Source organism: Triplophysa rosa, linkage group LG15 (genome assembly GCF_024868665.1).
Source record: "Triplophysa rosa linkage group LG15, Trosa_1v2, whole genome shotgun sequence".
Lineage (NCBI taxonomy): Eukaryota > Metazoa > Chordata > Actinopteri > Cypriniformes > Nemacheilidae > Triplophysa > Triplophysa rosa.
In genome coordinates, this window is record NC_079904.1 from 6,404,074 (window position 1) to 6,475,493 (window position 71,420).

At 36.9% G+C, this 71,420-nt stretch overlaps 5 protein-coding genes across 27 annotated transcripts in view; all 5 read left to right on the forward strand.

Moving 5' to 3' along the window:
* The window catches only part of LOC130565656 (adhesion G protein-coupled receptor F5-like), a 16,989-nt gene extending 16,087 nt beyond the window's left edge, over positions 1 to 902 (forward strand). For all 8 annotated transcript variants that reach the window (XM_057352593.1, XM_057352596.1, XM_057352594.1 and 5 more), the window contains 2 exons: positions 251 to 311; positions 470 to 902. In XM_057352593.1, coding sequence (XP_057208576.1) covers positions 251 to 311; positions 470 to 549 — 141 coding nt within the window. In that variant the 3' untranslated portion in view covers positions 550 to 902. The remainder of the gene's footprint in view (positions 1 to 250; positions 312 to 469) is intronic.
* Positions 903 to 6,288: 5,386 nt separating this feature from the next.
* LOC130565657 (adhesion G protein-coupled receptor F5-like) lies at positions 6,289 to 23,404 on the forward strand. Of its 9 annotated transcripts, none has more exons than XM_057352597.1 (23): positions 6,290 to 6,429; positions 6,852 to 7,021; positions 7,248 to 7,327; positions 14,405 to 14,502; positions 14,655 to 14,703; positions 14,930 to 15,073; positions 15,170 to 15,337; positions 15,751 to 15,780; positions 16,018 to 16,074; positions 16,798 to 16,818; positions 16,897 to 16,997; positions 17,286 to 17,350; positions 17,909 to 18,045; positions 18,180 to 18,377; positions 18,507 to 18,710; positions 19,393 to 19,536; positions 19,625 to 19,812; positions 19,889 to 20,059; positions 20,265 to 21,614; positions 21,728 to 21,769; positions 22,027 to 22,086; positions 22,208 to 22,271; positions 22,488 to 23,404. In XM_057352597.1, exons 3-23 carry the CDS (start codon positions 7,306 to 7,308, stop codon positions 22,562 to 22,564), a joined length of 3,390 nt encoding a protein of 1,129 aa, XP_057208580.1. In that variant the 5' UTR covers positions 6,290 to 6,429; positions 6,852 to 7,021; positions 7,248 to 7,305; the 3' UTR covers positions 22,565 to 23,404. The 9 variants fall into 9 exon arrangements, with proteins under 9 accessions (XP_057208584.1, XP_057208585.1, XP_057208580.1 ...); XM_057352599.1 differs by having other exon boundaries at positions 6,899 to 7,021; XM_057352600.1 differs by having other exon boundaries at positions 6,956 to 7,021.
* Positions 23,405 to 25,378: 1,974 nt separating this feature from the next.
* LOC130565977 (adhesion G protein-coupled receptor F5-like) lies at positions 25,379 to 37,624 on the forward strand. The gene is made up of 19 exons (XM_057353177.1): positions 25,379 to 25,400; positions 26,467 to 26,537; positions 26,956 to 27,056; positions 27,612 to 27,654; positions 27,786 to 27,800; positions 28,029 to 28,421; positions 28,562 to 28,662; positions 30,357 to 30,421; positions 30,506 to 30,639; positions 30,807 to 31,010; positions 31,214 to 31,432; positions 31,746 to 31,889; positions 31,967 to 32,154; positions 32,227 to 32,397; positions 33,204 to 34,529; positions 35,044 to 35,085; positions 35,253 to 35,310; positions 35,431 to 35,501; positions 37,565 to 37,624. The coding sequence occupies exons 2-18, from the start codon at positions 26,525 to 26,527 to the stop codon at positions 35,454 to 35,456; spliced, it is 3,243 nt and encodes a 1,080-aa protein (XP_057209160.1). The 5' UTR covers positions 25,379 to 25,400; positions 26,467 to 26,524; the 3' UTR covers positions 35,457 to 35,501; positions 37,565 to 37,624.
* A 991-nt stretch (positions 37,625 to 38,615) lies between these two features.
* LOC130566387 (adhesion G-protein coupled receptor F1-like) lies at positions 38,616 to 52,469 on the forward strand. Of its 4 annotated transcripts, XR_008964460.1 has the most exons (21): positions 38,616 to 38,666; positions 39,616 to 39,709; positions 40,031 to 40,147; positions 40,325 to 40,363; positions 40,449 to 40,550; positions 40,693 to 40,793; positions 41,399 to 41,463; positions 41,562 to 41,710; positions 41,977 to 42,180; positions 42,352 to 42,564; positions 42,809 to 42,952; positions 43,033 to 43,220; positions 43,291 to 43,461; positions 43,681 to 45,027; positions 45,909 to 45,950; positions 46,162 to 46,221; positions 46,326 to 46,371; positions 46,551 to 47,443; positions 49,655 to 49,781; positions 51,168 to 51,412; positions 52,105 to 52,469. XR_008964460.1 is itself a non-coding variant. In XM_057353834.1 (18 exons), the coding sequence occupies exons 2-18, from the start codon at positions 39,697 to 39,699 to the stop codon at positions 46,613 to 46,615; spliced, it is 3,066 nt and encodes a 1,021-aa protein (XP_057209817.1). In that variant the 5' UTR covers positions 38,616 to 38,666; positions 39,616 to 39,696; the 3' UTR covers positions 46,616 to 47,955. The 4 variants fall into 4 exon arrangements, 1 of the variants encoding a protein (XP_057209817.1); XR_008964459.1 differs by having other exon boundaries at positions 49,655 to 51,412; XR_008964461.1 differs by lacking the exon at positions 43,291 to 43,461 and having other exon boundaries at positions 49,655 to 51,412.
* A 10,228-nt stretch (positions 52,470 to 62,697) lies between these two features.
* The window catches only part of LOC130566191 (adhesion G protein-coupled receptor F5-like), a 17,476-nt gene continuing 8,753 nt past the window's right edge, over positions 62,698 to 71,420 (forward strand). Inside the window, exons 1-10 of one of the 5 annotated variants that reach the window (XM_057353475.1) lie at positions 62,698 to 62,844; positions 62,967 to 63,131; positions 63,226 to 63,372; positions 63,966 to 64,124; positions 64,247 to 64,393; positions 70,125 to 70,271; positions 70,363 to 70,506; positions 70,603 to 70,743; positions 70,875 to 71,021; positions 71,263 to 71,403. In XM_057353475.1, coding sequence (XP_057209458.1) covers positions 62,739 to 62,844; positions 62,967 to 63,131; positions 63,226 to 63,372; positions 63,966 to 64,124; positions 64,247 to 64,393; positions 70,125 to 70,271; positions 70,363 to 70,506; positions 70,603 to 70,743; positions 70,875 to 71,021; positions 71,263 to 71,403 — 1,444 coding nt within the window. In that variant the 5' untranslated portion in view covers positions 62,698 to 62,738. The remainder of the gene's footprint in view (positions 62,845 to 62,966; positions 63,132 to 63,225; positions 63,373 to 63,965; positions 64,125 to 64,246; positions 64,394 to 70,124; positions 70,272 to 70,362; positions 70,507 to 70,602; positions 70,744 to 70,874; positions 71,022 to 71,262; positions 71,404 to 71,420) is intronic. The other 4 variants (XM_057353478.1, XM_057353476.1, XM_057353477.1 and 1 more) reach the window with 4 other exon arrangements.

Sequence of the window (71,420 nt, forward strand, 5' to 3'; positions counted from 1 at the left end):
CACTGCTGTAGATAACCGTTTTCCCTGCAAAGTTACACATTTTCTTGTAAATTTGCAGTCTTTTTCTGTAATTTTAAGTTTTTGACCGAATTTCAAAAATACACGAAAAATCATAAAAACACAGGTTTTTGACATTATATGTGAAAAAATAACAGAAAAATTCTGTAAAATTACAGTTTTTTACAGTGTAGTGCCAATATATTTATTTTTCCCCCTGATTTATCTTGACTCTGACATTTCTAAATTACAGAGCACTAATGCAGGAATGTCATCTTCAAGTGGACTGGGTATCTTTGCAAGACTGCGCAGAAGTGAGTAAAACATTTGCGTCACTCTGGATTAAAAAAACTGAATCACTTGTTGTATTTCTCACGTTTAAATCACACTGGATTAAAGAGTCTGCCGAATGAATAAATGCACTGGATGTGTTAAAACAGTTCTTGAATAACATGTAACCATCTATTTGCAGATGTGTACAACATATCTAATCCCAGCGCAGCTCGATCTGCTAACAGCACCGGTGCTTCAGAGACCTTAATGAATCCCTAATTTATCATGTTATTAAATACAACCAATATCATTATTCAAAACTATTTAATCTGTTACGATGATTATTGTAAAATGAGGTGTACATTTTGTCATTTAACAAACAAATAATTCTGTTGTCAGTGGTTAGTAAGCACTTTTATTTATTTCATTTTAATCATACATTAAAGTCATAGCAAGTTATAGCAACAGCAAAAACACAACCATTAAACAGTTCACTATTTGGGAAAAAGAAAACAAATTGAACACACATTGACCTCGGGTAAGCTATCACAATGGAACGAGTCATTACTGCCAAATATTGTTTAAGCTAAATGTTCTTTGGTTAGTTGTTTGTTTGACTGCTACAGCAAAAATATAATTATATTAAGTTCGGAAGGTATAATAACTAGGTGTTTGAAATCAACATACCCTTGTGTAATGTGTAAGCCCTATATTCACTTTACATTATAATATTAATATATTATAATTAGTTGAACATTGTTGTCCTTTTTCTTGTTTTGACATCGTGTTCTTCATCATCTGACTGGATTGCTGTAGACTTTTCTTGTGCTGAATTATTTAAAAAAACGGTATCAAAATATTTCACAAGCTGATGGGTAAGCCATTAGTTCTTAACCATATTAAATATATTTTAACACATAACCAACAAATATTTAATTGAATACATTTGTTTGTACCCACAATAAAACATACAGTATTACATTTTTCCATTTCTTTTCATGACATTACTTGGAGTTACACTTGCACAACTGACAAAGCATTAAATACAGAATTTTTCATATTTAAAGAACATTTTGTTCACTGCTGAACAAAAATGTAGCTAATACATTTCTTGTACGGAGTTTTTCACCCTAGAACTTTTAAATCCAGGCTCATTCTTAACCCTGGGTAAACATCATTATATGTTCTACCAGAAAGACTCGGGAGGCAAAATGTTTGCCAATAAACATTTATTAAACAACTGATCGCGACAAGGTGCGAATATGGTAAATGTATATAGTTCTTTGGCGTAGGCCCTGTCCGTAGCTCGCATTCAGAGGGTCAAGAATTCCTGAAGATGAAGGCAGGGGCGCAGCCAACCCCCCTGGGCTTAATGGACAGGGACCATCCTGGTGGTGGTGGGGAGGATGGGGGTGAATGTCTGCTGCTTCAACTGCAAACGCAAACAGAGGGTAAGTGGCGATCGTATATATTCCAGTGTTAGATGGTGATTGGTTAGGTGATGATTGGTTAGGTCTATACGTAATGAGTGATGCAAGATTGAGTCTTCCTTGCAGAACTTGCGCTGAAGCTTACATTTATCATTTTTCACACTATTTCTTACCCTGGGTTAAAAATTAGGTTTTGGTATTTAGATTTGTACATTTCAAACCCTGGTTTTAACTTTATTATTTGCATATTTAAAAGATTAGTGAACTGTTAAATAGTTCATTAGTTTTGATGGGAGAAAACCATTCATAAAGCTTGCAATGAGCACAAGAAATTACATTCAGTAATGAGAATCATCCTTCGTCCATGCTGTTTTGAGTCACATTATAGGCATAGTTTACCCAAAGCTGATAACACTTCTAGAATGAAGATAACCTGGGGTTCAGCACAGTGTGAAAATCCTTATTGAAGATAAGACTAAAAATTAGATCATTTTTTATTTGAAGTAATCTCTTCCTCCCTTGAGCTTTTAGCCTGAGAACCGATCCAACCAGTTTTTTGAGTCAGTGATACTGATTTGTAAACCAGTTGTTTTTTAAACCCTTTCAGTCTCTAGATTGATTTGTGAATTGGATCATCTGGTTCATTCAAAAGAATGAGTGAATTACTGCTTTTTTGCTGCAAAATGTACTTGACAACACTGAAATAACATTTTAGAAAGAAGTGCTTGTATTTATTGTTTATTCTTCTGATTATGTTGTCTACGTTGTTACATATGTGTCTTCAGATAAACTGAACATAGCTGCTTATTGTTTTATCTCTACAAAGCCTTTTTACCCATTGGCTTGACATGATGTGTTTTGACAAGAGATTTATAAACAACCAAAAGAAAGAAACTGAATTGGGGAGTTGACTTGTAAGAATGTGGTGCTATAGGAATTTGGGTCATGCTATGCATCCCTGTAGTCAGTTTTTTTTTTGCTTTTGATTTGTATTGTTTACTGCTGTGCTTGTGTCCTCATCAGGTGTCACTGTTGTAATATTTAGTTATATAATATAGGGGCAGTTGTGCTGACATGGTTTCAAATAAGATGTTGGGCTTAACCTTTATTATTTACTAGAGACACTACAGTGAAGTTTGTTTAAAGAATACAGTCAGTGGCATAGCATAGTAATGACAGGCCCCAGTGCAGTTATTAGGAAGGGCCCCCTGGCCAGCACGATTGTGGAGCACATAAAAGTGTGTCTAAGGGAACCATATAAACTAATTTGTGTGCTTAATCTAGGCTACTTAATTTAGACAACCTAAATCAATATTTTATCAATTAATCATGCAGGCCTGATTATGACATGTATTCAATAATTTTATTAAAATCAGAAGGATGTATTGTTTCAGCCTTACTCAAAGGCTGCAGAAACATTGTTTGTTTGTTATGCATGTCAATCCATCTCACACTGGTCGTTCTAGGTTTTTTCCTATTTATGAAATCCAGACAATTGGTTGATGAAACATTGTTTAAAATTAATATACAATTTACACAAAACGAAATTCACTGTTTCTAATTTCACAAATGTTTCTACTAAGCGAAACTTAATGAAGTCAAATCATGTCTCACCCACTTCATTTTTCCCGACATATTGGACATCTTATGAGCCTATCTAGTCATACTGTTCACTTGTCATTATCAACATGGATGACAATAAAAAAAACAGGAGTATTGCCTAATATTTAAACATACATGTGAAACTAAATAGGCTATGTTTTATTTGAAACAATTTAAAATACTCCATCATGTTAGCCATAGATTAGTGCAAGACATCATTAACTATAAATGGACTTCTTTTATTTGTGTGCACTCACAATAAAAATACATATCTCGTGCTTTTGTAAAATAAAAAATAAAGAACAGGGTGCACTTTCAGCTGTCTCGAGAATCTTTTAGAAACACATCTCAAAGATGAACTGAAACAAAACGAATAAGCATGGGCGTAAATCCCGGGGGGACGGAGGGGACATGCACCACCCCCATCTGAGGGTGCCCCCCCAAAATCATTAAAAATCGCACTGTCTATTGTGAAAAATATATTTATGTATACCTAAAATAATTGTGTAAGTAGAAAAAGAATACAAACGCAAAAAATGCGTTTTAAGTTTAGAAACAGCTGAGTTCCCCCTTCCCTGCCTCACAGTGGTTGGGAAGGGGGGAACTGGGATGGCTATGGCAGGATCTTGAGTTTGCATTCAGTGACACATTTTTTGTTGATTTTGATGTTTATTTTGAACCAGTGTGCTGATGGAAGATCTAACCACGGCCCATTACAATATTTCTATAAGAGCACGTCAGGGTTTTTTTTTTTTTTTGGAATTTGATATAAAACATGATGCCATGTATCTGAATGAGATGTCCAGGACCTCTGGTATAAAAGTAGGTTCACAACAATAAAGATCTGGCGACATATTTAACTGGACATGGGGCATGTTTTTATCCCTGTATCTACCAAACCTATCTTGTGTTATTGCTGCCAAAAAACCTCTTTTTCATTTCATATGGCCATAGAACCCAGTACTGCTTGAAGTTCCAGTATGGCAAAAGTTTGTTGCATGAGAGCAGAAGATTTGTTTCTTGAACAGTGTCCCAAACAACTTGTGGTGATGGGGATGCAGTTTTCTTTATTTTTATTAAATGCTTTCTGACCCCAAAATTCAACTGATTACTGCAATTTCTCTTCTGTGCTCTATGAAGAGTCTTTGGCCGCTCAAATTCTTCTCCTCGCTGTGCATTGAGACAATATAGACACACATCCTGTTACAAGCAGATTTTCAACATCTCCAGTCAATTAACACTTCTTGATCATTGCCCTGATGTTGGAAATGAGATTTTTTTTATATAATTTTTATTTTAACTATTTCCTTAAAGCCATTTTGTATTTTATCTAGCTCAACAGAACTATATTGCACATCAGAACTATACTCTTTGGTTTTATCCATTGTGATAAATGATTAAGGGGGCTTGGGCTTTGTGTTACTAATATTTATTCTCCTGTGTGAAAAGAAGTCAAGACTGGACAACATCATGTATCTAGTCACCTTGGTGTGCTAAGAGAATGTAAATATAAATGGGAAAATAAGTGGGAAATATTTTACTCATAAGAATTTCTAAGGGTGCCAATAATTGTGACCAGGGTGTATAAGAGAAAAAACATTTTTTTCATGTTATATTCCCCCCCACTTCAAATTGTTACTTTAATGAAATGTTGGAATATTGTAGATTTTTTTCAGAATTCTGTAGATATACATTCAGCATTTCTATTCATATTCACTAAAGGGAGTTTAGAGCACCACTGTATTAGTGATATCTAAAATGCAAAATTAAGCGAAATATTTCATAAACTAACACAGAAGAGCCATGCGTTTTGAGAGGACAGGTGTTTTGCAGAAATCATGAAACTGACATGAAACAGAACCCAAATGCAGACAGCTCTCAACAAAAAAAACACTTCATTGACAAGAGGACAAAACATAACTCAAAATCCCTCGAGGGGGAAAACAAGAACAAGATGACAAAACTAAGTAAACTTGAATTAAATTAAACTTAACTTTGGTAACAGAGACAGGGACGAGGTAGACAAACACAGCACAGGACACCAAACACAAGGGCATTAAATAGGAGAGGAACAAAAGAGGCATTACGAGGGCAATAGGTGAAGGGCTGAACTGATAACGGGATAATGAATATGGTAACAAGGGGGCGGGGCTAAGACAGGACAGCACATAGCACAAAAAAAAAAGAATGGCCATGTGCTTCCAAACACAAGGGACTGTCATGATCCTGTCACTCCAACCTAGAAAAACAACCACAAGAATGGCAGGATCATGACAGTACCATGACAGTAACGCCACCTGCTGTCCCCTAGGAGCAACACAAGACAAGACAACCCAACACAAACAGACCCCCCCAAACAAAAACAGTTCAAAACACTAGGGGTGGGGAGAGGGAGCATGGAAGTCCAAAACACAATCTGGGGGGCCCACAGGCAGGAGCGCACACAGGCAGGCCCGTAGACAGGAACACACAAAAGAGGGCCCACAGACAGGGACCCACTCTGGAGGCCCGCACCCAGGGAACACACTGGTTTGACCACAGACAGGAACATACCAGAGGCCCACAGACAGGAAAATACCAGAGGCACACAGACAGGAACATACCAGAGGCCCACAGAGAAGCCCCGGTGATGAGAAGCGAGCCCACAGAGGGGAAGCGACCAGCAGCAGGAGGTAGTGTATCCACGAGCAGAGTCAGGCGGGTCGCCGTGGACGCCAGCCGGGGAACTAGGAGAGAAGAGCAGGTGAAGGCAGAGGCAAAAGGAACTATGGCATTGGAGTCTAAGACAAGATCGCAGTGGAAAAAGGTAAACCAATCTTTGACTAGACAAGGCAGTGGCACACACGAAGGGAAAAAAAGAAAAGGCAAGTAATTGGTGAGTCATAACAATTAGAGAAGTGCTCATTTTCTCCTAAGTTAACAAAAGCAGTAAGGTGTGTACATACTGTACATGCACGCACAAGATGGAAATATTTTTTTTGTGTTGCTCTGCCCAATAACTCACTAAAAGAGCAGAGAGAAACAAACCAGTTCAGTAACCTACAAACAGTCCTACTATGGTATAGTGACTATAAAGGCACTCAAACATCCTAATGCTGCAACTTCAGCACGGATATACACAGGTTAGGTAAGTGTGCCAGAAATCAATGCATTTCTTCTTTTAAGTGTTAAAATATATGTTTGAAACTCTGCTGACTAGGATGTATAGTGCCAAGTAGTAGCCTATTGTAAATATTGTAATGCAAACCATTTCAGAGAGCCATGTAATGGCAAGAGTGCCTCTTTACCTATTTTTAAATAACAATTGCTGTATCAAATAAGTAATATTATAAGGTCCAATGGATTTTCGTGCAAATTCTGTCATTATTTTAAGCACAAAATATTGCATAGAGAGAGATTCAGACTGATTACTCTTTTCTTTGCAAGACTGTTCATTAAAAAAAGCTGTGCAACTGTGAATGATTCCATTGAAATTACTATAATTTGTAGTAGTGTTGTGTAAATCAATGAGTTGTGTCTATATTATATTAATCACTTGTGTATTTACAGATTAGTACAGTTACAGTAGTTTCAGCTGTTTAATATGGTTTTACCAGAGGCATTCTAGGAGTGCTGATATAAAACCATTCCAGCACTGTATCATTCTGTCACAGCAAACTTTGAAACGATACTGCAAGAAGGATATTGATTTCCTCAGCGAATGTGTCACACAGAAACAGGTACACACATGCTCAATTACACTTTCTCTCTGTCAGTCTCGTTCACACGTTTTGTCGACTTGGTACTCTGGTATTGTAGGTTCTATGGTATGAAACAATATTTCGACACTCATAAAGTTTGACACTCCTTGAGTTTTGCATTTTTTACAGTAATTTCATATTCCAATATCCGACAATGCACTATGTCGTTAATGATATAAATTTGCTCATAATTTTTTTCCCCCAGATGAAGGAATAACACAATTCGCTTGTTCTGAAGAAGCATATGTGCCTTGAATACTTCAATGAGAAACATGTCCAGAAAAAGTAAAATAAACAGCATATTATTGCATATCATTATTACTTTTCATTTGACTTTTATCTTCCTGCCATGTTCAGTTCGTTGAAGCCAAACATCTTGTTGAGTCAGTGTAGGTGTTTTTGACTACTCTGAATGGACTACTTGCACGTAGCCTTGTGACGTACTCCCGACTTGAAATCGTATGACTCACTAGGTTCCGGTTATATGTAATAACAATGGGCCGTTGGCCCCTGTGAAACCTAAATGGTTAAAAATAAGATTTTTACTTCCATACATTATCAGCGACATAAGAAGAAATATTCTAAACATCACTAGGTACATAATCTTCAATAGATCTGAGAAAGCAATGGCTGGTAAACGATAGCGTTTCACTTTTCTCCTCACACACAGCTCCGTTGCAGACATTTAACCACCGAACGCAAATCACAGAAGGCTGAAGGAGACTAACAGGGAATCATAGCAGCACTGTTTGAATTAAACAACTACAGACTTCAAATACTGCAGTGTTTAATGCGTGAGAGAGCAGGGACGAACATAACATTTTTGGATCACTATGTTGTGTCGTTTTTTATTGAAAAATGTAATGCTTTCAATTTAAATGCAAGTAAATGCAATTTCAGTCAATAACTATAGGCCTATGTAAAAAGTGTAGTTATGAAGTTTAAGGATAAATGCCACACATTTTTGCACAGTTAATGTATTTATTTGGCATTAAATCAGCTTTGTCTGCGCATTACTATTTTTAAAATACTCATATTTTTAAATACTTTGCAATGTGAATGAACGTCTAATTCATTTAAAATCCACAAAGAACATTTAACAATCATTGTATTGTGTCATTTTATTTTTGTTAAAATGTATTCAATAAAATCTATGAATGAGACTAAGACCATTTTGGAAAGCAATGGACTGCTGCAGGGTGCAAAACGTCATTATTATTCAGGAGATTTGTATACTTGTATATTTTGTAGTCGCGTTTGTTCTCGTGCTGGTTTCATTGTTATTGGGAGATATTGGGAGGCGTGTCCTGCTGAATTCAATAGCGTGATTCAGACGGGTATTTAAGTGTGATTAACCACCGCGGCAGCGGTCGTGTGCAGCCCTAATCACGTGAAGACCGAGGAGCGTAAAGACCATCGATTCTACCTGCGCGACTCCACCGAGCAAGGACACCGACAAGGCACTTGAGTATTAACTTTTTACACTTTTATTTATTCGCTTCTCGTTATTTGTTATTTCTTATTCCCAGCTTTTAAATATGTGTTTTGAAATCCCTACTGTCACTACAACTCGTAAATCACAGGTATCACGTAGAAGGCCACAACTTTCAACGTCCACAACTACCTCAATTACATTTCACATTGGTTTATGGAACTGCCAACCTGCGGTAAACAAAGCAGATTTCATCACAGCTGTTGCTAAACACTCTGGTCTTTCTCTCTTAGCACTTACTGAAACCTGGATCTAGCCAGAGGACACTGCCACACCGGCTGCTCTCTCAAATAACTACACTTTCTCCCACAGCCCATGCATATCAGGGAGGGGTGGAGGAACCGGTCTACTTATCCTGAAAGACTGGAAATTCAAACAGCTGGCACCCTCGTGTGAACACATCGCCTTCGAGTCACATGCTGTTACTATCATCCACCCTATTCAAACTCATGTTGTGGTTATCTATTGTCCCCCAGGTCAGCTTGGACATTTCTTGGAAGAGTTGGATACGCTTCTGTCATCCTTCCCCGAGGATGGTACTCCTCTGGTGGTACTTGGAGACTTCAACATCCACCTAGAAAAACCGCAGGCTGCCAACTTCAACAACCTGACTGCATCGTTTGACCTCAAGCGAGTTCCCACTTCAGCAACCCATAAGTCTGGTAATCAACTAGATCTTATGTACACACGACACTGCTCCACTCATCACTCCCAGGTCACCCCGCTGCACACGTCGGATGATTTCCTCATCACTCTTGATCTCGACCTAACTTCTCCAGACACTACACATGCTTCCCCGCTGGTCACATTCCGGCGCAACCTACGATCACTCTCTCCCTCCTGCCTATCCTCTGTGGTCTCCGCTACGCTCCCTCCCTCTGAACAGCTCTCTCTCTTGGATACTAACAGTGCCACCGACACTCTTTGCTCCACACTAACCTCCTGCTTAGACAACTTATGCCCTCTAACATCTAGGCCATCTCGTGCATCCCCTTCTACCCCCTGGTTATCTGATGTTCTCCGTGAGCATCGCGCCACGCTCAGGTCTGCTGAGAGAAAGTGGCGCAAATCTAAAGAACCCGCTGACCTCGGTCTCTATCAGTCTCTCTTCTTTCTCTGCTGATGTCTCCTCTGCAAAAAACCCCAGTACTACCACGCTAAAATGAACAACTCGCCTGACTCTCGTACTCTCTTTAAAACCTTCTCTGCTCTTCTTTGCCCACCTGCCCCCTCACCTCCTTCCGACTTAACAGCTGATGATTTTGCGTCTTTCTTCGTAAAGAAAACAACCACCATCAGCAGTCAGTTTTCTGTGCCGCCACCTCTTGATCACGCCCAAACCCCCGACACATGCTCATTCCCCTCTTTCTCTCTCCTATCTCAAGAAGATGTCTCCAAGGTCATGTCTTCTAACCACCCAACCACCTGCTCGCTAGATCCCATCCCCACTCATCTCCTCCAGGCCATCTCTCCATCGGTTGTTCCCGCTCTGACCCACATTATCAACTCGTCTCTCACCACTGGTATATTTTTTCCACAGTCTTCAAAGAGGCCCGTATTACCCCGCTACTGAAGAAACTCACTCTTAATCCTGCACTGTTAGAGAACTACAGACCGGTATCACTCCTCCCCTTCATTGCTAAAACTCTTGAACGGGTGGTATGTACAGAGATGGCAAAAGTACACACAGCCTTTACTTAAGTAGAAGTACAGATACTCATGTTTAAAAGTACTCAAGTAAAAGTTGAAGTACTGACTAAACTTGTTTACTCAAGTAAAAGTATAAAGTATGGGCTCTAAAATGTACTTAAGTAAAAAGTAGCCAATACGACTACCTGTTTTAGAGTCACGCTCGTACCTCACAACTGAACTACCATTATGTAGAACACAAGCATAAAAAAGACTGATGGAATAAATCTATTTGCCACTACCTAGGTAGTGGAAAAAAACACAAATTTATAATACAATTATGATGTAAGACAGGAGTGTAAATGACAAGCGTATTGATAATAATTGTGACAGAATTCCCTTTGTCTCAAGTTCTCAACTATAATTTTAGCTATTCTTCGTGTTGCCTTACGCCTTGGTCCGTGGCAGCTTCTTAGACTACTAGCCTATTGTCTGCGATGCGTAATAGCCAGGAAATGACTGTTTGGTACTGTGATTGTCAAAACATTTTATAACAGAATTTCACTGCTTTCAATTTTAGATTAACTGTCCCTTTAAATTTTAAGCACAGACCATTCATGGACATATCATTATACAAAGGTTGTAGACACTTGGGAGATCTTGTCAAAAAGAGAAAACTGAGAAATAAAGAGATAATTAATTAGGCAAGTCAATTTACTTGGTAACCATTACTGTTTTTCTCGATTGGTTAAACACATTTCTTGAAATTATGCCTCGCTTTAAAATATTAAATGTTTAGCCTCTTACATTGTACGTTACACTCGTTCAACATTAAAACTGATGTCAGTGTTGCTAGATTAGGTGGATGATTTCCAGCCCAAAGGCTCACTAAAACCTACTCACTCCAACAAAAACCAGCCCAAAATTTTAACTTCCAAAATAATGTGATAGTATTTTATTGCAATGTCAATCAACGTTGATAAGTATCGTTTTTTATTTCCTTATAATTTTAATCATGACAAGATGAAAAAATATAATAAAAATCAGGAAAATAGATCAAACAGATCAAACAAGGCAAATGCATTAAGAAAATTAGAAAATAAGACTAATAGGATATGTCCAGAAACCACTTCAAATGGCAATCAGGAAATTAGCGCATTTTTGTGCAAAAGTGCCCACTATAATTAGTTCATCGAAAGCAACGCAATGAGCAGGTATTTTTCACTCGTTCATGAACTTAACGCACACACCACGATAGCAAAAAACATGCAATTCATACATACTAATGAACAACAGCAACAATAATGCGCTTACCTTAACGAGCTGCCTTAACTTCTGACAGAGCTACAGTACATATTTCGTGAAGTATATGTTTGTAGAACATGCGAATTGCTAAATAGCTAAATTACATATTTAAAATCTGGTCCTTTCGCGCTAAAAAACCCTACCATTCACGAGTCACCACATGATGCAGAATATCACGCTCGAGATCTGAGAACAGTTACTGCGTCTTCTTTGATTTGATTGGTCACCGCTTTGCACTGTAAACAGTAACTCCCGCCTTCTTACATTTGATTGGCTAGTGACCACCTCACACAGCGCTTCAGCTTTTAGTCAGACCTATCATTAGGTTGAAAAAGTCACGCAATGACAAGAAATAATATTGATTGTGCATCAAATACAGATTAAAACTAAAGTAACGAGCCTGGTTTGTAAAATGTAAGAAGTAGAAAGTACAGGTATTTGCGTAAAAATGTAAGAAGTGAAAGTAAAAAGTCGTCAGAAAAATAAATAGTGGAGTAAAGTACAGATACCAGAAAAATCTACTTAAGTACAGTAACGAAGTATTTGTACTTCGTTACTTCCCATCTCTGGGTATGTAACCAGCTCTCATCCTTTCTCACCCAGAACAACCTCCTGGACAGCAACCAGTCTGGTTTCAGAGTGGTCATTCCACTGAGACTGCACTGCTCTCTGTCATTGAAGCCCTGAGACTGGCAAGAGCCGCCTCTAACTCATCTGTACTTATCGTACTGGATCTGTCTGCTGCCTTTGACACTGTGAACCACCACATACTCCTGTCGACCCTCAAGGCTATGGGTGTCTCTGGAGTGGTGCTACAATGGTTCAGGTCTTACCTCTCAGGTAGGTCATTTAGAGTATCCTGGAGAGGAGAGGTCTCTGAGTCCCAACATCTCAACACAGGGGTGCCTCAGGGCTCAGTGCTTGGTCCGTTGCTATTTTCTATATACATGACATCCCTAGGCTCTGTCATTTGGAAACATGGCTTTTCCTATCACTGCTATGAGGATGATACACAGCTCCACCTGTCATTTCAGCCTGACGAACCGACTGTCTCTGCACGCATTTCAGCATGCCTGAGTGACATTTCGCTCTGGATGAACGACCATCACCTGCAGCTGAACCTTGCTAAAACAGAACTGCTTGTAATCCCAGCTGACACAAAGATTCATCACAACTTCTCCATTCAGCTGGGCTCATCAACCATCACATCTTCCAGAACGGCCAGAAACCTGGGAGTGGTGAACGACGATCAGCTTAATTTCACTGATCAGGTTTCCAGTACCACCCGGTCCTATAGATTCATCCTCTACATTATTAGGAAAATTAGACCTTTCCTATCCGAGCATGCTACGCAAGTCCTAGTCCAGGCTCTTGTTCTGTCCAGACTGGACTACTGCAATGCACTACTGGCTGGACTTCCAGCTTGCACAACCAAACCTCTACAGATGATCCAGAATGCAGTGGCAAGAGTGGTCTTCAATGAACCGAAGAGAGCGCACGTCACTCCTCTCTTCACTAAGTTACATTGGCTCACTCGAATCAAATTCAAGACTCTGCTCCTGCCCTACAAGACCACCACTGATTTGGCACCCCCTTACCTTCACATGCTAATGCAGACTTATATACCCGCCAGATCCTTACGCTCTGCAAATGAACGACGTCTTGAGGTGCCATCCCTAAAAGGTAAAAAATCTCTCTCACGTACCTTCTCGGGATCGGTTCCACATTTATGGAAAGATCTGCCCGCTGGTACAAGATCAGCAGATTCTGTAGCCACCTTTAAGAACCGTCTGAAAACACATCTCTTCCGTCAACACCTGACTGATCAGTTCTGACTTCTGACTATCTCTTTTCTACTCTTTCAAAAAAAAAAAAAAAAACTTTGCTCTGTATAATGTGGTAGGCTATATGAGACCAGTTTTCTTTTATTGCACTTACGCTTTTTGTTGTCCTTATGTTGTTCCAATTGCTTCCATTGTTTCCCTCATCTGTAAGTCGCTTTGTATAAAAGCGTCTGCTAAATGACTAAATGTAAATGTATACGTTTTTATACATATAATTGTATAAAACTTAAGAGAGAACTTAATTTAAGATCTGTCATAAAAACCCACATTAAAGCATGTTAACATCACAAACAGGATTTATTGTTTTTAATTAAGTGACCGCTGTAAAAATAGAAATAATCTCCCTTGATCTCCGCATAGATGTCCTGAACACTGCTACCAGAAATGACTGAGGCGCATCGAGGAGAACGCGGAAGACGTGCAAGTAGTCCATTACACCAAGTTGCTTCTGCCAGATTTGAAATTGACAGTTTGGAATGACACTGCAGTATAGTTCAAGGACTTGGATTGAAGAAGTAAGAGGCCGTTTACACGAGACCGCTTTCAACTAAAAACGCAATGTATGCGTTTTAGCTGTCTGTTAACACGTAAACAGCGTGTTAGGGGACTGAAAACACAAACTTTTGAAAACGGGTTTCAAAGTGCAAGTTTTTGAAAACGACGCTGTTCTCGTTTCCGTATAAACCCCGAAAACGCAAGAATTAGAAATCGATAACATGATGCGCATGCGTATTACGCGTTCAGTCTATAGGCATGCGAGTATTCCCTCGCATGCCTCTACAATAATGGTGGCCTCCATGCTGCATGTTTGTGCTGCGTGACATACTTTTGATCATTTCTCCAGCAAAAAGTAGATTTACTGCACTGCTACAACCAGCAGAGCTTTATGGTTGCACAAAAGGTGTTTTGTGACTATACAATTGTAAGAAAGAAATTCTCACAAAAAAGTTTGTCTAAAAGCTACTACTGTGGCATCGTTGTGAAGCAACCTGTATTTAACCTTTAAGTGTGACATGCAATATTTTTGTTGTACGTTTTAGTTTCTGGACCAAGTTCTTTGTAAAAGACTGCCTTTATTTCTTACATTTTCAGATACAGAGCAAATATTAAAGTGCATTCTTGGACTCACAGTGGCTATACTGATTTTCCATATGTGTGATGTGGAATCAAATGAAAGCTTATCTTTACAGGTGAACTTTATTTCTACTGCTTTTATATTTTTTAATTATGTAGCCTGTGCATGCATATATGCACTTTTATCTGTCTAGTTGATTAACTTTATAGGTTCATGTGATAAAATGAAGATGAATAATAATACTTTCTCATCGTTTTTATCTTTCAGTTCAGCTACACAGATGAAGCACAGCATCACATAAGACAAAAGCGCGAAGGTCTAATTCATGATTCATGCTTAATATGTCTTGCAAATAATGTGTACTTATTTTGTACTCTTACTTTTTCGAGCAGCCTCGATTTTTCCTATTTTTCATGCAGTTAATTATATAGACGTGTATTTTATATAACATTTTATAGAAAATTAGGCTAAAAGTACCCTGTAATGAAGAATCAAAACATTAAGCTTACTATACAATGCTTCACCTGTTGGCTCTTTTACAGATTCGTACACGGAATATTTGGCTGAAATTGAGATTAATGCATCTAGCATCTCTGTGATCGATTACATAAAGAGTTATCTGAAGAGCGTTCAGAACAATTTTACAATTGGCAATGTGACAATATTTGACACACGCTTCACGACAGGTAAATAATATTCCATCACGAATACAGTGTCATGACTTTAGAGTCTAACAACACAGACCTATTCATAATGAACTTGTACGTTGTTTTCTTTCTTAGTGTGCAACTTAGTTGACACTGGGTACAAGTGTACATGTGAGGATCAGTATTTCTGGCCTTGTAATATGTGTAGAAAACATGGGAGCTGTAGCACCAATAATGACACATGCAGCTGTATCAACGCTTATGTTGACAGACAGCACTGTCAGCTAGTTGGCGAGATGGAAGGTAAAAGAAAAATGTAATAAACCATTTCTGGTGAACTTTCAGTTGTCAAGATTGTCAGCTATCATTCTATATCTGCTGCCTTCAAGATCTGCCTCAGATCAACATCAATGAATTTTTTCTGAGGAGGAACGCTGTTGTCCCCTCACACTGACGAATGTCTTTTTCATCTCGTTTCACGTTTTAAACAACTCAATTAATGCCAGGCCTCATTATTTAACTGACTAGATTCTGATGAGTTTAAAGCATTACCCGATCGATGCTGTTAAACACCTCATAAAATTGGAGATACTGCCATACTAACAAATGTTGGTTCACCAGCTGCTGTATGTTATTGCAGAAGTTGTTAACAACGGTACATGCATACTGTGTCGAATTTTGTATGTTTCTAATTTATTTGAATCTTTTTCCTGAAGATATGACAGCATGCATGCATGTAGTGTCAGGTATGTAAAATCTGTCCTAAATTCCAGACCACACAGCAAACAAAAGTGCATGTTTACTTTGTAAATCGTTCTTGTGGTTTGGGTGAGAAAAGTTTCACGGGCATGGGGGATCTGTTTTTTTTATGTTGTTTGACTAAATTTATAACTTTTTTCATAATCATTATTATTTAAAAACATTTAGAAAATGATTACAATATTTATTTTTTTCATATGACAAAAATATTTTGTCTACAATAGACACAACAACAGCAGTATCAACATCCACAGCAACTTCCTCAACATCAGCAGCTCCCTGTAAGTTATGTCAGCCCACAGTCTTATAAAGGCCACGTTTATTTCGAATAGTGACCATGCATGTCATACACAGAGTTGACTATAACAGCTGTTCTTTATTATTCTGTATAACAGAATAATTTATTAAAGGTCCAGTGCAGGAAATGTAGCGCCATCTAGCGGGGAGGTTACTAACTGTAACCAACGGCTCACTCCACTGGGCTCTCACAAAATCCTTGGTGTTTCGAGTCTGACATCATCACGCAGCCACGTTTTTTGGCAAGTTTAAGAATCATAGGTAGTTTAGATAAGTAGGGTTAGGATAAGGGTTTTATAAGACTCGAAACAGCAAGGATTTAGTCAAAACCAACATGCCACGCCCACAGATCTGACTCAAAACACCAAGGATATAGTGAGAGCCCACTCCACTGCTTGCCCCTCCCTTTCAAAGCATTACGGTGGCTGACACAGGGCTAAGATGTTGTCACGTTTTTACTTTCTCTGCCGAAGGAGATAACGTATTTACGAAACGTGCTCTGTAGAGCAGTTTGTCTGTTTGTTATGTATATTATATTGCATTTCTGTCAATACATCCTACAAATAATTACACACTGGACCTTTAAACATTAAAATGATCTGTTTGGTTTCTTTTCCAAAACTGCATCACAACATTTGCTGCTTTTTTTTAAAGCAATTGTTTATAGTGCATAATGTTGTTTTTTGTTCTGTTTTATTTATATACAGTAACACCAGTGTATGATAAAGGTAAGCCCGAGATAAAGCTCAAAAATGTTTATTTTTGATTAATTTTATTTGTGCTGATGACTGTTAACTTTTTTACAGTCATTAGTCTGTCATTGAAAATGAATGAAATGTTTGATACCAGCCTCACCAAACCTGATGATGCGAATTACATAAAAAAAACTGGAATAATTCAGAAGGCAGTGAGTACAATCCTATAGCTTTCAGTTCACCGGAATTTCCGCAGCTGACTTATTGTAAATTAGGAAGTAACCGGGCATACTGTATAGTCAATATTAAAAGATTATGCACTTTTAAAAGATTAAATAAAAAAAATATTGCTGTAAAATGTTAGTCTATTTGACTGTGGTCCTTGGAAACGAGTGTGTTTATATATGTATTACTCTACTTTATCTTTTTTGTATTATAATGGTAAATATGCTTTCCACAAATTGGATATTTTAGTTAATTCATTTTTATTTTTTTAACAGATTGAACAAGGTTATGAAAAGTTACCTAACTACAAAAAAGGTTCAGCAAAAATCTTTCGTTTCAGGTATGAGCGCAAATCAAAACTTTCACTTCACTTACAAGGATTCTCAAAATATAGTGACAAACATTTTCTATGCTATTTATCGATTTAGTTTATACTGTTTTATTATTTACCTGTGCAAAACAATCTGTGATTTGTTTGTGAAATAAAACAATGAAAATGGAGCTGAAGAACAATTAGCTTTCACTTGAAACGGGTTTGGCTGTAGATAACAAGCACACGATGAAGAGAGTATAATCCAATGAGAACTTGAATAACAAAGCAAGAATCAGAGCAGGAAACACAACCACACGTAACATAACCAAAGGCAGACAATGAACTAAGGAACAAACAGGGTCTAAATACTCTGAACCAATGAGCTAACTAGACAAGACACACCAGAGCTGAATATGAAATCATTAGAAATCAAGGAAACATACGAGGGAGAACTGAACCAATCAAGACACCAGAACACAATGGAAACACCAAATAAAGACTACAACAGTGACATCAATTGGTTGAAATAGCTGTGTTTCATGTAGCCATGTTTAAAAAAGTGGTTTTGTGTTATGATTCATATAGATCTGGTAGTGTTATAGCAGACTACACCATCAATGCAACCAACAACAACCTGGATTTATCATCAGCAAACGCACAGGTCTCTAAAACTCTCTTTAACGCAGGAATCCTGGTAGCTCAGAATGCTTTTGAGGAAAGTGGTAAGAGTATAACAGGCAGCACTTCTAACTTATTTGTGCTATATTTTTTATATAATTATTTTTATGGCTCATGCTTTATTCTGTTACCAATAATAATTATAACGCAAAATGAATTGTGTTGCTTGTACTTTCAGTGGAAAAAATGTTGGCAACCAAAGCTAACTATTATCCTCACCAAAGTATGGAACTGAGGTGTACACGTCCAGAGTCAGCTCAGGGAACAATGAAATGGAGAGTGAATGACAAAGATCCTGCAGAAAACAAAGCAAAATACAGCATTACAGATGACAGCAGCACTCTCACAGTGAAGGATGTTAGTGAAAGTGACAATGGTGAGTCATATGAGTTATCTTACATAATAAAGTGACAAATTTTAACATCTGCTAATAGAAGTTTGTTTTTTAAGGTATAAAACACTATTTAGCACTTAACAATATTCTGCTATCTTTGATCTTTTCCAGGTAGATACTCATGTATCATTGAAAGTGGCACGATACCTTATGTTCAGTGGCAAAATGTAGTTATTCAATTACGCCCGAATATCATAGTGGATAAAACTGAAATAAAGTTGCAGTGTGCAGATCAGACTGTCTCACTGAGATGCTGCGCTGAAAGCTACCCAATTGAGTGGCACCCGATCCCTTCTAATGATGCAGTGGATTCAGGTCAGACAGACAAATGGACATTCTGTTTGTATAAAAGTTACTGAGAACAGTTATCAGTACCAGGTTTTTGATACGGTTTTAAAACTTTGGGATTACACATGTCATTTAAATTTGAAGGTTTAAAAGGTTTTTGCAATTAATTTAAAGGTGCTGTGTTTGATTTTGCGGAGGATCTATTGACAAAAAAAGCAATATAATATACGTAACTATGCCTTATGGGGTGTATAAAGACCTTACATAATGAAGTGTTATGTTTTTATGACGTTAGAATGAGCTATTTCTGTCTACACAGACTGCAGGTCCCCTAACATGGAATTTGCCATGTTGTTTCTACAGTAGCCCTAAACGGACAAAATTTGTAAATATGTTATCTCCTTCGACGAAGAAGTGAAAATGTGATGACATCTTAGTGCTGTGTCAGCCACCGTAGTGCTTCAAAGGGGGAGGGGGGAGTGAGTCGTTAGTTGCAATTTGCAACCTTACCACTAGATGCCGCTAAATTTAATACACTGGACCTTTAAGAAATAAAAAGTACAGAAATAAGAAAAATTTTTATAAGAAAAATAAAACGCGCACGCACGCACACACTATTTCTAAGTGACTATTGACCAGTTTTAGGAGAACCTCTTTCTACTGTGTATGTTATTTAAAAAAACGCATTCACCTGTTTTATCCAAATCAGAGCCCGGCTGCATTAAATTACAACATAAAATCTTGAGCACAAGTTGTGGGACTAGTGAAAGCTTCACATGTCGACTAAAGAACATGAAAGAATTGGAAACGTTTGATTATTACGACACCAGTACTAAAGTTCAGACAGTAAGAGGTGAGCCTTAAATATCTCTTTCTATTCTGTTAAAGTCACTAAGCAATCATTTGATTTTCTCTTTTTATCCAATATTTGAAAATTCCAGAATTTGACTGTCAAAATGAAACACTTGGAGTTGGAAAGATAGATGACATTGTGAAGGGACTGTGTGAAAAAGGCCTGGAGGGTCACATAACTTATAAATGTCAAACGATAAACTCAAAAAATGATTGGATATCTATACAGAGAGAATGTGTAGTTGAGGCTATCAAAGACCTTGAGAAGAAAGCTGAGGTAATCTATTGTATTTATTGGCCAAATGTCTATTTTGTGTTTCTCATATTTAAACGTATTTTCATTTTCAATGCAGGTCTTGGTTGTGGAGCAGATTCCAGCGTTTCTAGCAAACCTCAGTAATACTGCAGAGAACTATACTACTGAGATAACACAATCTGCTGCAACTGTCCAAACAATTGTTGAGATGCTTGTTAAAGTTGCTGATATCTCACAAACTGTTACCATTGATATACATGTGATGGAGGTATATTCAGAGATTTATGCTAATGAAGTGTGAATTATATTAAATGCATGCTTGTTGTTTTCGTTTAATGTAGGCCTAATTAAAAGTCTAAAGACTGTAATATATTGCTATATCTATTTTGTAGTTTCAGTCTAATTGTGGCTCATTACAGTAAAATCATGATAAAATATCTGACTTTTTTGTACTAATCTATTTTTTATTCCAGGACTTTCTTCAAACAGTGGACATTATTGTGTCAGATAACACCCTTACAGCATGGCAAAATATAACAAAAGATGACACAACAGCAAAAACCAGCACAGACCTTCTGCAAGCTATAGAGAATATAAGTGATCGTCTCTCGGGTGACAATTTTACGATCAATGAATCTTCCATTCAGTTGAAAAGAGCAACAATAGAAAACACATTCATCGAAACATCTCGACTACCAAACTCAACGACTCAGGTTGTGATACCAAATGTTGTTAAGCCGACTCTCATAACGGTTATCTTCTTTACCAAGCTTGACCAAATACTGCCTACTCGTAATACTTCTAATAATGACAACAGGACATCACAAAACCACATTAATGGAGACGTGGTTGTGGTTAAGGTTAATGAAACCATTAATAACATTTCATTTGCTTTTGACATCACAAATACATCATTGGGAAATCCTCAGTGTGTCTTCTGGAACTTTTCTCTTGACCGATGGGATTCAACTGGATGTAAAGTCAAGATCTCAGGGAATGAACAGAACAAAGTTACATGTGATTGCAACCACACAACCTCTTTTTCAATCCTGATGTCACCGTTTGGAAATGTTCATCCTATCTTAGACTATATAACATACATCGGTGTTGCTATTTCAATAGCCTGCTTGATTTTGTGTCTTATTATTGAAACGATTGTATGGAAGTCGGTGACAAGGAATAACACGTCTCACATGCGACACGTCTCATTAGTCAACATCGCTGTGTCTCTGCTGATTGCTGATATCTGGTTCATCATTGGAGCTGCAATCTTAAATCCAGGGAAGCCTACACCAGTGAATCCCTGCAGTGCAGCGGTTTTCTTCATGCACTTTTTTTATTTGGCTCTTTTCTTCTGGATGTTCATTTCAGCACTTTTGCTCCTTTACCGCACTGTCATGGTCTTTTCTCAAATGTCAAGGACTAAAATGATGGTCATTGCCTTCACAGTTGGTTATGGTGCACCTTTGCTCATAGCGGTTATTACTGTTGCATCCACAGCTGGAGCTGGTAGATATATTTGGACAAGAGATGCATGTTGGCTAAACTGGAATGAATCTAAAGCCCTGCTGGCATTTGTGGTTCCAGCTCTCACTATTGTCGCCTTTAACATCATGGTTGTGGTTGTAGTTGTGTATAAGATGTTAAGAAGAGGAAGTGGTGCTACACCTCAGCCAGATCAGAAACATGTTCTTGTGGTCATTGTCCGATGTGTGGCCATTCTCACTCCTATCTTTGGTCTAACATGGGGATTTGGGATTGGAACCATGGTGTCACCTAACGTCGGAGTTCATGTGGTGTTTACGATCCTCAATTCATTTCAGGTACCACTGTCATCTATACATTTTTTTATTTATGTCTATTTATGAATTTTAAAGTTATGTATAGTTCAGATGGTACAATTGTAACATTGTTTTTCCCTTTGTGTATTTGATAGGGATTCTTTGTTTTGGTGTTTGGGACGCTTTTAGACAGTAAGGTATGAGTTTATTTTGTTCCTTTGTGGGCTTTGACAAATACCTGTGATTCTAGAAATGTTTTAGACAGTGAACAAAGCCGGAGGTCATTGTAAATATTATCTTTAGAAAATATTGGATTTGGCCTAAAAATCTACCAATAATGTATACAGCATTTTGTCATACATTGTTTGCCTTCTGTTGCATTTTTCACATCAAATCTCACAAATGAAAATGCATTAAACAACTAATGTAATTCTATTGTTTTCTGTGGTTGCAGGTCCGTGAGGCACTGGCTGGAAAGCTGTCATTGATGAACCTCAGTTCAACTCCTACCAGGGTAAATAACAGAACTGTATATAAAGCACACTGCATGTCAATGGCCTCTTGCTCAACATTAGTCCTATTGTAAATACATTAACTCTATAGGCTTTATTTTAACTGTGACATATACATTACAGAGCACTAATGTAGGAATATCATCCTCAAGTGGACTGGGTTTCTTTGAAAGACTGCGCAGGAGAAGTGAGTAAATTACATGAAAAATAAATCATTTGCAGTACAACACTCTTGTACTCGCTCACTTATGCCATTATATTTCTGGATAGAAAATATAATATAATAATATAAATAACATATCATTATTTCACTGGATAGAAGCATATGTTTAATGACTAAATATACTGGACATGTAAAGACAGTATAACAGTTCTTGAATAACATGTAACCATTTATTTACAGATGTGTACAACATGTCTAATCCCAGCGCAGCTCGATCTGCCAACAGCACCGGTGCTTCAGAGACCTTGAATCCCTAATTTAACCACATTATTAACTATCTAACATCATGTTACAAAAACATTTAGTCTGTTACGCATACAGTACATGTTAACTTTCTGTTACTATTTCTGGGTAAAAACGTTTCCATTTTCTGAGATGAGTTATGTAAAATTAGGTGTATTTTGTGGACAGTGTATTTTAAATAACAAATTTTGGGGAGGCTAGGTTTAGTTGACTATAGTGAATTTTTCTTAAGGCAGGTTTATTTTTCTCATTTTCAACTCATTTTCAGTTTAGCCACAAACATTAAAGCCATAGCAAGTTAACAACAACAAAACTATTGAACAGTTCCATCATTTGGGACAAAGTAAAAAGACCCAAGTTATTAAAAAGAGTAAGTTATCATAATGGAAAGTGCCATTGCGGTTTATTATTTTGTAAGATGAATTGTGTACATTTTTAATGCTAAGAAAAATGTGTATTTATACACATTTTATTAATCAAATTAAAATAGTATAAAAGGTTGAAAAGTTTGTGTTTCCATTATATATGTCTATACTGTGCATATTAATTGTGTATTTATAAACACATACACATACAAGTTTACATATTTAGGAAATATTTAAATGTATTTATTTATAATAACCAATAAATACAATTATATTTAAACGTTAATACATTTTTAGATTTTTCTTCAATAAACATATATATGTGTATGTTTTTATAAATACAAAAACACATAATTATCATTTTTTACACTTTTTATTACTCTGGGTTTTTATTTGCATAGTTATGATGTATATTTGCATTATTCTCTGAACCACTGATCTACAATTTATATAGAGATGTCTGAACTTTTAGTAAAACTGAATGCCCAATAAACCTGTTAATAAAGTTGTTATGTTATATTATAAAAATCGTTGTTATTTTATATTTTATGTTTCTGTTGTCAGACACGCATGCTGTAAAAGAATAATGACACAGGAATGTTTATGTTCAGTCAGTAACAATGGTGCTTGGAAACGCCGTTTTGCATTAATTCAATTCACAAGCTGGCGTTTGGTCATGAATGTGCTGCTTCTGCCGGTCACTGAACCGAGCAGACACCGTGAGAGATGATCCCGTGTCATCAAAGCAAGATCGCGGGGTACTACAGGCAACATTTTTCCACCCACTAAAACCTAATGGTTATCCAAAATGTCACTAGTCGCTGTGTAGTTTTTCTGAAGGATGCCTGGTATGCTTGAGTGCGCACGATGTGGGGGTCTGAGTGTCAGATGCATGTTTTTCAGATCCAGAGATCGCTGTTATTACGAAAAGTGTAAATAGATTTTCGTTTGTTTTGAAACTATGGCGAAACCAATTAGACTGTGGGGGGATGCCACGTCTAATTGTAATGAATTGGAGACACTGGATTGTACGAAGATTGCGATGATGGGTACAGGAAATTACATACAATAATGAATTTATTTATTTCCAGTTCAGGGTCTGAATTACATTGTGTTGCGCGATGTAGGTCAGAACAGTTTGTGTTAGATCCAAAGTTTCAAAGTTCAAAAAATATTGTTTTCCAAGCCCATAACGCTCTTTGATGTGACATTATGTTGTATAAAATGCTGACTGATGTCCTTCTGGTTTGATATCAGGTTTTTGATTTGTCCCACATATTGAATTGGCACATTTGTCACATGTAGCCAAAAATGAAAAATCTGTCATCATTTACTCACCCTCAGGTTGTTTCAAACCTGTATACATTTCTTTGTTCTGTTGAACACAAATAAACATATTTGGAAGAATGTCAGCCATTTTCATCCAGTACCACAGTAGAAATAATTTTTGAATTTTTGTTCTGTTGAACACAAAATTAGATATTTTGAAGAATTTAGGAAAACAAACAGTTCTGGGGAACCTTTGACTACCATTTGTGACCCTGGATCACAAAACCAGTCTTAAGTAGCACGGGAACATTTTTAGTAAAAGACAAAAATACATTGTGTGGGTCAAAATTATCAATTTTTCTTTTATGCCAAAAATCATTAGGATATTAAGTAAAGATCATGCTCCATGAAGATATTTTGTAAATTTCCTACCTTAAATATATAAAAACTTTATTTTTGTGAGTGGATGGTCTGCCACAGTGCCCCTGATTAACAACTTCAAAGGCAATTTTCTCAATATTTTGATTTTTTTGCGCTCTCAGATTCCTGAGTTTTAAACGGTTGTATCTCAGCCAGATATTGTCCTATTCTAACAACTCATATATCTATAGAAAGTGTATTTATTTATTAAGTTATTTATTCAGCTTTCAGATTATGTAAAAATCTCAATTTCGAAAAATTGACCCATAAGACTGGTTTTGTTGTCCAGGGTCACATTTAATTTTTCCTACTATGGTAGTCAATCATGTCCCAGAAGTGAAAATTGCTAACATTCTTCCAAATATCTTTCTTTCTGTTCATCAAAACAAAACAATTTAGACAGATATGTGAGTAGATTTGTTTAATAATAACTAGTGGTACTCTTACTTAAAATGTTCATCAAAATCAATGTGCTTTTGATGTCTTTTAAATTGTATACCTCCTATAGGCAGCAGTAATTATATTCCTGGAATTGTGAGCCGCCAAGTTAGGTGTGGCGGTGGAGGTACAGTAGAGGTGTGACTTATTGTTTTTCGAACCTTTATGAAACTAATTGATGTAATTAAGATATATATATATATATATGTATATACACATACACACAGTTCAAACTAGTTTATCAGGTCGTTATTAATGATCATTACAATGACACATCTTAATGGGTGTGATGTGAAGAAGGATAAAAACTACCCTGAGATGCCATTTAAAACTTTCACTTCAGGGCAGCTATACAGAGGTAAGAGTGTCAGAAATCAATTCATACGTATATTTCACAAAATCTTTACAGTATGACTATACTTTACCCTGATTTAACTTCAAACAGGACAAGGAAATCAGTGTAATGTGCTATTAGTGTGTTATCACAATTGCATTGCATCATTCTCTCGCATATTTATAGTTTAACTGCATGTAGTTTGATGTGATGTTCACCCTTTTATATTGTTGCTTTGGTTTACAGCCCGTTTAGTTTTTTTGTTGTTGATACTTTAATCATTTTGTTTGTAATGTTCAAATTCGAGTTCTTTTTTGCTTGTTTGTTGCTGTTTTTGAGCTGAGTGTAAAGTGGTGCTCAAATGTTATACACTTTGCAGAATCTGAAGAATGTTGAGAAGTTAATAAAATAAGAGGAATTCTGAAAATTAAGCTTAAAAGTTTTGATGTTTCCTTATACTGCATTCGCAACTCGTTCGACTCGTTTGTTAATGTGTTAGTTACACAAAGACATCTAAAACATTTTGGGAGGGAGGCAGCACATTGGAGTTGAAAACCGTGGCATAGGAGATACAGAACTACTAATTTTCTTTTTCTTAAAGTTCTAGCACAATATTGAGCCCATATCCATACAGTAGCCAACAATATTTGGTTACAGTGGTGTTTCTGTCTATTATTATGTATTTTGTATTGTCCTGTTTAACGTTAGCCCCGCCCTAGTGATTTCAGGTGTTCTGTTTCCACTGATTCTCATGTGTGTATAGCACAGCAACACTGCAAAAAAAGACATTCTTCCGAAGCATTTTTCTCTTGTTTTCTGTAAAAATATTTAAAACTTCTTAAATTACGATACATTTACAGAACAAGTAAAGTGACCCAAGATATTTAGTCTTGTTTTATGAAAGAAAAATATATAAACTAGGTAAGTTTATGCTTAATTATTTAAATGTACATTAAATATACAGTAAGTTACTGACAAACCTGCTGCGAAATTACAGCAAAGTTTTACAGTGCAGCTAAAGCAGTTGTAGCCTACTCTGACATGTAGGCCTATTGTAATGTATTGTAACAGAATTTGTCTTTTTTTACAGATGTAAATAAAGTCTCTAAAATACATTGTCTCTTGTGCTGAAGAGGTTTTGACTTAACATGGCAACTAAAGGTAAAATAAAGGACACATACTTTTTTGGTGTAGTCACTTTTGTAATGCATTCTGCAAGTCTTGTGCAGTTTAAGGGTTTTAGATAGTTGGCTACACTGCAATATAATGACAAAGATTCAGGTTTATTATTTCTTTATTATTCAGGTTATTGTTTTATTTAGGAAATTACACCTTGCTTGATTGATTGGGGGTTAGGTGTTTTTAACTAGTGCTGGAACTATAAAAGATTGACTGAGGACATCTGCATTGTTGCATTTAATAAATACTACATTCTGAAAAAGTTCTCATGTTGTTGTTGTCAGCTGCATTTACTATTGTTAGAAAATAAGACTTTATTATAAGGTGTTGCCACATTTTTCTTTGAAGAATTTCAGTTTAAGTCAAATTTAAGTCTGATTTCTCACTTTATCACATACAGGACAAACATTAAAGTACATTTTAGTATTCATCATAGCTGTTCTGCTGGGACTATGTGTTTTGGAAACACTTACTTTCCCAGAAGCAAACATAGATTTACAGGTGGGGAAAATCGTTTACACTGAACACATAGAAAATGAGGTTCGATTACTTGTGATGCTTATTTTAATAATTGTAATCTTTAATCTCTAATCTAAAAATAGTAAAATTGTTAAATTAATCTTTACTGCTTAATTTCAAATCATGCACGGTTAAAATTATATTATTGTCTGAATAATTATGGATCTAAATTTGAGGTCTATTGTAATATATATATATATATATATATATACTGTATGTACACTATAAAAAACAATTTACAGGATTTACTTAATTTTTTGTGTTAATTTGCACAAGTTTTGCACACAGTAAATTTTTATTTAAACAATTTTTAATGTTTTTCCCACACAGTTTCTAAAGTAAATTTTAATTAATTCTTTAATGTCAAGTTTTTGCACACAATTTTTTTTAAACTTGCACAAATAACACAAAAAATAAGTAAATCTTAGCAGTTGTTTTTTACAGTGCACTATGTAACTATAACCACAAAACACTATCAACCCATGTGATATTTTCTTATACTGTACATAAATTACTTTTTAATGTTTTTTATTCCAGTTCAGTTACAAAGGCAAGGCACATCGTATTGAAAAAAGAGCAGGTGTGATTCATTATTTCTACCTCTACATGTTCTAATGCAACATTTTTCTGTTTATTTTATGATTCATAAAATAGATTTATGAGATAATTTGTTGCATAATAATGCATTTCATTTTTTTACACTGTCACCAGTACCAACCACAACAGGTATGTTGCAGTTTAAACAACCCTCACAATATACTAAATGGTTAACTTGGAAAAAATTGGTTTGGGCATATATTCTTCAGTGCCACCAGCAATGACAACCACAACAACAATATGTAGGCTACTATACAAATAAATACTATATTATACCACATTGTATAAACCAGACTCTTATTAATAAAAGATTTTGAAGTTAAATGATTAAATCTGTTTTTTTGTACAATTATACAGCAGCTTCATCAACTACTGTTGCTACTACTACTACTACTACTACTACTACTACTACTACTATTCCTCCCAGCTCTACTATTCCTCCCACTACTACTGCTATTACTACTATTAATACTACTACTACTACTAGTACTATTCCTCCCACTACTACTGCTATTACTACTATTAATACTACTACTACTACTACTAGTACTATTCCTCCCAATACTACTGCTATTACTACTACTAACACTACTACTACTACTAGTACTATTCCTCCCACTACTACTGCTATTACTACTACTACTACTAATAGTACTATTCTTCCCACTACTACTCCTGCTACTACTATTACTCCCACAACTACTGCTATTACTACTACTCCTCCTCACACTACAACTACATCAACTACAGGTATGTACTGTTAAAAATAAAAGCTGAGATAGACCTCAAATGGGTTTGTTCAAATGTATTATTAAGTGCAGTATGATGATGTTTAAGTTGATTATTGTGTATGTTTGCATTAACTGTGCACAATATTGATTTATTTTCAGTAATTCATATGTCAATGAGAATAAATCAAGCGTTTGACACCAGTCTCACCGATGAAACTGATACAAAATACAAATTCTATGTCGAAAAAATGGAGTTAGCAGTGAGTATGACATATTTCATATACCTGTAATAAACATATTGATTGTTTTTGTAAACCAGCTGGAGTATCACGATTCCGAGTAGGCCTAGTATCACGGTTAAATATTCAAAATTGTTATCTGCAAAATAAACCAAATATCCTTAATACACAGATCTAAATGAAACATTTTGTATTTACTATTGTAGGCTATACTTCTTATACTGTACACTACAATATTTTTTAGTATTAACTATAGTAATTGGATAAATACTGTAGTAGGGCCTATACATTTTGATTTTTGGGCGAACTAACCCTTTAAATGTGAAACAAAAACGGCCAGCCAATTCGTTCAAAACGACTGATTTATTCTAGAGTTGTGTCCCAAATGACATACATTGCACTATGCACTTAAACTATGCATGATGCACTAAACCATCTAGTGTATGAATTTTAGAAGAGTTTTATACTATATCGGTTTCCCAGGCGAGTGCAAATGATTGCAATTGCACAGCAAAATGGGTGTCAATAAAAATCAATTTATACATTGTACGTCTTTTGTAATTTTCATCTGTTTTGCCCATGACTTGAGTCACCGTCAGATTGAAGCGTAATCGCTCCTCAGGAGAACTATGCTGGAGCAGCATCTGATAGCCCCATGCACCTCCTTTCTGCTACTTAAGCGACCATTGAGTGCGTGAAGAGTTCCACAACCATATTTTCGGTTGAAAAAGTGCATCATCCGAGTACTTAAGTGCACTTCTTTTCTAAATGTGAATACACTGTTCACACTACAAAATGCCGTAGCATCGTGCATAAGTGTGAAGTGTCTTGGTGAATGACTCACTGAATCATTATCTTATCCGAGTCGTTCAAAACACGGATTCATTTAGGAGAGAAACACCACAAAAAAGCAGATGTATTGAAATGAACGTTAATGCGCATATGCAACATTACTTATAGCACTACGATATTAGCGCTTAAAAAATTAGCCGCATCACGGGTATTTTGAAGCTTTAGCACCGCGATGCTACTGGTACACCGTGCAACCCCACTCTGTGTTTGAATAAAGAAATTAACAGATTAAGAGATGCATATAAATAAATGTGATGCATCTCAAATGCAGTCCTCAATGTGTAATATATTTCACTTTAACGTCATACAGTTGGGACAAATTATGCATTATGACACAATTATTGCCTCCCTCCAGTTGCAGGAGAAACTCTTGAGTCTTCTTTTTTAATGTCTGATGAGGTTGAAGAAAACATGACAAGGGATCTTAGATTATTCCTTCATAAAAAAAAATTCAGATCCTTTGAATGTTGGTGCTTTCTCCTCCTTAGTTCACCGCAGACCCATTGTGTTGATTTTGATGTTTCTTTCGAGCAGAATAAGTAAAGTTTTGATTTTTTATCTCTAGCAACTTTTGCTATGGCCATAGAACTCCTGTTCAAAGTTGCAATATGGAAAATCAATATGTTGGAGTTCGTTGTTGCAAGAGAGCATAGGATTTGCTAATGCTAAACTAATTATGCTAAACAAACAGCGGTGATCCTTGTATTTTTGTGATTTTTTTAAGTAAATTATCAAATTATCATTTATTTTGAAAGCGGACTTTGCTCGTATTTACCGGGGGGGCAATACTTTTGTCCCCAACTGTACTTTGTTATACTCTTGCACTATACTCTCTCCAATGTACGCTGGATACTTTTTTACAGATTGATGAAAGTTACAAGAATCTATCTTATTACATTAAAGGTTCTGTAAAAGTCACTGGCTTCAGGTATGAATGTCTAGAATTGATTCACTCACATGAGGCCCATTGTTGTGTTGAACCCTTGTGTTAATGAAGTTTCTTGTTCCGTAGGTCTGGTAGCATCATAGCAGACTACACGATTAATACAACCAAAAACAACAGTGTTGATTTCACATCAGAAAACACACAGGTTTCTGAGATTCTTTGGAAAGCAGGGATCCCTGTAAAAGATTTTGAGGAAAGTGGTAGGGAATCTTATGTAACATTATTATTTTCTTCGTTCTGTCATATGTTTACTGTGTTTATTTTTATAATTGCTTCAAAAAGAAGGCATGAATTTGATCTTTTCATGAACATAAGTATCGCTTGTGAAGAAGAAAGGTGAAATGTACTGTGTTGCTTGTACTTTCAGAGGAATTCAATATGACAACCAAACAAAAATTTTACCCTCAGCAAAGTATGGAACTGAGGTGTTCTCATCTAAAATCTGTTCATGGGAAAATGAAATGGAGAGTGAATGACAAAGATCCTGCAGAAAACAAAGCAAAATACAACATTACAAATGATGGTAGTGGAAGCACTCTCATAGTGAAGGATGTTAGTGAAAGTGACAGGGGTGAGTCGCATGATTTATCTACCTGTCAAATAAGGTCTTACATGAAAAAGCGACTAATTGTTGATTCTGCTGAAAGAAGTGTATTAAGGTTTTATTTTTATGATGATACTTTGAACGTTTAGATATAAACTGGAAAATTCTTAAATGATCAGAATTAACATATTGATATTGATATGTATTGTGTCATCTTTGTTCACTTGCAGGTAGATACTCGTGTGTCATAGAAACAAGCACTACACCTTATGTCCGGTGGCAAGAAATATTTATTGAACCACGTCCCGATATCGTAGTGGATAAAACTGAAATAAAGTTGCCATGTACAGACAAGACAGTCACTGTCACGCTGACATGCTGCGTCTACCCAATTAACGTCTACCCAATTGAGTGGGCTGGGAGTCCTTCTTATGATGGAACAAATTCAGGTTGGGCAGACAAATAGACATTTTGTTACTAAATACATACAGTTCCAGTGAAAAACCTGTTTTGTAATACTGTTGGGTTAAAGAACCCACACTGAAATGTAATATTACACTTGGAAATAAAGTTTATAAAAAAAAAATCAAAGTTTAAAATGTATAAATATTTACATTTGTGCTCTATAAGTTATTTCCAGCGTTTGGAGTAACGTTACTTTTTCTCAGTGTTGTGGAATTGGTGAACTAGAGGAATTTTATCTCGACTCATTTGAACCCTATTTTACTGTACAGTAAATGTATTTGCCTTTGTTGTTTTCAGAGCCTGGCTGCATCACAGTGCAACATAAAATCAATAGCACAAGTTGTGAATCAATTGAAACCTTTATATGTAAACTAAAGAACTTGAAAGAATTAAAAGACTATGACTATTACAAGAAAAGAATCCAGGTTCAGACAGTCAGAGGTATGCTTTGAATAAATACTATAAATAATCGCTTTTCAGTTTGTTTTTGTAATCCTTCAAATATTTGCAAATTCTAGATTTTGATTGTAAAAAAGAATCGCTTGGAGTTGGAAAAGTAGGTGACATTGTCAAGGGACTGTGTGAAAGAGGCATGAAAGGCTACATAACGTATCAGTGTAAAAAGGCAAATTCTAAAAATGTTTGGATACCTACACAGAGAGAATGTGTAGTTGAATCTATCAAAGACCTTGAGAGGAAAGCTAAGGTAACTTATATATCCTGTAATTATTATGTAATTATTAGATTTAATTATAAAAGGAAAAACAATTTTTTGTAGGCCTTGATTGTATTGGAGATTCCAGGTTTTATGGAAAGTCTCAGTCAAACTGCCGAGCAGAATAATGTTGAGATTACACAATCTGCTCCAACTGTCCAAACAGTAGTTGAGATACTCTCTACGGTTGCTAATATCTCACAAGATTCTAAGATCAATAAACCTGTTGTAAAGGTATGTATATTCAGATTTTCATGTCAATATACAGTGTATTACTGTCACGGTCCCACCGTCTTGTTTATGAAATTCTAGTCGTGTGGTGGGATCGGGGCAGAGTCCTTGGGTTTTATGTGGGAAGGCCATGAGATGTTTATGTTTTTACCTCTCATGTGTTTTTCCAGTGTCTCGTCTCTGTTCCCGCCATCTCGTTTCCTTGTCATTTTCCCTGAGTGTTTGATGTTCTACACCTGCCCCATGTCGTTATCCCTCGTTTGTGTTCCCCTATATATACCCTCTTGTTTCTTTGTCCTGTGCTTGTGGATTGTACCGTGTACATTTGTTGCGCTTACCTGCATTGATGTCTTCCTTATGTTCGCTGTGTCCTGTGTTCCTGTTTGCCATGTGAATCCCCTGTCTTAGTAAGTGTTTAGTTTAGTCTTCGTCAAGTATTGTCTAGTTTAGTGTAAGTTAGTCTAGGTCCTGCTGTTCGTTTATTGTGTTACCTTTTCGTTTACCCCCTCGTGGGTGTTTAGTTTCTGTCTTTGTTATAAATAAAGTCTTGTTTTGTTTAACCCCGTCACCGCCTGCCTGCATCTGAGTTCTTCCACACCTCAATCCCTGACAATTACTACATTCATGCTTGTTGTTCCCATGATCTCTCATTAACCATGTCATACAGCAATAGATTTTCACATGAAACAGCCTCTCTTGATTAGCTGTATTGTTCTATTAATTACAATTACGGTATAATAACTGTGTTAGTTAGCATTTTGTTTTTTTTGGCTTGTTTGTTTGTTTCATGACTTTACCTTAATTTTCAGGATTTTCTTAAAACAGTGGACTTAATTGTTGCAGATGAATCTAAAAACACGTGGGCAGAATTGAATAATGGCGAGAACACAGGAAACAAAAGCACTGAACTTTTGCAAACTATTGAGAATATAAGTGATCATCTTTCAGAAGGCAACTTTACGATCACCGAAACTTCCATTCAGTTGATTAGAACAACAGTTGAAAACTCATTCACTGGAACATCTCAACTATTAAACTCAACGACTCAGATTGTGATACCAAATGTTGTTAAGCCAACCCATATAGCCATTACTGTCTTCAAGAAGCTTGACAATGTTCTACCTACTCGCTCTACTACTATTAATGACAACAAAACATCAGAGAACCGCATTAATGGAGACGTGGTTGTAGTAAAGATCAGTGAAACAATTAACAACATTTTGCTTACTTTTGACATAAAAAATACGTCATTGAAAAATCCTCAGTGTGTCTTTTGGAACTCTTCTCTTGACCGATGGGATTCAACTGGATGTAAAGTCAAGATCTCAGGAAATGAAGCGGACAAGGTTACATGTGAATGCACTCACACAACCTCTTTTTCAATCCTGATGTCACCGGTTGCAAATGAAGACCCTGGTAAACAAAGACACTTAGCCTATATAACATACATTGGAGTAGGTATTTCTATAGCCTGCTTGATTTTTTGCCTTTTTATTGAGATGGCTGGATCGAACTCAGAGAGAAATTACTCGTCTCACATGCGACATGTCTCAATAGTCAACATCGCTGTGTCTCTGCTGATTGCAAACATCTGTTTCATCATTGGAGCTGCAATCGCAGATGAAGAGCAGATGATCTCAGTGGATCCCTGCAGTGCAGTGGTTTTCTTCATGCACTTTTTTTACCTGGCTCTTTTCTTCTGGATGCTCGTTTTAACACTTTTCAGGATCCTTTCTCAACAGTCAGAAACTAAAATGACGATCATTGCTATCACAGTTGGTTATGGTGCACCTTTGCTCATAGCGGTTATTACTGTCGCATCCACAGCGGGACCTAAAAACTATGTCTCAAAAGAAAATGCATGCTGGCTGAACTGGACTGAATCCAAGGCCCTGCTGGCATTTGTGATTCCAGCTCTAACTATTCTCGCCATTAATCTCCTGGTTGTGTGTAAGCTGTTAAGAGCAGAGGGCGGTGCTAGAGGTCAAGATGAGAGATATGTTATTGTTGTCATTGTCAGCTTTGTGGCCATTCTGACTCCAATCTTTTGCCTAACATGGGGATTTGGAATTGGAACCATGGTGTCACGTGACTTCGGCGTTCATGTGGTTTTTGCCGCACTTAATTCACTGCAGGTACCAGTTTGTTTCTTTGTTGTATTCTTTATCTGTTGTGCTTTATTGTATGTATTTTGTTGAATAATACTTATTGTTACACGGCTCTTTAAATATTCGTTAATGCGTGTTATGCAACAACTGCACATCCAGGAATACAGTGATAGTTGAACGCTTATCCGAGCTATTTCACAGGAAATGTTTTAACACGCTTAAATATAAGTACATAAAGTAACTAGTAATTGTATGTCTCATTGCAGCTTTAATAACTAGTAACTCGTATGGGAAGTTGCATGTACTACAGTAAGCAGTAATGTCAGCAAGTCGTTAAAGCTAAATAAAATCATTCAAGTTTATACAGGATCCAACAGTTTTTGTTTAGTTCTACCCTTCTGGCATATGTTCTTATTCCTAATATATACTCTTCACTAAGGTGGCTCCATGATTTTACAACTAAAGTATTTAAAGCAACTGTTATTAGCACAAGCGTAATGTTGTTTTCACCCTCATGTATTTGTAACATTTCTTTTAACAGGGATTCTTAGTTTTGGTGTTTGGGAAGCTTTTAAGTGACAAGGTATGAGTTTATTCCGTTTGTTTTGTGGGCTTTGACAAATACATGTAGTATAGCAATTTTCGTAGTATCTAGTAATTCTAATAAAGTTCTAAAGTAAATAATGCAATCCATAAACTATGCTAGATGATTACACGCTTCATCGTGGCTGTGACATCTCTGTATTACAGTGTATTAGACAACATGGAGAGGGAATCAGAAGAGGATCATTTGAGTTTGGAAGGATAGGTATGTGTGTATATATTCTGTTTAGGATATGCGATAAGGTAAAGCCTTTATAATGCTAAATGAGTACTGAATATGTAAAAACCACACAAAAGTTCTTGAGTAACATGCATCTCCTTCCAGATGTGGACAATGAAGACAGACGTTAAAGAAGACAGAAGGCTAATAACTGCAGCCAACAGCCTCATTTAAAGGTTTTGATTCTGCTTTGAGCAGATGTACTGTACTGCATATTCTGTTACTGTTTGTGGGAGACGTTATGGATTCATTCTGTAAAATTAGTGGTACATGTAGTAGATTTCATGTGTTGTTACACAATGTACAATGAATATTTTTGGGTATGTTTAAAAGCTATTTTATTTAAGGGATTATGAGGCTAGAACATGTGTCCTTCACTGGTGATATTTCTGATAAGGTTAAGTTCTCGATAGGCACATAACTTAAATTCTTTTCCAGATTGGTAGTGGAGCATATTGTCCTATTTTATAAGGAGAGCTGTTACATTGAAACGTGCAATTAAACAGTCAATTATAGTGCAAACTAAATGTATGCAAGTATGATTTCTATTGTGTTAAGCTATAGGAAAATATCTCAATATTGGAAGTTTAATTCAGAATGTTTAATAGATGTTCAATACCAATATACAAAACATATTTAGGTCACTGGAATTTGAACCCTCAAATTGCTCTGTAACAAGCATGTTCAAGCTCAAGTTGTCATTCCACTACGTGGAGGCAAACAAGGGTACGAAATGTTGTGCCTCACCTCGGTGTTATACTTTTTACATATGTACATTTACTGACCAGATGTATAAGAATACTTCACATACTCTAAATCTAAACTATAAACCAAAAATTTACTAAAGAAACGTAATGTAACCTAATTATGTTACACAGACATACTTTTACTGAACACATAAATTCAATGCACATCTACACATTTAATATTAGTATTAAAAACAAATTAAAGTTTATTTTCTTGAAATACATTTCGACAACATCTGGTGTAGAGAGGGTGTTAGATTGCAAAGCTTTGCAAAGAAGATTTGCATGCTTCAAGGAAAATATAGTCCCCTGAAGGTCATTCTATCAGACATTTTATCAAAGGGGAATTGGCAAGGCCAGGTAAAAAAACTCATATCACGGAAGGAGGAAGATTTGAAAACTGATGGAATGCTGTCATTCAGGAACTGTATGTGTGTTTTATTACCTTTCTTTAAAGAGGAGTTAATCTAATGCTGTAGACTGCAGATGCAGAAAGGCTTTAATGTTACATTTTTGTTACAGCATGGTTTGTATTAGTCATATCGTCGCTGTCGGGCGGAAACCTCCTATGTCCAAATTTGGTCAATTTCATATTTTTTCACAAATCGATGCTATTGGTCAGTCCCCATGTGGGTCTGTTATTTTTACAAATTATTAACCAATCTAAAGTGTTGAAAATAGCTTAACTCCATTGGACACTTCAACTGTCTGAGAAGTCTTGTAACTCCACCTCTTCTTCACTCCGCGGGAGCTTCTCGGCATTACGTCTCCTGATTGAAAGTTTTTTAGACAATAAGGAGTGAAAATAGTTAGGTACATTTGAGTAGGCCTGTTTTGTTAAAAATCGATAGCTGTAATGCTTCGGTGCAGAAGGAAGCCCGTGAGCCACGAAGGTAAGTTTGCGAGCAGATTCGGCTAATTTCAGCCTATTAGACAACCTGCTCATCGTTTTTTGTATTACATCACTTATAGTTCTTAAACCTTTAAAATAGAGTTTAGGAAGATGTATGTAACCACAATCATTAGCTTTCATTAGAACTGGTACTCTTTACTGTTTTGTTTCACACTGTCACAACAACTGTTGAAACAATACCACAACAGAGTTAGACATTTCGATCTTCGAGCGCTTGTATGCGGGTAGACAAAATATTCTATTATAAAAGAAAACAAGAAGGCACTTTGTTTTAATGTTGTAAAGTTGTGTGAATAAACTAAAATTACAAACTGGCCTACTGTACCATCTGCTTTGGAAATCAAAGGAAGTGACTGAAAGTCACGGCGGGTATTCATTTATAATATACAAATTACAGTGTACTAATGCAGGAACATTTACAAGCGAACTGGGTGACTTCCCAAAGGGAAGTAAGTATACAGTGTGTGTCAATGTCTACATTTTGTAGGCATTAATAATTTTAGCATGTACATGTCTATCAAATGAACAAATGTTCAGTACATGAAACATTTGAGTAACATACTGTACATCCTCTTTGCAGATGTTTACAACATGTTTAAAGTCAGCGGTGTCTCATCATCATCATCTAACAGCTCCAGTGCATCAAACACCTTCATGAATGCTTAATAACTTGATGGGAAACAGAATTTCGCTGTGAGCAGATGTATACTGCACTTTCGGTCACTTAGGGCTGTAGTTAAGTGCTTTTATATAGAATGCAAGTGAGGCTAGTTGTCACACTCTTGATTCTTTCTCTTGATTTCTTCTGCTGAGTTATTTTTATCATGTTTAACACAAAAAATACCTTAAATGCTGTGCTACAAGAAAATTGATACAGTACAGTAGGCCTACCTTAACACTTTAACAAGAGTTCTATTAGGACTACTAACATTGAACTAGTTACAAACTGCACAAATATACACATCAAATTTATGTTATTGGACTTATTAGACAGTGGCTGTTTCTGAAATCACCCTTATACCTTCAATTACTATTCCCTATACTGACAGACCACTTCACAAGATGTAAACACTGATCCAGAAGCAATTTCGGTTTCATTTTTATTTTTAATTCTGTATAATTAAATCTTAAAATATTCGTTTAACATTTTGATTCAGTTATAAATGTTCTGTTGGTTATATTTTGTTCAAACATTTGTGTGTTAAAAAGTCAAACAGGAAGTTCTTCTGGACCCGCGTTGCTTATGTTTTCCCAAGGAATGAATGAAAATGACTGTGAGTGAATTATACACTGAGAGGGCTGGAGCACATCAGTTACATGTGATTAAATATATACAATATATAATTCGTAGTTTGGTATTTATTATTCCAATCGTTTTTTTTTATAATTTTGTTTATATATTTGTTTTCCTCCTATTGGCCACACTAGTTTTATTTCTTTATAATTTTATGGTTATATCATTAATTTTGTTCATTGCTATGGTCACCTTTCACGGTTGTTTGTGGATTTTGCAAATATTTATCTAATAAAAAGAGCAGGTCATCTTTCACAACACAATGCTTAATTATGTAACCACAAGAAACAAACCAGGTGACAGTCTTTTTGTGGGTGGATCACTGAACAAGGAAACAAAAAACCCTGAGACGCTATTGGTTTCACTTCAGGGCTGCTACAAAGGCAAGGTAAGAATAGTTTTATGTATACTAAACTAAAGTACTATGTTTTTACATTAATGCCAATTGTGTCTGCTTACATTAATTTCTAGCATATTTAGATTAAGTCATGTGTTTGATTTGATATGCATCCTTTCATATTGTTGAAAAGGATCACAGCATGTTCTGCTATTATTATTGATATTTTTTGGTTTTTATTTTACTATTTACAGTAGCTGTCACTTTTAATAACTAGTTTGTAATATTCAGTCTATTGTTCTTTTTTTAAGTTTGTTGATTGTCAGTATTTCAGAGCTGAGGAGTGTATGCTAAAACATGGCATAAACAGGTAGCGAGTGCGTGAATAAACACTTTCTGTTTTATAATAATGGATGTTTAAACAGTGATAGCACAAACAAAAAAGGTAAATGCAATGTTATTACACTGAGAGCCAACACTAAAAACAAATACAAGGCAAAGAAAGGTGCTGATATTATATATTTTATGATAATATATATGGTAATAGTTTTACATTCGTCTGTGTATCTTGGTCCATGAGGTTTGCTAATGTTTTAATTTCTCTTTAGTGAAAGTCGGAGAGATCTTTACTTGGTTTCATAGGCCTCCAGCTGTCAAAACAAAATCGTCTCTATGGGAATGTACATGACACGCTTTGTTTTATGAATGATCTTTACGGATTATGGTTAACCAGACTTTTAAATCAACACGGAAAGAACAGCCTTTTTAGGCATTGTGTGAATGTTTAGGCCACATTCACTAGCCAAGAAGTTTGTTTTGGCTATCATTTGGCCAATTAAAAGCAATTTTAAATTTTTAGGTAACAAAAATCAAATAGATATCACATTTAGCTTTGTTATAATTGATCAATTATAATTATTGAAAATTCTGTTTGAAGTTTTGCCTGTCGGTCTTATGATAAATGCAGATGTGCATAGTTGAATTTTTACTTTTTTTACAGCTGTAAAAAAGATGTATAAAAGACATTGTCTATTATGCTGAAGAATTTCCATTGAAAGTCCAAGTTCCATATCAGAGAAACATGGCCACTGAAGGTAAAATGCATGATGAATAATTTTTGGTTTTAGCTACTTCTGTAACACATTCTGCAGGCCTCTTTAGGCATGCGGTTTATCTAAAATCAACTGTTTTTATTAAAGAAATGGTTTCAGATTGTTCAACTATATATAGTAAATATTCTGGACTTTGTAAATTAGACCTTGTGTATGTATACTCATCTAGGTGATTTTAACAAGTGTTTTGGTGCTAAAATAAGGATCAGCACCTCTGCATTATGGCATGTAACAAGATATTTCATTTTTTATACAAACAAATAACATTTTTTACAAACAAATATTCATTTTTAATACAAACAGGACAAATATTAAAGTACATTTTAGGATTTATAATGGCTGTCCTGCTGGAAGTATGTGTTGTGGAAAACCTTCATGTCCCAGGCAACGAGTCACATCACATTGATAAAAGAGAAGCAGGTCTGGTTTATTGTTAGATTCTCTCTCTCTCTCTCTCTCTCTCTCTCTCTCTCTCTCTCTCTCTCTCTCTCTCTCTCTCTCTATATATATATATATATATACAGACAGTGTTCTAGTACAACATTGCACTGTGTTTTTAATGATTCATAAAATAGATTTATTTACATTTATTGGCAGTGTCACCAGTACCCACTACATTAATGGCTACAAATGCAGGTATGTTGTAGAAACATTTCTTTTGATGTTTCTTTTGAATATCATTCCATTTTTTTTACATCTATATTTTTTGTGCAATATGCAGCAGCAGCAACAACAACAACATCAACTACTGCTACTGCTACTACTACTAATACTACTACTACTGCTAATACAAATACTACTACTACTGCTACAACACCAACAGGTATGTGCTTGAAAAAAAACTGACATACACTTTAAACCATTATAAAGTGCAATGTGATGATGTTAGTCTTACTATTGACGATTTTTGTGTTAACCTGTTGATGCTGTATTATGCACAAGTTTATTTATTAATTTATTTACAGTTCTTCAAATGTCAATGAGAATAAATCAAATATTTGACACCAGTCTTACTAATGAAACTGGAACAAAGTACAAATTTTATGTCGATAACATTGAATCAGCAGTGAGTATTACATATTTCCTTTAATAAACATATTCATTGTTTGTTTACTTTACAGCTGCAGAAAAAAATATATTTTTTAGAGAAAGTGCCGCGACTCCGTTTTCCGCGCGGTTTTAGACACGAAATGTGAATCGCCCCTCAGTCTTTAATCAGACTGAAAAGCTCTTTTGCATTACACTCATATCTGCACTGATTGTTTATTTCCTGGTTTGCACTCTCTGCCATGTGCCTTGTGCTACTTTATCTTTTTTACATGTCTTTATTTGTGTAGTTGTACTTTATATATATTTAATCTGTATTTTTACGTTACTGTAAGTGTTAGTGTTATCTGTATGCAGCAAGGGTCTGAGAGTAACGCAATTTCAATACTCTATATACTGTATGTATGAAACCTGTTTTTATTTTTATTTTTCCGCAGCTGTATGTTTTAATAAAAAAAGCATATGTGACAGAGTGACTTAGAAAACAGCAGATTATATGCACTGAACATTTTTTAAATGTACTCTTTATGTACACATACCATACTATATTTCACTTTAACTGCACACTTTGTTTTAGTATTATAAGTTGGCTCTTACACACTATCTCCAATGCACTTTTTACAGATTGACGAAAGTTACAAGGATCTGTCTAGCTACATTAAAGGTTCAGTAAAAGTAACTGGCTTCAGGTATGAAAGTCCAGGACTAATACACTCAAAAGGTGTCATTGTCATCTTGAACCCCTGTGTTTCTCCTCTTCATTGTGGTTTTGTGTTTCACTTTATAGGTCTGGTAGCATTATAACAGACTACACGATTAAAACAGTCAACAACAACAGCAGCAGCAGTGTTGATTTATCATCAGCAAACACACAGGTTTCTAAGATTCTCTCAATAGCAGGAATCCCTGTAGCTCCGGACGCTTTTGAGGAGAGTGGTATGGAATCTTAAAACATCAGTATCTTCTTAATTCTGTCATTTATTTATCTCTTTGTTGTTTGTTTATTTTCCTGGTGTTTGTATCGTTATTTTTGTTGTTTCACAAAGAAGGCGTGCATTTCATGTTGTTAAAGATCACGTATCACAAGCAGTTTCTGCAAATCTCATATTAATCTTGAGTGCCTATGCAGTAGTATTGCTTTAAGAACGTGAGAATTGCTTGTGTAAGAAAGGTGAAATGTGCTGTATTGCTTGTACTTTCAGTGGAACAAATATTGACCATCAAAGATAAATATTATCCTCAGCAAAGGATGGAACTGTGGTGTTCTCATCTAAAATCTGTTCATGGAAAAATGAAATGGAGAGTGAATGACAAAGATCCTGCAGAAAACAAAGCAAAATACAGCATTACAAATGATGGTAGTGGAAGCACTCTCATAGTGAAGGATGTTAGTGAAAGTGACAGTGGTGAGTGACCCGATTTATTTTTGTCTGACAGTCTTTCATCACAAAGCGACTTTATATTCTGCTGAAAGAAGTTACTAAAAGTGTTTAATAAAGCTATAATAAATCTATGTTATTTTAATGATCAGTATTGCGTAAAATTATTTGAGGAATAACAAATGTCTTCACTTGCAGGTAGATACTCGTGTATCATACAAAGAAGCACTATAAACATACCTTATGTTCAGTGGCAAAAAATTGTTATTGAACCACGTCCCAATATCATAGTGGATAAAACTGAAATAAAGTTGCCATGTACAGATCAGACTGTCACGTTCAGATGCTGTGCTGAAGACTACCCAATTGAGTGGGATGGGATTCCTTCTGATGATGAATTGACAAATTCAGGTTGGGCAGAAAAATAGACGTTACATTCTTCTAAAAGTTATTGAGTACAGCTGTCAGTACGCGTGTAAAAACTGTGTAAGTTAAAAATGTAAAAAAGTAAAAAATGAGGTCAGTAATAAATAAATAATTAATTATTGTATGGAGTAAATAGAAGAAATTTAACCATGGTAAATACGTATAGTAAATAGCCCCATTTTTCTGTAGATGTTATCAGTAAATGTATTTACCTGATATGTGTTTTCAGAGCCTGACTGCATCACATTAAAGCATAAAATCTTGAGCACAAGTTGTGGATCTATTGAAACTGTTACATGTCGACTAAAGAACATGAACGAATTAGAAATGTTTGAGTATTACAAGAAAATAATCCAGGTTCAGACCGTCAGAGGTAAGCCTTAAAATTGATTAAATAATATTTTGGTTTAGTTTTGTTTTCGTGAACCTTTATCAAATATTTGTAAATTCTAGATTTTGACTGTAAAAATCAATCACTTGGAGTTGGAAAAATTGGTGACATTGTAACAGGTCCCTGTGAAAAAGGCCTGGAAGGCTACATAACTTATCAATGTCAACAGGCAAATTCTCAAATTGTTTGGAAACCTACACAGAGAGAATGTGTAGTTGAATCTATCAAAGACCTTGAGAGGAAAGCTAAGGTAATTTAATCATGTATTTATTAGAAAATAAGGGGAAAAGACGTAATATTTCTTCTTTTTTATAATGCAGTTCTTGTTTGGAGAAGAGATTCCAGGTTTTATGTCAATCCTCAGTAAAGCTGCAGATCAGAACAATGTTGAGATAACACAATCTGCTCCAACTGTCCAAACTATAGTTAAGATACTCTTCAAAATTGCTAATATCGCACAAACTTTTACCATTAATAAACCTGTGATAAAGGTATGTACTGTATATTCAGTTTTTGATGCAAATATATCACACTGTGTATTATTTTACATTTTTGCTTGTTTCCATTATCTGTCACCTCCCATATACATAATTGATTTTCTCATAAAACAGTCTCTCTTGAAGTTATGGTGTAATAATTGTATTACATAGCATTTCATTTGTTTGTTTGTTCAGTTTTTTCTATTAATCATGATTTTTCTTTTATTTAAGGATTTTCTTAAAACCGTGAACTTAATTGTAAGAGATGAATCTAAAAACACATGGGCAGAATTACAGAATGGTCAGAAAACAGAAAACAGAAGCACTGAACTTCTACAAGCTATTGAGAAAATAAGTGATCGTCTCTCAGATGACAATTTTATGATCAATGAAGGGTCCGTTCAGTTGAATAGAACAACAATTGAAAACTCATTCATTGGAACGTCTCTACTAGCAAACTCAACGACTCAGATTGTGATACCAAATGTTGTTAAACCAGCCCTTACAACCATTATTGTTTTCACAAAGCTTGGCAATGTCCTACCAACTCGCTCTACTATTAATGACAACAAAACATCAGAAAACTGCATTAATGGAGACGTGGTTGTGGTTAAGGTTAATAATACAGTTAACAACATTTTGCTTACTTTTGACAAGACAAATGCATCATTGGGAAATCCGCAGTGTGTCTTTTGGAACTTTGATCTCTTCCGATGGGATTCAACTGGATGTAAAGTCAAGATCTCAGGAAATGAAGCGGACAAGGTTACATGTGAATGCACTCATACAACCTCTTTTTCAATCCTGATGTCACCGGTTGCAAATGAAGACCCTGTTAAACAAAGAGACTTAGCCTATATAACATACATTGGAGTAGGTATTTCTATAGCCTGCTTGATTTTTTGCCTTTTTCTTGAGATGAGTGCATGGAGATTGATGACAAGAAATGGCACGTCTTACATGCGGCATGTCTCAATAGTCAACATTGCTGTGTCTCTCCTAATTGCTGATACCTGTTTCATCATTGGAGCTGCAATTGCAGATGAAGAGCAGATGATCTCAGTGGGTCGCTGCAGTCCAGTGGTTTTCTTCATGCACTTTTTTTATTTGGCTCTTTTCTTCTGGATGTTCTTTTCAGCACTTTTGCTTCTTTACCGCATTGTCATGGTCTTGGCTCAAATGTCAAGGACTAAAATGACGATCATTGCCTTCACAGTTGGTTATGGTGCACCTTTGCTCATAGCGGTTATTACTGTCGCATCCACAGCTGGAGCTGAAAACTATGTTTCAAAAGAAAATGCATGCTGGCTGAACTGGAATGAATCTAAGGCCCTGCTGGCATTTGTGATTCCAGCTCTGGCTATCGTTGCCTTTGTGTTTGTGGTCTTGTGTAAGATGTTAAGGAGAAGGGTTGGTGCTACAGCTCAACCAGATGAAAGGGATGTTCTTGTGGTCATTGTCCGATGTGTGGCCATTCTCACTCCTATCTTTTGCCTGACATGGGGATTTGGGATTGGAACCATGGTGTCACGTGACTTTGGCATTCGTGTGGTTTTCGCCGCATTTAATTCACTGCAGGTACCACTTTGTTTCTTTGTTTTATGTTTGTTTATTTATGTTTTGTTATTTATTTATTTAACAACCACACATCTAGGACTACAATTAGTGATATTAGACTGGTTATCTCGGCTATTTTACACATAACTTAATAACTAATAAAATACTTGGGGCCATATTTACTAAACTGAGCAAATTAACGTGAGAGTGCAATTTAAAAAAGCACCAATAGGAGGACATTTTTTGTGGGTGATTTACTATAGTTGTACAATAAAAAAAACTCAGGCGCGATATCTCATTCCCATAATGACTAACGCAATCTACCCAAAGCAGCACATATTAGCACAGGGTTTAAGACATGCTTTTTTGGGCATTAAATAGAGTCACAAATACCAGTACAATGATGAGCACAAACCTTAAATCGTGTTGCGTGATTCATTTAAAATGACTTTTTATTTAAATACTCTCCTCCCACAAAGTTTGCACCTGAAGAAGAAACTCCTACAAATGCACATTCAATAAGACCAGTCACAGAAACAGTTGTGTCCCCGCCTTTTCGGCATTAATTGTCACTGCGTGTCTTTAGTAAATAAAGACAGTATTTTTAACAGCAAAAGAGACTTTTGTCCACCGCAAGCAGTGAGTAAATCTGGCCCTAAATTACGTATGTGAAATAAAAAAATTGAAACAGGAAGTGCTTCTGATTAAGTGTTACAGTACTTACTGTACGTCTTTCAAAATGGTCTATAGTGTGTTTCACATAAAACAATTACTATTAGATATCATTTTGGCTGGATCATTTATAACTCCTGGTGAGAGTTTTTCTTTTTCTTTAATCTCATGCATTTGCTTTGAAGTTGTTACATTCTCATGTGTTTCGTTTGTGACATTTCTTTTAATAGGGATTCTTTGTTTTGGTGTTTGGGACACTTTCTGACAGCAAGGTATTTATTATGTTGTTTTGTGGGTTTTAACAAATACCTGTGATTCTAGAAATTCTAATAAATGCAATATATCAACATAATATACTGTATACTAACCTGTTCTCTCTCTGTATAATCCAATTCATTCTTGAAACCAAAAATTAAAAGGCTGAAATGGATGATACATTTCTTATGTTCTATAATATATAAATTCTTAATGTATTTTTTGCAGGTGCGAGAGTCACTGTCAGGAAAGCTGATACTGTATAACTTTGGTTCCGGTCGTACCAGGGTAAGTGACATTATAAAACACACTGTCTATGATTTCTTGCTCAACACTGTAAATTTCGTAAACTATCATTCTGTAATCTTGACTCTGACATCTCTGTATTGTAGAGAACTAATCCACAGACATCATCCACAAGTGTCTTACAAAGGATTAGTAAGTTTGTTTGCAAGTGCTTGTGTGTGAAAAAATATATGCGGTATATAAATGTGAGGTTATAGGATAAAGGTATGATGTTATAATGCCTTGTTATTAGAAACATTATTGTTAAATGTGTTAAATGTACTGAACATGTGAAGATACCACGATAGATAGTAACGTTCATCTATTTTCAGATGTGGACAATATATCTGGAACCCGAAGTTTCTCAACAGCTTCATCTTCTAACAGCTTCAGTTAAATAATTACAGGTGGCGGTTGTTGCCTAATGGTTAGAGAGCAGCACTTGTAAACTGAAGGTTTCAGGTTTAATTCTCAATGTTGGCAGGAACAACTGATGTGACCGAGTAGGCTATGAGTGACCATATTTGACCATCACATCGATTCACCTTACTGCAGGAAACATTCATTAATGCTATGCAAGTGTGATTTATATTGTCTTCAACCATAGCAAAAATATTGCAATATTGGAATTTAGGGTAGAATTAGCAAAAAACTACATTAAAGGCTTTGTAAACTAGACGTTTAATGCCAACATTCAAATCACATTTAAGTTGAAATTTGAAGCCTCCAATTGTTAAGACCATAGTGACAAGTCGTCACTGACAACCTCGTTCAAGTTTAAGTGAGCTTTCGTGTCATGGTGCTATATGTGGAGACAAAGAAGGGAACAAAATGTTGTGACGCAATGTTAAACTTTATATGTTAATGTTATATGTTATACATTTAACATGTATGAACTTGCAAATATCTAATCAGATGTATAGTTAAAATAAAATACATTTTTTACTTAATCTATATATATTAACTGGGTTTTCTGAATATGTGACCTCAATGCACATATACTGAATATGCATTGAATACCGTTAACTTTATGTGCAAGTTTGCATTAATAAAAAAAAAAAATGTTTTGTTTTCTTGAAATTCTGTTGAAGTCTGTTGTTTAAAAGGACTAACCACATCCTGGTTTTACTTTAATATGCTTGGATTATCAAAATAAATACAGGTGATAGCTGTCATGAACGTGGGTGGTGAGGACAAGGACAGAGGACCCAGGTGCAGACAGCGGGTAAGGGGTTAACAAGACATTTAATAAAATATAAATACAAAACAAAGACCCACGTGGGGGTAACAAAACAAAACACAAGGGTATAAAACATGACACCAAGGACTAACTACACCTAACCAGACTAAGACAACACTTGAATTAAATACAAAAATAACTAAACTACACTGACAAGACAGGAACTCACCACATATGACACACACGACAGTACAATGATTCAGCACAGGACAATGAAACAAGAGGACTATATAAAGGGGACTAAATCAAGAAGGGGCAGGTGCGGGACATGAACTAATTAACAAGCAATAACGAGACGAAAGGGCGGGAACAGAGACGCCACACCGGAGAGAGGGAGTATATGGAATGCCAAAACTGACTCTCTCCACATAAAACAAGAGGTTCTATCATGGTTCTGCCACTAGGTCAAGAAAAGCAAGACAAGGTGGGGCAGAACCATGACAGAAGCCCCTCCTTAAGGAGCAGCATCTTGATGCTCCTCAAGGAACAAACTACACAGACTGTGACAAACAAAGACATGGCGCCGGCTGGAAAGCCGGCTAGACAGCACATGGCGCCGGCTAGAAGGCCGGCTGGACAATACATGGCGCCGACTGGACGGCCGGCTGGACAGGACATGGCGCCGGCTAGATGGCCGACTGGGAGGCCGGCTATCACCGGCTGGGCAGGCCTGGATGTCGACGAGAAAGGGGGGGGGGTGCAGTCGGTGGCTGGGCAGCGCTCTCTGGCGGCTGGGCAGCGTTCTCCGACAGCTGGGCAGCGCTCTCTGGCAGCTGGGCAGCAAACAAGGACAGAAACAGACAAGACAAGCGGTAGACTTCAACAGGCCTGGGTACCAGCTGGGACGCCGGCAGGGATCCGTGGCGGGAACAGGACACCGGCGGTCTCGACCCTGGAGGGCAACCCATCGACCTCAACCCTGGAAGGGAGCCCGACGGTCTCGATCCTGGACGGGGTTCCGGCAGTCTCGACCCCGGAAGGGAGTCCGGCGGCTTCGACCCTGGAGGGGAGCCCGGCAGCATCAACCCCTCCCGCCGAGATCCCTCTGTCTGCTGGGTCCGTCGTTGGCTGAATCATTCTGTCAAAAACGTGGGTGGTGAGGACACGGAGACAAGGACAGAGGACCCAAGTGCAGACAGCGGGTAAGGGGTTAACAAAACAGACTTTAATAATAATTAAAAAAATACAAAACAAAGACCCACGGCCCTGGAGGGGAGCCCGGCAGCATCTACCCTCCAAGGGAGTCCGGCGGATTCAACCCTAGAAGGGAGTCCGGCGGCATCGACCCCTCCCGCTGAGATCCCTCTGTCTGCTGGGTCCAAAAGGGCTGGTTCATTCTGTCACGAATGGTGAGGGAACAAGGACACAGTACAGAGGACCCAGACGCAGACAGCGGATAAGGGGTTAACAAGACATTTAATAAAATATAAATACAAAACAAACACCCACGGGGGGGGGGGTAACATAACAAAACACAAGGGTATAAAACATGACACCAAGGACTAACTACACCTAACCAGACTAAGACAACACTTGAATTAAATACAAAAATAACTCAACTACACTGACAAGACAGGAACTCACCACATATGACACACACGACAGTACAATGATTCAGCACAGGACAATGAAACAAGAGGACTATATAAAGGGGACTAAATCAAGAAGGGGCAGGTGCGGGACATGAACTAATTAACAAGCAATAACGAGACGAAAGGGCGGGAACAGAGACGCCACACCGGAGAGAGGGAGTATATGGAATGCCAAAACTGACTCTCTCCACATAAAACAAGAGGTTCTATCATGGTTCTGCCACTAGGTCAAGAAAAGCAAGACAAGGTGGGGCAGAACCATGACAGATCGCAGTTATGGAAAGTCTTGTTATTTTTATTCTGGCTGAAACACAACCATAAATTCTTACAGCCTATGCACTTCTAAAGCCATGCAACAGCTTTCTTTAAGGAACAGAACATACCCAGTACAGAAGTGCCTGTATGCTGTCTCTGTTTAGGTTTCTTGTATATAATGTCTGTGTATATGTATAATGTACGGACAGCTGGTTGTCTGCTGTGGGTCTACTAACGTTTTTTGTGAAAGTTTTCGTGTAAACATGCTTCATTTGTTTAATATACGTGATTGTTAAAATATGTTAGTGCCTTATCAATATTAACCAATAAAATCTGAAAACTCTTTCAGAAACCCAACAGAGGACCCTTAGAGGTCTAAGCATGGTAGTGTAACACTACACACAGGACGGAAGGACGATGCCACAACAAGACTCTGTGATGTATGAAGGTTTAATATAAATCCAAGGCAAAAAAAGGTAAATTCCAAAGGGTTGGTGATCCACAAAAACAAACAGGTAATATCCACAAGGTGACTATATTAGAATAAACAAGAAAGCCACGGGAGAACAGAATGCAATTTATCCGCTCAACCAATCACAGCACACCATTCCACGCATTGTAAACAGTAATGGCGGCACTCTGAACGGTCGGCATCCTAGTTTCCCTGATCTACTTTGTACTTTGTGTTCAACAAGCAAACAAAAAAAAGGAATAATTTTGACAGCATTGATGAAGCTATGCTGGTGGTCGGGAAGAAACGTAAGCCATCGAAATCTAATCATTTACGTGAGGAGATTAAGAAGACGAGGCACTAATTTATAGCATTAAAAAGATGATCCGTTGAATTCATTTTAGGAGCGATGACTGATTAAATGTATTTTTAGTCCAGTGCCTGTATGTAAGATTCGTATTGTTTTGAGTTCAGAGGCTGTCATATGTGGATCAACTCACTTTGTTGTGTATTTTCAACAGTTTCAATATGAAAAATAACTTTTATATTGATTCAATGGATTTATTGCATTTTGAAAAAAATTGTCATGGATTTATTGCGTTTTGGGGAAAGAATGGTCAGTTTTTATAATAAATCTTTTAAAATCAAAATCTTGATTTGAATTTTTTATGTTACTAGAACCTAAATATGCTATGTAAAACTTTGAAACAGAAAATAGGGGTTTTCATCTTGCCACTTTCTTTGCAAATTTTTACTCAAATTAATCAAAATGGATTTATAGCGTTTTGGAACCAAACTCTTCAAATACATTTGGCAGTAATTGCAAAATAAATAATGCAACAAACATTTTATTTGTTAATATATCCAGGGAGTAGATGAGCCTTTCCTTAAATGGAAAGTCTTCACAGACAGTCACACTCATTAAACCTCTTACAGGTATAAAAAGGAGACCAGCAAAGGCATAAACATGAAAATAGCCATTGCATCCTTTTAATTTTATACCAGTGATGATAGTAAAAATAGTCAAAACTAAATGTCACCAGTACAGCAACAGTTACTTAAAAAGTCAAGTTAGTGTAGTAAGTAACCAAAACTGTCAAGCACATGTAGCAATAGTCAAACATGAAATATTTGTGACGTAGTGAAGTTGAAATATGTTCCATGGGTATCTGTTTCACTTGTTTGTCTGGTCTCTTATCTTTGTTTTATTATCAATGTATGAATTTATGATATAAAACTGTCCATATTATATCAAGTGCCTCAAGTGCTTTACGTCATATTAATATCTGCTTTAAAAATTTGTGAAAATTTGTGGCCTTGTATGTGATAGCACTTTGGCACTTGACAATGTGTTGACAACTAATTTCAGACAATATTCAATTATAATAGTCAATTCAATTCTATCTTACAGGCTAATCATCAAACCACCCCATCAGCTCCAGCAACTCCACCAGTCCAACGACCCCACTGAGAAACTGCATCACTCGACTTAGATTTATATGTTCTAACTGCAGTTAACTATACTAACAATAAACCATTAGATACATTGATTAATTTAAACTGTGCCACACAACTTATACCTCTGACACATTGTTCTCTCTCCTTGACAGGAGCTGATAGAAAATAGTAGTCATGCGGTCTCAAGTTTCAGTTGTGGTGGGTGTTGTTCTTATTATTTATGTAATACAGGCAAATAATACAACAAACACTACACATGTACAGTAGGACCGATCTATTATTTTTGTAATTGTTATTATTAAGTAGGTATTCTGTTACGGAGACTGAAATGACAGAAGCTTGTTATTATTATTATATGTCTTTGTTTTCAGCAGGATGGCTAATGAGTGGAGTGATGAATTTTCTGGTAGAGTGTGAGAAATATTTTTAGCTCTCCTAATGTTGATGTAAGCTTTTTGCCTGTAGGGACACACCTATTAAACTGCAGAACAAAACAGCATTCCTCAAGTTCACAGGGAAAGGGACACTAAACACTAGGTTAACTAGATCAGGTTTCCATTTCAGTGTTATATGAAGATATGTCTTTCAGGGCATGGCGAGACAGCCGCAAATAAGTCACTACTGTAGTGGATGTCATCACTTCCATTTGACATCTGACTATTTTTCCCTGATAAGTTTGAATGAAAACTTAAAATATAGTGCAACAATAAGTAAATGTCAACTCTTATTATGTATATTAATAGAACGCTTTAAAAATTCAGTTTTGCACTTACAGTCATTGTCCTCCTTCACGTTACTACCGTGCACCTTGTGAAGCGCAACAGTGAGGGGAGGTGCGTGTGTTCGCTGAACATAATCTCACCTTCTTATTCTTCTATTTCTCAGAACAGGTTGGCTTGGCACGTTGTTCTGTGATGTCAGAGAGGGATTACAGACAAAATACGTCTGTTTTTAGAAACACCGGAGTTGTTTTCACACGTGAAAAGAGACGACAATCAGAAATTACATACTTATTGGCATAGTTGTGTTGCATTTCGTATTTTATTGTAATTGCTTGTGCCGTAGCTTAATATCCGCTGTATTATCCAAGCAGGACGTTGATGTTTGTGGCTACCTTGGTTTTTTCTCTAAATGATAATGATTTAGGGCTTTCACATATCAGATGTTCACTGCATGATGGTGGCCAAAGGAATTCACAATAACTGTATTATCACTAAATCTTTTGAAAAGACTTTTAACAAGAAATAAAAGGTGCTGTCAGATAAATTAATCTTTAGTTTTTGTTTTCTCTTTTTTGGTCAGTGAATCACACTTAACATTTAGGGAGCAGAGAGAGTTTGTAACCATTGTGTCTTATAAAACAAAACTTTTAGCTGCTGAATTATTTACAATATTACGATACGGGTATGTGTAGAACACAGTATTGATGATGGATTGTTTTTATCATGATTATTATCAGTATCATGGTTTTGCGGTACATTGTGACACCTCTTGTGTAATGCATGTAAACATGCAATGTGTTAAATGGAGTTTAGAGGTGTTTTAGTACAGTAGCTACATGCTTTTTTAAAGAAACAAGTCGCAGGTATTGTTTAGAACTCTCTGCAGGAATGATGTCTCATAAACAGCAAGTTCACAAGATATTAAAATCCATCTGTTATTAGCCATTTAAGCAAATATTCAGATTTGCTTATTGACTGTGGTTTTAAAAGAGCCTTTCAAAGTGTCACATATTTATAATTCTACCATCCATATTTTCTAATGCCGTGCATGTTTAGGTGATGCACAGTGTGCGATTTTTGCCAATGGCGTAGCCCACAAGGCTTCAGTCTTTCTGTGTGTGCAACCTTCTTTCTGTTCACACAGGGGAACAAGGAAATAATAGAAAGTATTAAACTAGTTTAGCAGGTGACCCGCACATAGTCACATTGTTGTGGGGACATGCACAATGACATGTTAATTCCAGGAAGATTTTGTGGGTGGATCACTGAACAAGGAAACAAGCAATCCGCATACTAATGGTTTCACTTCAAAGCTGCTGCAAAGCAAGGTAAGAGCGCCTGAATTAATGCATGAACAGGGCCAGGAAAGTTTGTTTATATAGCGCTTTTTACAATGGCGCATTATTTCAAAGCAGCTTTACATGAACTAATTGGGTGTTCATTTTGTCTGCATTACACCAGTCTCTTGCATATTTAACCGTATAAGTTTGATGTCTTGTTCAACATATATTTGCTTAGTTTCACAGAATGAACTGCATACACTTCTGTTTTTAATTATTGGCTGTAGCTTGTTTTGTTGTCGCTTTTAGTTACTAGTTTGTCAAAATTATTTTATTCAAAAATTTTGACCATATATCTCACAATTTTGTTTATTGTCACAATTTCTAAATTGAGTGTATGCTGAATGATTGTTGATATCATAAACTGGTTGTTGATTTTTTCACAAGTCACATTTAGCTTTGTAACAATTTGTAATTAAATCATGTGAATAATACAGATTTTTTTTACAGATGTATACAAGGTTTATACATTACATTGTGTGTTATGCTGAAGGACTCAAGTTTTGAGTTGCGTACTTGAGAAGCATGGCCAGTAAAGGTAAAATAAATGTCAAATAATATTTGGTTTTAGTTCAACAAATTGTGTAACAAACCTTGTAGGCAGTTTCTATACAACCATCTGATTTCGTGCAGGGTTTCAGATAGTTCTGCTAGACTGTAATGACAAATATTTTCCACCGACAAGCTGTAAAACAACACAATGTGGACACTTTAAGACTTTTTATATTTTATTTCATATCAAAGTCTATTTAATGTTATATTCAGTATCAGTAACAGTATAGGGGAGACTACGTAATACCGTGGCCGAGAAGTGCAAAACAAAACAACAAGTTGCAAAACTAAAAACAAATCGGTAACGCTTTAGATTACGGCCCGCAATGTACCACATAATTAAAGAGGATTTACAGCATAAGTAATTGTAACAATAATGTACCTCTACAGTACATATCTGTAGATAAAGGGGAACAATATGCAAAGTTTGGGGAGTAAAGGGGTAAGAGGAAGAAAAATTATTTATGAGGGAACTGCATGCCATATAAACATCCAAATCAAACCGCTCTTGAACAACTTGATTATAGTCTCAAAAGACACATTTTACACATTAAAACTCATCAAAATAACTCATAATTGAAAGAAATTATTTGTGACCAACAATCCTAAAATCAATCAAATAAAAAAAGTCAAAAGTCAAATTTACAGTTGACAGACAGTCTGCGTGCTTCATTCGTGCTGTTTTGTTTGCGCAAAAACTGAACACATCATTTCAGTTTTAAAATACTTACAGAATAAACATTTTTTTGAATTTCCTGACTTCTTTATTCCCCAAACTTTGCGTATTGTTCCTCTTTACCTACAGATATGTACTGTAGATGTACATTATTGATACGATTAGTTATGCTGTAAATTCTGTTTAATTATGCGCTACATTGCGGGCCGTAATCTAAAGTGTTACCAACAAATCTAAAAGCAAAATAAAAAATAAAAATGACAAATCTGAAAACGCAATATCAAATCTAAAAACAGAATAGCACAACTTAAAACACAACAACAATTCGGGAAACAACATAACATGTCACAGAAACCACATCGACAAGTCAGAAAGCAAAACGACAAGTCAGAAAACACAACGACAAATCAGTCAAACCGGAAAAGGTAGGTATTTTGTTGAAATGGGATAGCTACTGCTGATTGGCTGAAACTCCTGTCAATCAAGATATCCAGGATGTACTATGAGAAAGGACATGCATATGTGATACTTCGCATATTCATTGATTAAGGTTCAAAAGCCACATTTTGTTAATAAAGTTGAAACGGGCGATGCATTAGGAGTAGATGCGTGTCTGTTTCACACAGCATGCATGAGCAGAGTCTTCGCATGGCGTGAGCCCTGAGCAGCACGCATAGACTGCCTGTGTACCATTCACGATCGTTTTCCCCTCACAGGATACAATATAAGCATATGACATGATATGTACTTTAATCTGTGTCCCTGTTGGTTATGGTGAGAGTGACTGACGCGATCGTTTGTTTCACTTACAAATATAAACATAAGCCTATACACGCGCCTCAAACGCGTGCAGTGTACGCGATGCGGTGCTGCGCCTCTCGTCTCGGCCGATGTGTGAAGCCAAACTGGAAAGCGATAACTTTGCTATGGTTTTGTTTGTACAACTGTAAAAAAATGTGAACGAATATAAAGAGACGTTCAGAACAACTTAGCCACACCGCACGCGTCATCTGCGCGTTTTCACAGTATTGTTATATGCTTATGTTTATATTTATAAGCGAAAACAAACGCGTCAGTCACTCTCTCACCATAACCCACAGGGACACAGATTAAAGTACATATCATGTTAGAGTTGATGGTTTCCAGCCCCCAAAACGGTCCAAAACCCGCCCAAACGCACACAAAACCGCCCAAAATAATTGATTAATATTTGGTTAAATTTGATCAATACTTAGCTATTTTAAATGCCACAATTAATGTACCATGCTATGGCTAGCGACACACATCAGCAGCAACGGAACCACAGTAACAAAATGACAACATAAGACGTTCACATCTATGGCCCATGGCCCCGCCCTCACACCACACACAATGCACTTTTACAGTGTAGATTTAGTTTAAAGATCATTCACATACCCAATTCGGTAATAACGAGTTCAACAATGTGTATTGAAATTATATTTTATACTTCAAATATTATTATTTTAACTATTATTATTACTACATTTTACTCATTATAAACAGGTGTGTAAGTAAGAGCGAGACAGACAGACAGAGAGAGGGAGATCTTAAGCCTACCTTTAAATGCAGAACAGTAACAGGGTGTCGATTGTACCTTGACAAGATGCTGAAGAACACAGCTGAACGCAACTTTTCAGAATCACTTCGGTATATTGACCGTTTATATTTCCCGCTGAGTGCTGGCTGCTGCTTCTATTTTGGCGGTTGCAAAACAGTCTTTGGCGGTGGCAAACTATCACTCGTGATTGGCTAAGAGCCGCGGGCTAGCCTGCGAGCTGCCCGAGACCTCGTCAGTGGTCTGCACTGTGCGTGCTGCTCAGGGCTCACGCCACGCGAAGGCTCTGCTCATGCATGCTGTGTGAGACAGACACGCATCTACTCCTAATGCAAGATGCGCCCGTTTCAACTTTATTAACAAAATGTGGCTTTTGAACCTTAATCAATGAATATGCGCAGTATCACATATGCATGTCCTTTCTCATAGTACATCGAGCATCCTGGATATCTTGATTGACAGGAGTTTCATCCAATCAGCAGTAGCTATCCCATTTCAACAAAATACCTACTTTTTCCGGTTTGACTGATTTGTCGTTGTGTTTTCTGACTTGTCGTTTTGCTTTCTGACTTGTCGATGTGGTTTCTGACTTGTTATTTTGTTTCCCGAATTGTTGTTGTGTTTTAAGATTTGCTATTCTGTTTTTAGATTTGATATTGCGTTTTCAGATTTGTCATTTTGATTTTGGATTTTTTATTTTGCTTTTAGATTTGTTTTTAGTTTTGCACTTCCCGGCCACCGTAGTTATGTTGGAAAAGATGGATCGAGCACCTCTGGGTCAGGGTATTCAAGATAATTGCATTAAAATAAATGCAGTCATGTGGTTTATTCAAACCATTTTATTCAAATATCTTTAATTTGAAGGATGTACAGTCTAATTTTTAAATTGATCTGATACAGGAGCAATTTTAAAGTACGTTTTAGGATTTACAATGGCTGTCCTGCTTACGGACGTATGTGTTGTGGAAACACTTGACTTCTCAGAAGCAAGCATAGCTTTACAGGTAGGCTACGGGTCGGTTTATTTACAATGGCGGGAGTATAAATACGTACAAAAAATTTAATCAGACGAATCTAGAAATAAGCTCAACTACCAGTTATTCTTGTTTGCTTCATTTCAAATCATACAGAGCTAAAATTATGAAAATTGTATCCCTGTCCAAATAATTAAACTTATTTTATTTCATTATTTAAATGCATTTAATTTATTTTGACTCCAGTTTAGCTACCCAGATGAGCCACTGCATCATAGAAAAAAACGAGACGCAGGTCTGATTCATTTTTTATATTCGAAACAGTGTTTTAGTATGATGTTTTAAATATAAATGAGTTTTGCTTAAGTTAATGTCTATGATTTATGAGTTTTATATTTAAATGCAGTGAATACTTTTCCTGAATATTAAAATTGCATTTTGTTGTTTCTATATGTATAGAGCTAATGGAGTATATTGTGATTGTGGAAGTGAATATATCCCAAGCTGTAGTTATTGAGCTTATCAAATCATCTTTGGCCTCCATCACATTTCCTCTTCAACTGGACAACAGTACTGAAATTACAGAGGTGAACGTAACAACAGGTAGGCCTGTTAAAACATGCGATCTCTTTCTAACTGCTGTTCTTTCCACATGTTGTTGTGTAAACAGAGGTTGTGTTATGTGACCAGTTCTGTTATGTTTCCACAAGTGTGCCAACCAAATGCGACAGAATACCAGTGCAAATGTGAAGATGGTTATTTATGGTCATACGACAACTGCAAGGCATATGAGTCCTGTGATGACATCCGCTTGGGCCCATGTGGATGTATCAATGGCATCCCGGCCGACGGAGAGATGTGTTTGTTACAGAGTGGTAAGAACCTTTATAAAGTCAGCAGCAAATGCAATCGGCTGAATCCAATTGTCAATTATTATACTACTGTGTATTAATATACGCAGTGTGCACTTGATGTGTTTTTCTTTTGGCCAGCGTTTATTGACACATTTGTTATTTTTCATATAATTACTTTCTAATCATGTAGTAGAGAAAAATACAATACACACAACAACAAAAAATTGGAAACCTACTCAAAGATGTCATGAAAACACTGAGCTTACAATCGTTGCTGTCTTTTTCACAGAGCTTCCAAAAACCGACTTCTTGTTAGAAATTGAAATGGAAGCATCAATCATCTCTATGATCAGTGAAATAAGGAGAGTCCTGGGAAACTTCACCTTTCCGCTTGAGTTAAATGATCTTGTAGAAGTTTTAGATATGGATATCACAACAGGTGATGAATATCACATCTGATATTATCTTCTCATCATGAATTGAATACTTATGACTTTTGAGTCAACCACAAACTGGATCTCCAACACGCAAAAGTGAACTTATATGTATGTTGTTTGCTTCCGTTTAGTGTGCAACTTCAATGCCACTGGTTACCAGTGTAAATGTGAGGATCAGTATTTCTGGCCTTGTGATATGTGTACCGAACATGGGAGCTGTAGCGACACTAATGACACATGCAGCTGCGTCAGTTCTTTAATTGATGGACAATTCTGTCGGCCAATCAGCGAGATGACAGGTAAAGGAAAGAAAAAAAATCTTATTTTATGCAATTATACAATTATTTTACGCAAATGCATGGAAGATCTGTTCGTTTTTTTCTAATCTATTCTCTTCCGTTTCCAAGAAGAAATCACATGTATGCAACCACCAGCAGGTATGTGAAAAATGCTGTTGATCCAGATGATAACAATTTACAAATATGTTTCCTTTTAGTTTCTTCAGTACAACTTCTATATATAACTAAATATCTTAATTTCTTGATTGCATGTATGGTTCAACATGATATCAAACATGATTTTCTGTTATGCTAAAATGGTAGACATGAAATGAGTATTTTTCAAACATAGACAAGATAAGACAAGCAGATCATACAGTGGAATCGAGAAAAACCTGTTGCTTTTTTTACATTGTTATGGTAACCTGCATACTTTCATACATTTTTCTTAAACCTGTTTGTTCCAACAGCACAACCTTCAGACTACATGATTGACGTTGATGTGAGATTCTTTGACTTTTTTCTGGTGAACTACTTACGGAATCTCACAACAAATATCGGCTTACCTCTCACTCTGAGCAATAACATGAATGTCACAGATATCGACATGACTACTGGTAAGACCAGCGTTATGTCAAGATCCAAATAAAATATTTTCTACAGAAATTCTAAAAATATAATTACATATGAGGTATCCTTGTTAAAATTGATGATGATGAGACATAATATTTAAAAAGTATTGATTGTCTAGGTATAGCCCAGTTAAAATAAGGCAGCGGCTATTTGCACTAAGTTAGTAGGTCCTGTTTACACTTAGTGAAAACAGCAGCATTTCTTAGCAATATGCTATTTACACCAACCGAAAATAGCTGTATTTTCTTTGGATTAAGTAGAAATAGTAGTTAGATGCTATTTACTTATCAATAGTGGTAGATAACGTTACTATTTGCACCTCAGTATTGTCGTGCATTAAACATTATGCAATAATAACAGAGTGTAAATCATTATATTTATAAAAATGATTAAAATGATGGCGACTTATTGAGATATTAAAACCCAACATACCCCTAACCTTACCCTTACCACCTAAACTTCATGTGCCTTTATGATGAAAGACCGTTTTCTGCGAGAGGGGGATTAGAACCCCAGTCCCCCGTGCTATAGCATATAGACTTTATGCCTTACCCCACTGGTGCTGCTGTATGACAGTTTATTTGTCACATACAAAACCATACATAGTACGACATGCAGTGAAATGCTTTTTCGACTGTCCGAATAGAGTAGAAATTAGATAGGAAAGGAAGGAAGGTTAAACTATATACAGTGTAAACAATGTAAGAGTCGCTCTGTTGTAGGTTATGTAGTCCATGTCGAAGACAAAGTTCAGAAAGGTAAAACAAAAAAATAAACAAAAATAAGGAAAGTGTGATCGGAGCAGTCGTGACGGCAGTCGATCTTACCGGCGCCATCTTGACATCTTGACAAGTGTTCTTACACTTCTTCTATTCCAATCACATATTGGTGGGCGGAGCTAGTGCAAATAATCTCTGCCAACAAGGCGGTCTATTTGTACTCAGTATAAATAGACACTCCGTTAAAATAATATACTTCATATTGTGTTACAGTGTGTGGATTAAATGGAACAGAATATGAGTGCAAGTGTGAGGAGCATCATGTCTGGTCCAGTGACACCTGTGAGGTCCATCAGGTGTGTGATGACATTGTGGGAGGAGCTTGTGGATGTATTCAAGGTCTCCCTTCAGTGGGTCAGCTTTGCCAGAGAGGTGAGAAATCACAACTGAACACAAATGTGTTGAATGTAATTGTTAGAAACTGACCAGTGTAAGTCTGTTCCACCAAAACCTTTGTGTTTTAATTTTGTTTTACCTTCTTACTACTTTGGCAGACATAAATGAATGTGAAGATGCAGAATCAGTGTGTGGTCCAAACTCCTATTGTAGTAACATCATTGGGAGTCACAAGTGTTCATGCCGGAGTGGATTTGCTGCCTTGAATAGAAACAGTCCTGTGAGCCTCAACAACCCATGTGTCTGTAAGTATCTTTAACTGATTTTATTTTTGTTTTCATCTAAAGTGATCAATTCTGGTGCATCCTCAATCTGTAACAACACTGCTGAGAATGCTGCAGTTGTTGGTGTATTCGTGAAAATAACAAACATCCATATAAACTGTTGCATTAAATCTGAGGGTCAAAACTTGGCTCTCTCTTTGTAATTTCCCATTTTGACATTTGTATGTATAAGGCATATTCATAATTGTGCATGTTTCTTTCTTTTCCACAGTGATTCTTCCTTCAGCTGAATATCAGATTGAAATTCAGATAAATACCATGAACACAGCCATCATTGATCAGCTGAGGACACTTCTGATGTCTTTCAGTTTACCCTACACTATCAATGACCGCACAAACATTACAGAAATCAACATGACTACTGGTATCTATTGAGTCTCTGCTTTATATCGTTTCATAGTTTTAAAGATTTTGCTTTATATAAAACAACATGGTGATTACATCAATGATGAGATGTGATGTGTGATCTTCTCATCTGCTTTTCAGTCTGTTCTTTGAATGAAATGGAATATCAGTGTAAATGTGAGGGTCTGTTTGTTTGGCCAAATGACACGTGTCATTCATATGAGACCTGTGACAACATCACTGATGGTGCGTGTACATGTATCAATGCTCTTCCAAACAATGGACAGTTCTGCCAGTTAAAGAAAGGTGAGACACTGATAAAGCAAAACGTTAATATTTTGCTGTAAGTACAATACTGTGATGTGTAATGTCCTTTTAAACCTGTTGTTCTTGCAGGACCAACTTCAAACTACTTCATCGATGTTGATGTGAGATTCTTTGACTCGCTCCTTGTGAACGACTTACGAAATCTGATCACAAATATCAGCCTACCTCTCACTCTAAACAACAACATAAATGTCACAGATATCGACATGACTACTGGTAAAAGTTCAACATTTTTTATCATGTGTCGAAAAAACATTTCCTGGAACAATTTTACACTTTAAATGAAATGAATGACTTGACAGTTGTTTTAAATGGAAAAACTAGAGTACATATTTAATGCAATTGACAAAATTACAATGCTACACCAAAGCTGAATAATAGGATTAGTCAAATATTAGACGGACTGCTTGTCACATTAATGCTAAATTTACAATGATTAGTATTTAATGCTAAAATTACATCACATGACAGCAGTTTGAAGTTATAGCTGCACTGTTACATTATGCCATTATTATTTTCCCTGCTTATAACATTCCTCTGTTGCCTGATATCAATAAATAAAAATATTTTTTTTTTACCAAGATTAGACCCAAACAGTTTCAACAAATGAAACTTCCTAAATCACAACTAATAAACTCTCCCTATTCTTCATAAACATTTACTCAGTAACTTTTCATCAAAGTAACTGAGTGCAGCTGTGACACGTCAGAGGAGATCTGGCCCTCCCGGCTGACACTGGTTTCTCCCGATGTGTTTTTCTCCATTTATTTATCATTGGAGTTTGTGTTCCTCGCCACAGGGCATTGTTGACTGGCTTGCTCACTGGGAGACTGCATTTATTAGATATTATTAGATATTATTTTCTAGAATGATCTTGCTTGTTCCATAAACACCATGCACTGTCCTGTGTTTTGCATTTTCTGTGTTTTTCTGTTTTTCTCCTGTAAAGCTGCTTTGGAACAATCCACATTGTGAAAAGCGCTATATAAATAAATTTGAATTGAATTGAATTGAATTAGGTTAATAAATAAAGTTTTGTTATGAACACAAATTGATGGATAGATGCACATATATAACTGTAATGACATATCTTATCATTCTATTACAGTGTGTGGATTAACTGGAACAGAATATGAGTGCAAGTGTGAGGAGCATCATGTCTGGTCCAGTGACACCTGTGAGGTCCATCAGGTGTGTGATGACATTGTGGGAGGAGCTTGTGGATGTATTCAAGGTCTCCCTTCAGTGGGTCAGCTTTGCCAGAGAGGTGAGAAATCACAACTGAACACCTTTCTTTTCTACAGTGATTCTTCCTTCAGCTGAATATCAGATTGAAATTCAGATAAATACCATGAACACAGCCATCATTGATCAGCTGAGGACACTTCTGATGTCTTTCAGTTTACCCTACACTATCAATGACCGCACAAACATTACAGAAATCATCATGACTACTGGTATCTATTGAGTCTCTGCTTTATATCGTTTCATAGTTTTAAAGGTTTTGCTTTATATAAAACAACATGGTGATTACATCAATGATGAGATGTGATGTGTGATCTTCTCATCTGCTTTTCAGTCTGTTCTTTGAATGAAATGGAATATCAGTGTAAATGTGAGGGTCTGTTTGTTTGGCCAAATGACATGTGTCATTCATATGAGACCTGTGACAACATCACTGATGGTGCGTGTACATGTATCAATGCTCTTCCAAACAATGGACAGTTCTGCCAGTTAAAGAAAGGTGAGACACTGATAAAGCAAAACGTTAATATTTTGTATATAAGATATAATTTTGATGATTCTTCCGATGAAACTGCTTCTGTTTGTTCTTGCAGGAACGACTTCAATCTACTCGATCGATGTTGATGTGAGATTCTTTGACTCGCTCCTTGTGAACGATTTACGAAATCTGATCACAAATATCAGCCTACCTCTCACTCTAAACAACAACATAAATGTCACAGATATCGACATGACTACTGGTAAGAGCTCGTCGTGTTACTGTCTAGAAAATAATGGCTGAAAAAATCGTGAACTTCATTTGAAATGAATGACTACAAATGAATATTAACAAACTCAAATATAGAGACATTTGTGTAACAGAATTTCTTGTACATTGATTCATAATCTCTAATATGGCAAAGACTATAAATTTAAAGTAGTTCTTGTAATTCGTAGCAAAACCAAAATGAGTTTTCAATGCTTCAACATACATGTAATGCTACACACAAGTTGCATAACAGTATCAGTTAAATGTTTCCTTTTACATTTTTTTTATTTTAGTTTAATAGCACATGNAAATATGTTGAATGTAATTGTTATAAACTGACCAGTGTAAGTCTGTTCCACCAAAACCTTTGTTTTTAAATTTTGTTTTACCTTCTTACTACTTTGACAGACATAAATGAATGTGAAGATGCAGAATCAGTGTGTGGTCCAAACTCCTATTGTAGTAACATCATTGGGAGTCACAATTGTTCATGCTGGAGTGGATTTGCCGCCTTGAATAGAAACAGTCCTGTGAGCCTCAACAACCTATATAACTGTAATGACATATCTTATCATTCTATTACAGTGTGTGGATTAAATGGAACAGAATATGAGTGCAAGTGTGAGGAGCATCATGTCTGGTCCAGTGACACCTGTGAGGTCCATCAGGTGTGTGATGACATTGTGGGAGGAGCTTGTGGATGTATTCAAGGTCTCCCTTCAGTGGGTCAGCTTTGCCAGAGAGGTGAGAAATCACAACTGAACACAAATGTGTTGAATGTAATTGTTAGAAACTGACCAGTGTAAGTCTGTTCCACCAAAACCTTTGTTTTTAAATTTTGTTTTACCTTCTTACTACTTTGACAGACATAAATGAATGTGAAGATGCAGAATCAGTGTGTGGTCCAAACTCCTATTGTAGTAACATCATTGGGAGTCACAATTGTTCATGCTGGAGTGGATTTGCCGCCTTGAATAGAAACAGTCCTGTGAGCCTCAACAACCCATGTGTCTGTAAGTATTTTTAACTGAATTTATTTATCTATTTTCATCTCAGAATGTAAGTAAGTAAAATTTATTTATATATCACATTTATCTCAGCAGAGCTGGCCAAAATTCTGAAGAGAAACAGAGTTAAAAACATAAGACAAGCAAAAACAAACAATAAACAATAAAACATAAGTAAAATAAATTAAAAGCCTGAGAATAAAGATATGTTTTCAACCTTGTTTTAAAAGTTAAAATAGAAGGTGCAAGGCGGAAGTCGGGTGGCAGTTGATTCCAAAGACGGGGGGCGGCAACTGAGAAAGCCCTATCACCTTTTGTTTTTAAATGTGAACGCGGGACAACTAAAAAAGCCCTGTCAGAAGATCTTAAATATTTGGAGGAAGAAAGAGGAGTAAGAAGATCTGCAAGATAAGATGGGGCTTGACCATTGAGAGCTTTAAAAATGAACAGCAATATGTTGAATTTAATTCTATAACAGACAGGAAGCCAATGTATGGTGGCCAGGATAGGTGTAATATGATCAGTTCTCTTTGCCCTGGTCAACAGCCTTGCAGCAGCATTCTGTACTAACTGTAAACGTGCAATAGATGACTGAGGGGGTCCCAAATACAATGAGTTACAATAATGAAGGCGAGAGGTAATGAAAGCATGAATGACCTTTTCCAATTCATGAAAAGACAATCCGTTATTGATAAAAACTGTTTTAACAACTGAATTAATTTGCTTAGTCAAGCAAAGTTCAGAATCCAAAATAACACCAAGATTCCTGACCTGTGACAAGACTGAGGAGAAGTGATTGCTAAGAGGGACCCCCATCTGTAGAAAGGTCATTGAAGACCAAGGGGTTAGGGTGCGTCGGCAGAGAGGCGTAATCACCATCCGCCTGCTGCCGGTGTGCCACACTCTCCAGGGAACTCGACTCTGTAGCCAGTGTTGGAGCGGTCTCATGTGCATCAACCCGAGGGGTATCACCACCGCCGAGGATGCCAAGTGCCCAGGAGCCTCTGAATTTGTTTCAGGGGGACCGCTGATTGCTTGAAATGTTCCAGGCAGTTCAACACTGACTGAGCGCTTGGTAGTCAGTCGCACTGTAATGGAGACAGAGTTGAGTTCCATACCAAGAAAGAGGATGCTCTGCACAGGGGAGAGCTTGCTCTTTTCTCGGTTGACCTGTGGTCCCAATCGATCTAGGTGCCGAAGCACTAGGTCCTTGTGTGTACATAACAGATCTCGCGAGTGTGTCAAATGAGCCAGTCGTCGAGATAGTTTAGTACCCGCACACCTCTCTCCCTGAGGGGAGTGAGGGCGGCTTCCACGATCTCCATGAAGACTCGTGGGGACAGGGACAGACCGAAAGGGAGGACTCTGTACTAATATGCCTGACCCTCGAAAGCGAACTGTAGGAACGGGCGATGATGAGGGAGAATCGAGACATGAAGTAAGCGTCCTTCAGGTCGATTGCCATGAACCAATCTTGACATCTGGTAGATGCCAGGATGCGCTTCTGCATGAGCATCCTGAACGGCAGCTTGAGTAGGTGCCTGCTCAGGGTACGCAGATCTAGCAACCCCCCTTTTTGGGGACGATGAAGTACGGGCTGTCAAGCCCGTTGAACATCTCGGCAAGAGGGACGAGCACGATCGCTTCCTCTCCAGAGGGGTGGTGACCTCGGCCCGAAGCACGGGAGCATCTCTGCCTCTGACTGAGGTTTGAGAGGATGCCCCGAAACTTGGGCGGGCGTCTGGGGAGTTGGACCGCGTAGCCGAGACGGATCGTATCCCGTAGTCACCGTGACGGTTTGGGAAGCCTTGTCAGGCTCCCAGGGACCGATCCAGGGAGGCTAGGGGTACGTTCTGCTTCATCGACCTCCCGGGGGGTGGTTGAATGGCCGGCAGTGAGGATCCCTCGCAGTGGGGGGGCCCCCGGAGAGGAGATCGGCTCTGCTGTTTTACCTGCCTGGTGATGATGTAACACAGGGGTGTCCAAACTTTTTCTGCTGGGGGCCAGGTGCAAAAAAATGTCTGTTGTCTTGGGCCGCATGTCTGTAATAATAATAATAGGCTACTATTAGACAAGCTAATTGATTTATTGCCATTAATTTGTCTTTGTCTACTTATATTTTAAATGTGCTATTTTCTAAAAATGTTATGTGTGTGCTAAATATATATTTATATGCCCCATGATATTACATACATTTTTAACCTAGGAATCATTAGGCTACATTACAAAATATTGCTTTCAATATTTTTCCTTTTACTCACCATTAACTTTATTAATGTGAACAGTGATGTTGTGCCTTGGATTTCAGAAATGATGTCAAGTCCGTAAGTCGTGTAGTAGAGATACGAAGCAGGTCACAGAGATGGTTGTCAGTCAGACTGGCTCTGTGGACTCTTGTTCAGCGTCATCAGCGAAAATGTTTGCTCACATATGTATGTGGAGCCAAACAGGCTCATCATCCTTTGTGCATGACGTTTGATTAAGGAGAATCTGGATGTTTCCAAACTCTTGTAAAACTCAGGCACGGGAAGAAGCTGGTGGCGGCTGCGAAGAGAATCATCGCACTGCAGTTCAATGAGTTCCAGCTGCACATTCTCTTGCACTTCTTCTACGTTAACAGATAAAGGGGTTGAGAACAGTTTGATGTCGTTATCAATAGCGGAAAAGTCTTGAAAACGCTGATTAAATTCTGTGATTAGAGATGTGAGCACTATATGGAATATAAATCGAATATTTATCCATTTTTCCAAGGATGTTGGAGTCTGAAAAACTCGAGATAATTTCGGACAAACTAGGAAAGTGCACAGCATTGCGGTCACTGATTTGTCTCTCAAAAAGTCTTAGCTTCATTGCAAAGGATTTCAAGAGCGCATACATTTCCGATATCAGCTGGTCCTTGCCTTGCAGGCTTTTATTCAGTGCGTTTAGGTGACTGGTCAAATCAACTAAAAAAGCAAGGTCTGCCAGCCAGTCAGGGTCATTGAGTTGATCAAGTGTCAGGTTTTTTTCTTTCAAAAACTGGTCAATTTCAGACCCCACCGAATAGAATCGCTGTAGAACCGAGCCGCGACTCAGCCACCGCACGTTAGAGTGATATATTACGTCACCGTATTCTGCGTCAATATCAGACAGAAATGCCCGGAATTCTCTGTGGTTGAGCGCTCTTGAACGAATCAAGTTAATAGTTTTCACCACAGTGGTCATCACATCGTCCATCTGGATGGCTTTGGCACAGAGCGCTTCCTGGTGTATGATACAGTGCATTTTTACAGCCTCACCTCCACTTTCGCGAACTTTGTTGCATACCATGGAAGCCATTCCTTTCCGCTCGCCGATCATGGATGGCGCTCCATCCGTTGTAATGCCACAGAGCTTGGCCCAAGGGAGATTCATGCTCTCAATCGCACATGATACGGCTTCAAAAAGATCTTTTCCAGTTGTTGTACTCTTCAGGCTCTTCTGTAATGCAAAAATCACTGTCCACATCTCTCGAAAAAATTAACAGCTGTGCAGTGTCTGTCGAGTCAGTGCTGTCATCACACGCAATTGAGTAAAAATCAAACGGGGTACTTTTTCTGTCACTTGTTCTTTTAGATTTGCCGACAAGTCTTCAATTCGCCGTCCGACTGTGTTCCTTGAAAGACTGATGTTTTTAAAATCTTGCATCTTTTCTGGGCAAATTATAGTGGCAACTTTCATCAGACACTCCTTTACAAATTCGCCGTCAGTGAAGGGGTTTCCGTGCTGCGCTATTAGGTGAGCTACCTCATAACTAGCTAATGTAGAATTTTTCTGTGCTTTATTAGCACGAAAAAATTGTTGTTGTTGTGCTGACAAGGTAGCTTCCAGTTGTTTCACCTTTTGTTTTTGCGCTCGGCACCAGTGTAAGATTTGAAAGACTGATGTTTTGTTTCATAATGTCTTTTAACATTATATTCCTTCATCACCCCAACAGACTCCTTTCCCGCTGACCTCAGTTAAGAAATATTCATTTCCCCAACGTGTTTGAAATCTCCTGCATTCACTTTCGATTTTCCGTTTTCTTTGTTGCGCCATGACTTACCAAAATGTGATCAACAATAATTTGTTGTTTTTTAGCCCGATTACAATACGTACATCTTACGTACTAACTGCCTTGGCTGCATGTGATAGCGACACCCGATGGTTATTTAGTGAATTTCATTTATTTTTCCCTATAACGGGCCAGATCTGTATAATTTTTTTAAATCCCTCGCGGGCCGCCACAGGATTGACAACGGGCCGCAGATGGCCCGCGGGCCGTAGTTTGGACACCCCTGATGTAACACAACGCACCATCGATTGATGGGAACTACTAGATAACCAGTTTCTAATGTCCACAAGGCAGGCCAATAAGGGTTCAATTGAATCGCCAGCTTTCAATGGCAGGTACAGCTGAGTGTCATCGGCATATAAGTGAAATGAAACATTATGCTTCCTAATAATATCTCCCAGAGGTCGCATATACATATTAAAAAGAAGAGGACCTAAGATGGATCCTTGAGGTACTCCACAAATAATAGGAGCAACAGATGAAGAGAACTTGCCTAACTTAACAGAAAAAGCCCTGTCTTTAAGATATGAACTGAACCATTTTAAAGCAGTACCCTTGATACCAATCAAATGTTCTAACCGCCAAAGAAGAACATTATGATCAACTGTATCAAAGGCAGCTGTAAGATCAAGAAGCAACAGGACTGTATTTTTGCCACTATCAACTGCAAGTAAAATGTCATTAAACACTTTAAGCAGTGCAGACTCAGTACTCAGTACATTCAAAAATGAGTTCAATTGTGAGTATATAACCTTTTCTAAAAGTTTTGATATAAATGAAAGCTTAGAGACACTCCGATAATTATTAAGGCAAACTTCATCCAAGCCCTGATTCTTAAGCAAAGGTTGAACAACAGCATGCTTAAAACATGGAGGGACTAGCCCAGCAACAAGAGATGAATTTATCAATACCTGAATGGCAGTGCCAATTTCAGAGAAAGAAGCCTTAATAATCTCTGCGGGAATTACATCTAGAGAAGAGGCAGTTGTCTTCATTTTATTGACCAAATCCCTAAGCTCCTCTGATGTAACCTTTTGAAAGCAAGAAAGGGAGGCTGAACTAGCCAGCGAAAACACTGACGATCCGATAACTGCAAAGTAAAAGAGGAGTGGATAGCTGAGACTTTATCAGAAAAAAATTTTTTCGCAAAGCTCCGTTGAGGGTTTCACATAGGGGTGTAACGATACTTCGTATTACGATATTTCGCGATGCAAAAATGTTACGATGCGCATCTTAGAGAGATGGGGATATTTTATGATATGTTTAATTCTATTCGTTCAGCAGTCAAGATGCTACCTGCTCTGCGCCAGCACGTCACGTCTGCTTATCTCACATATGCGGTAGAGAGAGAAGTCTCTGGGAGAAGGGGAAGCACAAGACACAATCTGTGTCTCCAAGTGGTTTACAAAGCGTCATATTTTCCTTCACAATCGCCGTTAAAACACAGCAAACTTGAAGCGTGACTGCAGGCGAGTCACCCCGAAACTCATTACAAAGGCAGCACAAACATTTTTAAATGCCAATGTTAATTTATCCTCTAACGGGAGCTGCTGCATAACGGGATATGCAACATAAAGTAAGCCAAAAATAAAACTGTATATAACTGTTTTTCTTCAGTCAGTTGCAAATTCTTCACTGAATATTTTTTTCTTTTCTGTGATGAAGATGTGGATAAATGTGTTGAGACACCTGAGATCTGTGGTCCAAACTCAATCTGTAACAACACTGATGGGAGATACAATTGCTCGTGTATGAGTGGATATAATGTGACAGACCCAAACCTCCCTATAAACAACAGTAACCCATGCAGAGGTATGATTGACAGCTGAAGCTCTGGTGTACTGCCTTAATCTTTTATAAACTGTGTTGTTTACTTCACCAAATATTTCTTTGTTTCTTTCAGATATTTATGAATGTTTTGACCCATCATCAGTGTGTGGACCAAACGCTCACTGTCACAATTACAATGGAAGCTTCTCATGCTCTTGTTTGGCAGGATATAACATCACTGATGGAAATCCAGTTAGTAAAAGTAACCCGTGCATTGGTATGTTTTAATTTTATTTTTTCAGGTGCTATATTTAGTAATTTTACAAAATGTTTTTTGATATGCCCTAAACAATCTCTGTTTTATTTTTTGAAGATGTGGATGAATGTGTTGAGACACCTGAGATCTGTGGTCCAAACTCAATCTGTAACAACACTGATGGGAGTTACATTTGCACGTGCAAGATTGGATATACAAATCCAAACCTCCCTATAAACAACAGAAACCCATGCAGAGGTATGATTGACAGCTGAAGTTCTGGACAATTTGTGACTGTCATTGCTTTTTTTTCTAATATTAAAATTATTACTTTTTATCTTTTTAACTTTCATATTTATTTTGTGTCATAATAATTTCCCATAATGAAGATGTGGATGAATGTGTTGAGACACCTGAGGTCTGTGGTCCAAACTCAATCTGTAACAACACTGATGGGAGACACAATTGCTCGTGTATGAGTGGATATAATGTAACAGACCCAAACCTCCCTATAAACAACAGTAACCCATGCAGAGGTATGATTGACAGCTAAAACTCTGGACAGTTTGTGACTGTCATTTCAAGTTTTTTTTATATTAACATTATTATTTTTTATTTTTTACCTACTTATTTATTTTGTGTCATTCATAGTGTCTTGTTCATGCTGATTGTTTGTTATCATTGAAATTACTTTATACATTAAACTCATTTTGATTCATGTAGTGTGCTGTATGATCTGCAAACAATTTCTCTATTTTGTTCTTTCCCATAATAAAGATGTGGATGAATGTGTTGAGACACCTGAGATCTGTGGTCCAAACTCAATCTGCAGCAACACTGATGGGAGTTACAATTGCTTGTGTGTGAGTGGATATACAAATCCAAACCTCCCTGTAAAAAACAGAGACCCATGCAGAGGTATGATTGACAGCTGA

What these genes read in the sequence shown, in the direction of transcription:
- LOC130565657 (XM_057352597.1), top strand. Translation starts at nt 7,306, where the DNA reads ATGAGAAACATGTCCAGAAAAA. An exon ending in GAGAAACATGTCCAGAAAAA is followed by an intron (nt 7,328 to 14,404) that starts GTAAAATAAACA and finishes TTACATTTTCAG; the next exon opens with ATACAGAGCAAATATTAAAG. An exon ending in TTGATATACATGTGATGGAG is followed by an intron (nt 20,060 to 20,264) that starts GTATATTCAGAG and finishes TTTTTATTCCAG; the next exon opens with GACTTTCTTCAAACAGTGGA.
- LOC130565977 (XM_057353177.1), top strand. An exon ending in CCAGGTTCAGACAGTCAGAG is followed by an intron (nt 31,890 to 31,966) that starts GTATGCTTTGAA and finishes TGCAAATTCTAG; the next exon opens with ATTTTGATTGTAAAAAAGAA. An exon ending in GGAAGCTTTTAAGTGACAAG is followed by an intron (nt 35,086 to 35,252) that starts GTATGAGTTTAT and finishes TCTGTATTACAG; the next exon opens with TGTATTAGACAACATGGAGA.
- LOC130566387 (XM_057353834.1), top strand. An exon ending in GGACGCTTTTGAGGAGAGTG is followed by an intron (nt 41,711 to 41,976) that starts GTATGGAATCTT and finishes TTGTACTTTCAG; the next exon opens with TGGAACAAATATTGACCATC. An exon ending in TGTTAGTGAAAGTGACAGTG is followed by an intron (nt 42,181 to 42,351) that starts GTGAGTGACCCG and finishes CTTCACTTGCAG; the next exon opens with GTAGATACTCGTGTATCATA.